This window comes from Henckelia pumila, chromosome 2, assembly GCF_033568475.1.
Source record: "Henckelia pumila isolate YLH828 chromosome 2, ASM3356847v2, whole genome shotgun sequence".
NCBI lineage: Eukaryota > Viridiplantae > Streptophyta > Magnoliopsida > Lamiales > Gesneriaceae > Henckelia > Henckelia pumila.
In genome coordinates this window covers 192,412,318-192,473,265 of record NC_133121.1, presented here as the reverse complement: position 1 = coordinate 192,473,265, position 60,948 = coordinate 192,412,318, and the positions used below count along the sequence as shown (strand labels likewise).

The following is a 60,948-nucleotide window of genomic DNA, read 5'->3' as shown; positions in this document are numbered from 1 at the left end:
AAAGTCCGCGGTTTTGGTTGTACACCATTAGTCCTTACTACTTGAAACATCATTGAGACTCTATATGCTAGTATTGTGCTTTGACTCGTTTACCGACTCTATTCGGGTCATCAGGTGTCGGGATTGGGTACAGTTACAACACATATAGGAGTCGATGCTTTGTTGTCAAGGATTCACCACATACTTGCGAGTGTGGATATCCTATGCGATCTGAGGAGATATTAGTGTGACGAATCTCTGGCCAGAGTACATGATGTGTTTTAAGAAATGGTTTCTTAGTAGCACATGCGATGTCACTATTTGATCTTCAAGATGTATTGCATAGTTATCGAATCTCGAACGACTCTCGATTTACCAATGGTTGTTGATTCGATCGGGATATATGGATGAAGGGACCGTACTGTACGCTAACCAAAATCTATTGGTTCTTGCAGGCACTATCAGTGATACCTAGGGAATCATGGGGCGATGTTTCTAGGCCTCTTACCATGATTCGATGGGCAAGTCGGAAATTGTTGTTCCGAGTCACAAGGAGTTGTGAGCCCACGGCTAGCTGTATCCCTGAACCATTGAGGGTCACACAGAGTAATGGATTTTTAATCCCCGTTGAGATAGTTAAATTTAAAGAGTTAAATTTAATGAACAAAGAAGTTGGACTTCTTATTTAAGAGTAGAGGAGTAAGATTTCCTAAAATGACATAGGGATGGGCATTTTTGGAAATCACTGAACTCGGATTCAGAAAAATTTATCTTGACTTTAAAAGGTGTAGAAATGGTTTCTGTGCACATTGGTGAAATCGGTTTATCAATCGGAGTCATGATGAATTTTATATTAATTTCTGAACATGCAGACTTTGCTTGTCGGGCTTGAACTTATGACTAATGGGCCCTAAGCTGTTAGCAGCCTACATTATAAATAAGTTATTGCAGTACAGAAATTACACACAACAAGGTCACAATTTTCGAAAAAACCCTAGTTTTCTCTCTAACAGTGGCCGCCCCCCTCCCCTCTGCTCAGGAAAAATCCAGCCTGTGAATTTTGAATTACAGTCTGGTTTAACAGATCAAATTCGTTAATTCTCTTCGTAGAAACTTCTGATAGATTTTTTAGTGCAATCTATCAGAGGGATTAAATCTCTGTTCGTGGACCTGATTGAAGAACAGTTCGTCCATCAGTTCCTGGGAGATACAACAAGAGCAGAGCAATCTGTTGGTGTCAATAATCTCGATTCAAGATTGGAGGTAAAAATTTATAATTGTTATTTAATTTTTACACACACAATTTAATCGTAAAGTTTTGATACCCATTATGGAATCGTTCCATATAAAATTTTTAAACTTTCGCTGCACCGGGTATCAATTCTGATTGATCTGATCACCGTTCTCCAACAGTGGTATCAGAGCCAGGTTGCTCAGATCAAGCGATTAAATTAATCGATTGTACGAAAATTTTTAAGCCTCGGTTTTTGAAACAAAATAAATTTTTTTAAATTAAAAATTTTTCGGGCAAAAACACGGGCAGCGATTGGATCGCTGCCCGGCCCGAGCCCCTTTTGGGGCGCGGGCTGCCCGGGAGTGTCCCGGGCGGCCCGCGGAAAAATTAATTTTTAATTTTTAAAATTAAAATTTTAATATGTTAAAATTCTATTTTTGGTCCGATCGAAAATTGTTTTTGATTGGTCCACGAGGCATCGGATCGAATTGTTCGAGTCCAAAATTTTTAAAATTGATTTATGGATAAATTTGAATTTTTGGAAAATTTAAATATTTTATCCGTTAAATTGAATTTTGAAATTAATTATTTTTGGTACAATTGATGATAAGATATGATCTTATGAAATATTGAGTAAAATATGATTTTATGTATAAAATTGGATTTTATATGTAAAATATGATTTTATTTGATAAAAAGATAAAATATGATTTTGTATGTAAAATAAGATTTTATATATGGAATATGATTTTATCCTTTTAATTTAAATTGTCATTGCATGTTATCCAATAAATTAATTTTGAATGAAATGTTATTGGATAAGGATGATCGATTTCCATGACCAATTTTGTAGGTGTATGTTAGGAATTTACATTTGTTTTTATTGTTGTTGGATTTATTAATGGGCCTGGTTTATGGCCCAATATGAATTGTCATATGTAATAAAAGTGGGCCTGGTTTATGGCCCGTTCCCACCCCTTGAAATGTATCCCCTACTTGTCATGGTTATTTATTGTAAATACATTAGACTTAGTGGGAGATGAAGATTTGAAGATGGAGGTGGGCCCAGCAGACAATAAAGACAGAAAAAATGTAAATTGGAAGCTCAATGTAATAGGATTGCATTGCATACTGCATATTACCTAGGATTGGACTAAGACTCGTGATTGACAACCACGGGTCGATTAGAAATGGAATCGATCATCCTATATAATATGTGATATTATTGTTGTATGCATGTTTTAGACTAAATTGTGTGAATCCGGCAAGCATACAAAATTTTAAAATGATGAGACAAATTTTCAAAATTAAAATCCCTCATTTTAAATATGATTTAAAATTGATATCAAGATAAATAAAGGAAATTTAAAATTGTTTAAATGTTCCTACCTTCCATCAACGATCAATGTATGAGATGCTACCCACGGATACGGTCCGGATCATATTATTGGGGGGGCCCGTTCGTCGGAAAGGTGTACATTGGATCGACACATGTTGTAAGTTGGGTGGAACTCCCATGGGATCGGCTCATATTATTGGGGGATCCATATGGCGACCGTCCATCACAACTTAATATTGATGGGTCATCTTGACATGTCACAATAAACGGCGTCATATTATTGGGCCCTTATTGGACATGAGGTAAAAACGTGGAGGTTGCTTTGGAAGCAATTGGGCTCTACCTTTTGAAAATTATGGTTGACTGATATTATTCGGGACCATAGTTTGTCAATTGGACTCCATGTTCCCACTAAGGAAAATAGTTTCCCGTTTTCACTAGAGGGTAGTGAAATCGTTAAAATAGTGGGAGTGAGATTCATAAAATAAATTTCGCCTATTTTATGTCTTAGTAAATTAATTAAACAATCATCGATAATTGTCTGTTTCATCTCAGTATATCATTATGATGAATCTTCATAATCCACATGTTTCAATTCTCCAATAAAACAAACTTACTGGCGCAAACAATACAGAATGATTCCATAAGTTAAGATTGTCCTAAGTTCGGAAAATATTTTCTAAGTGTTAGAAAAGGCTTCTCCGAAAACAGCCCCGGCTGATGTAACTGCCGAAAGGTTGGCTGAACTAGAGAAATGGTTGGACCATGATCTCAAGGCCAAATGTTACATGCAAAATTGGACAAGTCTAAACAATTTTGTCATCACTGCAAGAAACCCGGTCATTGGAAACGTAACTGCAAGGAATACCTTGAGCAGTTGCGAACTGCAAAGGGTATGTTTTACATTGAAATAAATGTTTTTCTTAATACTACTTCTTGGGTATTGGATACCAGATGTAGATCTCATATTTGCAATGAGTTTCAAATGATGACAAGAAGTAATAGGCTAAGGATGGGTGAGACCCAGTCAAGGCTCGGAAATGGTTCCAGAGTTGAAGCTAAAGCCTTGGGAGATGTTTATTTAATTTTGCAGAACGGTTTTAAGTTACTTTTGAGAGATGTTTTATTTGTTTCACATTTGATTAAAAACATTATTTCTGTTTCTATGCTTGATAGATATGGTTTTTCTTGCAATTTTGTGAATGGGATTTGCAATATTTACAAGAATGAATGTTTGATTGGAAATGGACAACTTGAAAACGATCTATATTACTTAAAACTAAAAGACGTTCCAATAAATTATGTTGATAAACCGGCAACAACAAACAAAAGGAAAATCGATAGTCAAAACCCGGCAAACCTTTGGCATGCTAGGCTAGGTCATATTTCCTCAAGGAGGATGAACAAGCTAGTGGGAGAGGGCATGTTTGATATGTCTGATATTAACTCTCTACCTACTTGTGAGTCCTGCCTGAAAGGAAAAATGACTAAATCTCCTTTTAAGGGGAAACCTGAGCGTAGTCAAAATCTGTTGGATTTGATCCATACAGACGTTTGTGGTCCATTTAGAATTGGTACTCAATATGGCCACACCTACTTCATTACCTTTACTGATGATTATTCTAGGTATGGGTATTTATATTTAATGAAATATAAGTCTGAAGCATTTGAAAAGTTTAAAGAATTCAAGGCTGAAGTAGAAAACAAGCTAGGTAAAAGTATTAAAGCACTTCGATCGGATCGAGGTGGAGAATACTTGAGTACCGAGTTTTTAGACTATCTGAAAAAGAATGGGATTCTCTCTCAGTGGACTCCTCCTATGACACCTCAGCTGAATGGTGTATCGGAGCGTCGTAATCGAACTTTGTTGGACATGGTTCGATCCATGATGAGCTTCACTGAGCTTCCACCTTCGTTTTGGGGCTATGCGCTTGAAACGGCGGTATTGTTGTTGAACAACGTCCACACTAAAGCAGTGGACAAAACACCATACGAGTTATGGAATGGCAAAGCTCCTAAGTATTCGTACTTGAGGATTTGGGGATGTCCTGCTTACGTGAAGCAGACAGTGGGAGATAAGTTGGATAGTCGATCCACCTTATGTTATTTTGTAGGGTATCCGAAGAATTCAATCGGATATTATTTCTATCATCCTGCTGAAACAAAGGTGTTTGTTTCAAGGAATGCCACCTTCTTGGAGAAGGAGTTCTTATTGGATAAGAAAGGCGAGATGATGGAACTCGAAGAAATTCGAGAAGAACCCAAAATACAAAATAACGATCCTACACCTCAGGAACCATTGATGGACACGCCTATACTTAGAAGATCCGAGAGGACTTCTAGACCTCCTATTCGATATGGTCTTCTTCTTGAAGGGGATCAAGATGAACCCGATGTTGGATGTGATCCAAGAAACTTCAAGGAAGCAATTTCTGATGCGGATTCAAATTTATGGCTTGAAGCTATGCAGTCGGAAATAGATTCGATGCATACAAACCAAGTTTGGTCTTTAGTAGATCCTCCCGATGGAATTGTTCCAATAGGGTGTAAATGGATCTACAAGAGAAAGCTTGGGCCTGATGGTAAGGTATTGACCTACAAGGCGCGATTGGTGGCGAAAGGTTATACTCAAAGACAAGGAGTTGACTATGATGAAACCTTTTCACCAGTTGCAATGTTCAAGTCCATAAGAATCCTTATTGCCATAGCTGCTTGGTATGACTATGAGATATGGCAGATGGATGTGAAGACTGCATTTCTTAATGGAAACATTAAGGAAGAGATCTATATGACGCAGCCTGAGGGATACACATCCATGGGAAGCGAGCATAAGGTATGCAAGCTTCAGAGATCAATCTATGGTCTAAAACAAGCATCAAGAAGTTGGAACCAAAAATTTGATGAAACAATAAAGGATTTTGGTTTCATCAAGAACCCGGAGGAACCATGCGTGTACAAGAAAGTAGTTAAGGATGCTGTGACATTCTTAGTAATTTATGTTGATGACATCCTACTCATTGGGAATGACGTAGGGATGTTGCAGTCAACAAAGATATGGTTATCAGGTAGATTCTCGATGAAGGATTTGGGTGAGGCATCCTATATTCTAGGGATACAGATCTATAGAGATAGATCTAAGAGAATGATAGGACTCACTCAAGCAACCTACATCGACACCATATTGAAACGATTTTCAATGGATGGGTCCAAGAGAGGACATCTACCTATGTGTCATGGAGTTTCTCTATCCAAGTTTATGTGTCCCAAGACTGATGAAGAGATAGAGAAAATGACACATGTACCATATGCGTCAGCCATAGGTAGTATCATGTATGGGATGATATCTACCAGATCGGATGTAGCATTTGCTCTGAGTGTCACGAGCAGATATCAAGCTAATCCCGGTCAAATGCATTGGAAAGCCGTGAAGGACATTCTTAAGTACATACGAAGGACTAAGAATATGTTCATGGTATATGGAGGAAGAGAACTAAAATTGGAAGGCTATACCGACTCTAACTTCAAAAGTGACGTGGATGACTCGAAGTCAACCTCTGGATTTGTGTTCATGCTCAATGGCGGTGCTGTCTCTTGGAAGAGTTCCAAGCAGGACACCACAGCGGATTCCACCACTGAGGCAGAATACATTGCAGCATCAGCTGCTGCTAAAGAGGCCGTTTGGATGAGGAATTTCGTCCAAGAGTTGGGCGTCATTCCTGAAGTTGTTGGTCCAGTCCCGGTGTACTGTGACAACACGGGTGCCGTTGCTCAGGCAAAGGAACCAAGGTCTCATCAAAGATCCAAACACGTACTGAGGAAATACCACATCATCTGGGAGATTGTGGAAAGAGGAGACATCACTGTCGAAGGAGTGGCCTCTGCAGACAATATCGCTGATCCACTTACTAAGCCCTTGCCAGGACCATTATTTGACAAACATCGCGAAGCAATGGGTCTACGTAGTATGACTAGTTGGCTTTAGGGCAAGTGGGAGATTGAAAGAGTGGGTGCCCGGTGAGCCAACTTGTGGCTAAGGGCTTTGATGACTCTTTATATAAACAATCTTTTGTTTAATATAATTTACACTTTTATTAATGGCAATGACTTTATCTTTCTTCATATTTTTATATTGTGATATACTATTATTGTTTTGATAAAGACCTTGAATATACTATAGTGTATGTAAGATGTGGTAGCACATGGGGATGGCTATCATAAAACACATCTTATAGTCACTGTATATTCTAAACTGTTCCTAGTCGATTGAGCCGTCCGATAATAAGGATAAGAATCGCTCGAGTTTGAGACTAGCATTTGCGATGCAGAGTACCACGTTTCATTGGTAGGGAACATAGAGATGTTCGAAGCATGCAAATGGATATTCATATGATGAATGATCGAACTACCCTATCCGGACTTTCCAAGTGGTTATCACTTATCGAGTGGATAAAGTCCGCGGTTTTGGTTGTACACCATTAGTCCTTACTACTTGAAACATCATTGAGACTCTATATGCTAGTACTGTGCTTTGACTCGTTTACCGACTCTATTCGGGTCATCAGGTGTCGGGATTGGGTACAGTTACAACACATATAGGAGTCGATGCTTTGTTGTCAAGGATTCACCACATACTTGCGAGTGTGGATATCCTATGCGATCTGAGGAGATATTAGTGTGATGAATCTCTGGCCAGAGTACATGATGTGTTTTAAGAAATGGTTTCTTAGTAGCACATGCGATGTCACTATTTGATCTTCAAGATGTATTGCATAGTTATCGAATCTCGAACGACTCTCGATTTACCAATGGTTGTTGATTCGATCGGGATATATGGATGAAGGGACCGTACTGTGCGCTAACCAAAATCTATTGGTTCTTGCAGGCACTATCAGTGATACCTAGGGAATCATGGGGCGATGTTGCTAGGCGCTCTTACCATGATTCGATGGGCAAGTTGGAAATTGTTGTTCCGAGTCACAAGGAGTTGTGAGCCCACGGCTAGCTGTATCCCTGAACCATTGAGGGTCACACAGAGTAATGGATTTTTAATCCCCGTTGAGATAGTTAAATTTAAAGAGTTAAATTTAATGAACTAAGAAGTTGGACTTCTTATTTAAGAGTAGAGGAGTAAGATTTCCTAAAATGACATAGGGATGGACATTTTTGGAAATCACTGAATTCGGATTCAGAAAAATTTATCTTGACTTTAAAAGGTGCAGAAATGGTTTCTGTGCACATTGGTGAAATCGGTTTATCAATCGGAGTCATGATGAATTTTATATTAATTTCTGAACATGCGAACTTTGCTTGTCGGGCTTGAACTTATGACTAATGGGCCCTAAGCTGTTAGCGGCCTACATTATAAATAAGTTATTGCAGTACAGAAATTACACACAAGAAGGTCACAATTTTCGAAAAAACCCTAGTTTTCTCTCTAACAGTGGCCGCCCCCCTCCCCTCTGCTCAGGAAAAATCCAGCCTGTGAATTTTGAATTACAGTCTGGTTTAACGGATCAAATTCGTTAATTCTCTTCGTAGAAACTTCTGATAGATTTTCTAGTGCAATCTATCAGAGGGATTAAATCTCTGTTCGTGGACCTGATTGAAGAACAGTTCGTCCATCAGTTCCTGGGAGATACAACAAGAGCAGAGCAATCTGTTGGTGTCAATAATCTCGATTCGAGATTGGAGGTAAAAATTTATAATTGTTATTTAATTTTTACACACACAATTTAATCGTAAAGTTTTGATACCCATTATGGAATCGTTCCATATAAAATTTTTAAACTTCCGCTGCACCGGGTATCAATTCTGATTGATCTGATCACCGTTCTCCAACATAGTCCACCAATCTCTCATCTTTTTTTTACTGATGACAGTTTGATATTTTTTTAGGGCATCTGTGGAGGAGAGCGCTCGGATCAAGGAATGCCTGATGCTATATGAAAAGGCCTCTGGACAATTGATAAATTATGAGAAATCTGCTTTATCATTTAGTCCTAACACAAATCAGTTGATTGTTCAATCCATAAAATCAGTTTTGACAGTCCTAGTGGTTCAGAGCCATGATCTTTATTTGGGGCTTCCAACGGTGTCTCTTCAAAGCAAGAGAATGCAGTTTAAGTATCTAGTTGAACGGGTGGCAAAACGCATTCAAGGTTGGGGTCAGAGGTGTTTTTCTACCGGAGGAAAAGAAGTCCTAGTCAAATCCATTCTCCAGTCTATCCCTACATATGTTATGTCTTGTTTCAGAATCCCTAAATCGATTTGTGATGATATAGAAGGGGCATGTGCTAATTTTTGGTGGGGTGTCGACGAAGGGAGAAGGAAAATTCACTTGAAATCTTGGGATTATCTGTGTCAGCCGAAAATGAGAGGGGGATTGGGTTTTCGTAAGATGGATGAATTCAACAGAGCACTCTTAGCTAAGAAGCTTTGGATACTACTTCGAAACCAAGACTCCTTAGTGTTTCGCGTACTCAAAGGCAGATATTTTAAATATGAGAGAATTTTGGATGCTAGTATTGGCAACAATCCTTCGTGCATTTGGAGATCATTGTTTTGAAGTAAGAAAGTATTCATAAACGGGTTGGTTTGGAGAGTTGGCGATGGCGCTAACATTGATATTTATGAGGATCATTGGATTCCAAGTTTATCTACAAAACTTGGACAATCTCTGACAGTGGGGCAACGAAACAATCCGGTGCAGTCACTTATAAAGGATGGGTCGCGGGATCGAGAATTGATTTATAACAAATTCAGCAGGTATGTAGCCGAAGAGATATTGAAAATACCAATAAAGACTCATCTAGGTAGAGACATTCAATTTTGGAGATTTGATAAGAAGGGTCAGTATACGGTCCGCGATGGTTACCGCTTACAAAGAGGACTTTTTCTTCCTCCAGAGAATCAATCAGATTATTCACTGAGCAAGTGGTGGTCCTTCATTTGGAGTCTTTCACTACCACCCAAAGTCTGCATTTTTTGGTGGAATGTGTCACATGACATTATTCCTACCAATTGGAACTTACTGCATCATCATGTTCTGGTCTCTTCGGGGTGCTCATTATGCCACTCTGGCATGGACTCTACATGCCATTGTCTATTCTTTTGTGCAACGATTAAACATCTATGGAAGGATTCTGAATTCCATCAGGTTTTAAAAGACTCAAGGGAGGTAAGCACAATGGATTTTTGTCTTTGGCTTCAGGGGAAATTGTTGAAGAAGCAATTTGAGGAATTTTCAATCCTGACTTGGGCTATCTGGAAAGCGAAGCAAGAGTTCCTGCATGACATGGAAGGACGAAGACTATCTTCGGACGTCTTCTGGAGCCTGACTTTGCTGGATGATTTCCGTCGAGTATATACTCATGAGCAAGGGGTCTATGTGGAGTTGGAGAGTCGAAAACAAAGACGATGGAAGCAGCCTACCACTTGCACTTTAAAGCTTAATGTTGATGCTTGCATCAATGAAAATTCCAGGTCTTAGAGTGTTGGTTGTGTTCTTCGAGATAATCAAGGAAGATTGAGGATGGCATTTGGGAAGAAGATATCAAAGCCTATTTCGGTTGTCTATGGAGAACTTCAAGCAATCAAGGAGGGTATCACGATTCTCTATCAAAAAGATTTCACCGATGTTATAGTGGCAACTGATTCTCTCTTGGCAGTGCAAGCAGTCACTGCCCCATCATCTGATTTGAGCTACGTGGGAGTTTGTGCGTCAGATATTAAAGAACTTATGAAGAATCCTACTATCTCTAAGCTAGTGCGTGAAAATAGATTAGCTAATAGCGTAGCGCATAATATTATTTTTTTTTTGCTTCTTCCTCTCACTCGTCCTTTATTTGGACGAATGGCGAGTTTTTTCATTGGTTGGTAGAACTTGTAAATAATGATATCTCGTAATAATATTTGCGTTTTGCTCCAAAAAAAAAATCACGTGGTATTCAATCTTGTCTTTTAAAAACTCTACAAAAGTCTAGTGTTATTCAAAATGTCAATGGACTTTTAATAACTCCATGAAATTCATTGACATACAAGCATTAATGCTTAAGGTACAATTATAATTTGTAAAAAAATGTCTATGGTCTAACCCAAAGATTTATATGGATTTCTAAAATTTAACCAACTTAATTTCTCTCTTTCTCTCATCTCTTCTCTCCTCTCTATCTCACTCTCTCTCATATTCAAAATCATATATATATATATAGAAGTTTTTAGTTGGCCAACAATTCATGCCCATTTCATGCGCGACCATTAAAACTCGGTGGTGGATTTTAGTTATTTTTTTTATTTTTTTCACTACTAAAACCCACCACCGGGTTTTAGTGGTCGCGCATAAAGTAGGCAGAAATTGTTGGGTAGCTAAAAATTTCTATATATATATATATATATGTTTTCATCTTCATGTATTTTTTCGTTCTTTTCCTAAATTTTTTTGGGATAGTTTGAAATCAAAATGAAAAATATTTCATTCAAAATTTTGAAAATTTTGAATTATTTTGTGCTTTTTAATTTATGATTTATACCAATAAGGCTACGTTTGGTTGGTGTGATGAGATTATTAATGTATAGATAGAAAGTTTTATAAAGTGAAAGATAGTAAAAGTTGTGATAAATTTAATATTTGTTTGGTAGTATTTTTGAGGACATGATAAAATAAGTGTTTATATTTGTATAGACCATTTTACCCCTTATTAACCTTGACTTTTCCCCCAACCACTCAAATCTATCTTCTTGTTCGTCACTACCCAGATCCAATTTCCATCTCCATCTCTCTCGGTATGATTGCTCGAACAAGCTATTGATTACACAAAAAAATATCTTCGTCCAACAGATTGTGGGTTACAAAGAGGTCAAGCAACCTATGGCTCTAACCGACTGTTCAAAGCACTCAAATCAATCCGTGCAATGACCACCTTGCAACATCTGTATCAAAGAGAAGCAGAAATCTCCAGATTCTGAACCAAATATGCCGAAGGAAAAAATAGTTGAACGAGGAGAAAACTGATTTTGACGAAGAATGTTCATACCTTCGAAGGGGAAGAATTGGAGGGAGGAACAATCGGCAATAAATTTTGACGGTGGCTGTCTGAACAAATATTAGGGTGAAGGGTATAAATGACACAAAATTACTAAGCAAAGCTACTGTACACATTGGGCCTAATAATACCAAGGGGTAAGAGCGGACTGTAGTACGTGCTTTTCCAGCTGCCACAGTGAATTTATAACGGGCCCAAGGTAAAAGAGATTTGCGTTAAAATCCAACCAAACGTGTGATTGTACCCTTATCCATACTTAATCTAGGCCACCAAACGTAGCCTAATATTTAATAATATATGATTCAAAAAATTATAACACGACTTAATTCAAATATTTGAATAGTTGCATAACAAATATGATAAAAAAAAAAATAAAAATTGACAGATAAATTTTTATGATATAATTAATAAAATAATTTATAATTTATCATAGTTTTTTTTTAAAAAAATAACTTTACACAACTGCAAATTTTTTTAATGTTTTAATTTTGTTACATTAATATATATATATAAATTTAAAACAAATGAAATTCATTTTCATCAATAAATTTAAAACAAATTTCAAATGAAAGTTATTATTTATGTCAAATAATTTTTATTTCAAAGAAATAAACGAAAAATGATAAGATATATATAAAGATACAAATTCATGTAATTGTATGAAATATTTACAAACTCTATCAAAGTCCTGCAAAAAGTCTACAAAGAATAAATGGAAGTCTGTTTGTAAATCCATGAGATTCTATAAAAGTCAATAAAAATCCATCAACTCCATAGAAGTCTATCATTTTAAAAAGTCATTAAAAATCATTAAAACTCAGGATTGAATACACCCGCTAAGTCTTACTTTCTTACTTAATAAATAGGTTTATAATTTTGAATTAACGCAATCACTTGTAATTTACCTTTTACAAGTTCTACACAACTTGACCTAAAACACTTGACCTAATATCGTTTGGTAGTCTATATTATTAATCTATGTATAATTTATCTTATACAATCATGCATTCTTCTCGTCATGTTATTTATCCATCTATTAATTATTTATTTTACATCAATCAAATCATTAATTATTTATCTTAAAATCAATCAAATAATTGAATTTAAATTACTATATTACCCATTATAAATAATATTATTCATATTTTATTTATTATTAAAAGAACTAAATGACAATTTATCATTTTTATATAAAATTTAATCAATCAAATCAAAATAAAATATAATTTATCCATCGAATCAAATACTATATTAACCATTATTTTTTTATTTTTTTATTTTTTATTATATTATATTATGTATTAGAAAAATCAAAACTCCAAAACTCAAACAAAGCAATTCAGACAAATGCTAGGGTAAATGTTCAAATCGAATACTGACTGAAGCAGGATAAACCCTAGAAAACAACCACCGATTCCCCACAGAAGAAGCATGTCGCACTTTGGAAGATCTGGGCCGCCGGACATCAGAGACACCTACTCTCTCCTCGTCCTCAACATCACTTTTCGTATGCCTTTTCCCGATTTTTATCTATCTTTTGACGCTAATTGTGAACCCTTTTTGTCGATTTATCACTCTTATTTCTTGGGTTTTTGCTGTTATTTGTTTTAGGGACGTCTGCGGATGATTTGTTTCCTCTCTTTGATAAGTATGGCAAAGTGGTTGATGTCTTTATCCCCAGAGACCGGAGGTACGTGTTCGCGTATGATTAATGTTGCTATGTACCTGTGAAAGGAAGTTTTTCTTCTGAGCACCTGTACAATTGCCAAGAAGTTGTCTGATTTCAGGATCTAGGTATTTTGTTGTGTTGCGAGCTGATGAACATTTACTTGTGTGCATTTTTGGCTATGTGAGAGAGTAGCTATATGTTCGCAAGAATGTATTTTGTTTCTGGTGTGCTCTCATATTTATCGCATGTTTTATTTGGTGGAGTTGTAAAATATGCTTATCCATTGATTCATTTGCTCTTCATCATGATTGTATATGCAATTTTGCATCTGTTCTTGGACTGTTGTATGTGCGTTATTAATCTATAAAACATCACTATTTTACCTTTTTAACCACATTTAATTAGAGATTAGTCTTTGCTGACCCGTTTGACACTTTTTGTACATTTAATAACTCACTTAATTCTCTCCTTTTAAACTGAGCGCTAAACTCTCATTGCTATGAAAATAAAATAAAAAATATATTTTTTCCAATACTGTGTTCAAATGGCTCTTACCACTATGGAAATGCACTTTAATGTAGCTAGATAGTCTTTAAATGTGTATACGACCTAACTATGACTACGACGGCTCTTTGTTCCATAAGTGGGTCCGTCATATTAATCCCAATTTTTTACTCTCATATTGACATTTATTTAGTTTAGAAGATTAAATAAGCAAGTAAATATCTTTCAACCTTTTCAAAATATGAAAAAAAAGCATGATGTAAATACTGATAATTGGCTTCATGTAATCATGTTTCATTAAGAGGATCGATGATTAGGTAAATTCGAAAAGAATCTCTGTAAAATTTGAGTTTTTTCACCATTTAGATTGATGGAATAGTGTGAGTGAGAACTGAACATTAACTTGTTTTGTTCGGACAAAGGGAAGATTTTAAGTGGGGTGATCAAAGACGAGGTGGAACTACGTGGTTGAAAATCTGATTTGGTCAGTTCAAAGATGATTTGAATGTAGATACGGTGTAGTCTGGACACTTATGTATGAGATTGTATCTTACCCTAGTCTCCATTCCTGTGCATTTAAGAAACCAGTTGCAATGAGTTTTGTTCCTTTTGAAGTATTGGTTTTATTTTACTTGTTTTTGTTGACTTGCACTGTTTGATCATTGTCATTTAGGACTGGAGACTCGAGGGGCTTTGCTTTTGTGCGGTATAAGTATCAAGATGAGGCTGCAAAGGCTGTTGAAAAGCTAGATGGTGAGTATGGGGAAGAAGAATTTGAAATGTTTCATTCATGGAAAATTTTAATTCTCGATTCTTCTTCATCATGATAATTTTCTGAGCCCTCGTCTGCAGGAAGAGTTGTTGATGGGAGAGAAATAATGGTTCAGTTTGCTAAATATGGTCCCAATGCTGAAAGAACGTTAGTCATATTACTCATATAAATATTTGTCCACCTCTCAATTTGGCATTTATGTTGGTTTTGGGATTATCTGCTATTGACTTACAGTTCTTAAATAAAAGACTAACAAACTTTGGTGGTGTTTGTCATCAGTAACAAAGGGAGGATCTCAGAACCTGTTTACAGGTCAAGAGGGAGATCCAGAAGTCGTAGTCCTCGTTCAAGGTAGATTGTTCTCCATGTTTGGTTAATATTCCTATAGTTATTGCTAGTTGTTATTTGCTTTATCTAGAAACATTTTGGACATTCAATTATTTTTATATGCATTTCATTTATGTATATCATGTTGGAGATTTGCTGTTGACGTTTCATATTTCAAATTTGCTTTCCATCTGTTGCAATTAAGAGTGGCCACAATCATGGTGAGATGTATTTCTTTGTCTGTTGAAAAAATGGAAATAAAGCTATCGATTTCTATTTCTCTATGCTTATGAGCTGTAGAAATCCTTATCTAGGAAATCTGTTTGTGTTTCTTTGAGTATAACCGAATTAATGTGGGTGCAGGGATGATCACCGGGATAGAGATCACAGGAGGAGAAGCCGTAGTAGGAGTAGGGGTAGGTATGAGCGTGTGCGTCATCGTGGTGAGGATAGGGATCGTCTGCCTCGCAATAGTAGGAGCCGAAGCCGGAGCTACAGTGGCAGTCCTAGTTATCGCAAAGACGTTGGAAAAGGCAGAAGGTATTTTTACACTATCACCGTAAATTGTTGTTAGTTTTTCTAGGTTATTGTTTATAGATTTGTTTACTGATGAAATTTTTGGCGTGCATGACAGTATTTCACCACGACGGGGTCGCAGTCCTCGAAGGAGCCCATCTCCACGCAAATCACCTCCTTCAAGGGGTGAGAGTCCACAAAATAACAATACCAAGGAAAAATCAACCACCCCAAAGAGTGTGTCTCCTCGTGGCCAGCAAGCCGATTCCCGTAGCCCATCACCTTACTGAAGCTGATGTGAGTATCGGAACCTGCTTTTACCCTTGGCTTGGTCGGAATAGTTCTTGACAATGCTTTATTTGATATTTTTTTCAGTATCAAAGGAGTCATGCTGCTTGATGGAACTTCACTTGATACCGTGCATTTTGCAGTATTTCTTACCAAGAAGTTTGGACGTTATCTACATAGTTTCTATTAGAAATATCCTCAATATTTCTTTTCTATATTATTTCCGGATTTCTTTGTTGACTTGCGACCATAAATGTTGTCTAATCTCCTTCATCATGCCATTTGTAGTTTCTGCCATGAAGTGCATTGAAATTCCATAATCTCGTGTCACTGCTACTGATTATGTTTTTGTTTGTTGGATCTGGTGTGGATTGTGGATCACTGTACTCATTTGTGCACTTTACTGGTCTTCTATAGTTGTGCTCGTGAGACGTAGTTGCTGATTGACGAGATGATGCACCGTCTATTGATCCTGAACTTTAGATGATGTGGTAGCTGGTGATGGTGATTTTATTCGCTGTTGATTCACGATTGTTATAATTTTCTTGCTGGTAACAAACTACGGTAACTTAACCACGTTTCTTGCCATGTCGTGATTCACAAGGGTATTATACTCACATTTAAGACTGGAATCATATTAAAGGTTTTGGTATTGTTGGACTGCCTTGATATTTGCTCATTGTAATCTTAATAACTAAATTTGAGTTTACAAGTCACCTTTGAGGTTGCTGGAGTCCACATGAGGTGACAGCTTTGGACTAATAGATATCCTTTTTGCTGATCTACTTTCAAACCAGACCTATAATATTGATGTTGAGCGCAAAGTGGTAAGATGTGGTGTTGAGCGCAAAGTGGTAAGATGTTAACTGTATTTTGCAAATGCTGTGTCCTATGCCGCTCCTTAACGGAGTCAGACCCAAGGCTTTTAACGAGAGGACAATCAATGAATTTTGGAGTGAAAAACTTGATCGGTCTTAAAAAATGATATGAAAATCATTACTTTCTTAAAAAATTGTCATTGTCTGTAAAGGATAGCTCAGCTGCAATCTGATATTAGTTGTGTCATATTACAGCAAATGAAATCGTGACCGTGGCTGTGGCCGTGACCGTGGCTGTGAAGTGAATGCTGATATTCTTTATAGATCGGTTGTTGCTATAGTATGCTGCGGATAGCTATAAAACTGATGTCGCTATGTTGATTATTGAATGGTCTGGTAGCTGTGTAGCAGATTGGTGCATGGAGTTACTCTATGCACGTGCATTTGGTTCCCCCTCATGTTGCTGTCTAATTGAATCTGATGTGTTCCACCCCTATGACCAATCTCTCATTGTTTTGTTTTTCTTACATTTTCTGTTTTATATCACTAGGTGTGAGGTTGTGTTATGAATTCTGTCTACTTTGATTTTTGTACAATCTGGTAGAGAGAATATATCACCCCCTTGTCTTGCAGCTTCTCTCCACTGTTTTTTTGTCAACACCAGATATTTGCTCGTTATTTTTCGATTATTAAAGTTTGAAGCTTGTCTTTGCACGGTAGAAAAAAAGACCAATAATAGTACCCTACCAATGGATCGACTGATTATTATCTAAGGTGGTGCAAGTATAGCACACTATATTATTGAATTTGTTTGTGTTATTTAAAATTATGTACATGTAAAAAATGATACAATTTTAAGCGGCAGGATAAATAGGGATGCGTCTTGTGAAATTGACTTCCGGTTGCTATTTGTTGCCATGCTACAATTTGAATAGTTCCTCTTTTACTTGATAAATTGCAAGAGTTGCAAATAATTGAGAATTTTATTCGTCTCTGCTACCTTTTGAAATGATTTCCTCGAAGCAGGCTGTTGGTTTGATCATGTCCTTGTTATCGAACCGATGGGATTTAGGATTAAGGTTTTCGTTCAAACCAAAAATTAGAGACGCTTGCGAAAATAAGTGTTGGATGTCATCATCCTTGCTACTGAATGTTCAAACCAAGAATTAGAGACGCTTGCGAAAACAAGTGTTGGATGTCATCATCCTTGCTACTGAATGCCACACCGGTGATTTACATCCGGTTGCGTTCGGATGGATCCATGTATAAAACCTAAGTGAGAGACATGCAAGAAACATAGGGGGATGTCCTTGCTACATCGGGTGATCTACGTCTGGATGAATCCGATAAAAGGGCCAAGGAAGTAGAGACGTCCAAAAGAAGTGGGACGATGTCGTTTGGATGGGGTCTAGCCGATACAATGGCTCCTGTTCATAGTCGAAGCAAAAAATGCAGGGACAACTTCGAAAAGGGGTGGAAGAGTGATTGACGGTAGCATTACTCTATAACACACTCGTATAACACAAAATATGGAAGACTTGCTTTGGTTCAAGAATAAGTTGGACAAATTATTTCTTTCCTAGAAAGTAGCTGTTTCTCAACAGAATACACCCTGGCTAAGCTTTGAGGCCATGAATCATTTAACAGTTGGGAAGATTCAAAATCGAATCGCTATTTAAATCACACCGCATTTGGCTAGTGTTTTATTGTTGTTTCGACGGCAGAGCTTCACCGACGATTGCATTATCTTCTTCTTCATACCTATGAGATAAGGATTTGTCTACTTTGACATACGAGTCGTCTGAATCAGAGTCTGCATTCGTAGAGTTGAAACTGGAGGCAGATATAGCAGGTGGCAGAGATGAAGCTGCGAGATTATTATCAGTAGTCGAAACACGAGCCCGTTTTTCATCATCGGCCCTCATCCTCTCGGCATATCTGTTGATGTCAAAACCAGTATCATCTCCACCACCGAAAGACGACTCAACCAGGTCCATGCTGAACAACTCGCTAATAATCTTGCTTGTGTTGGGGTCGTCTGAGTACACAAATTTGACTTTGTCCGCTGTTTTCGGCTCTAAGAAGGGCTTTGCAATCTGTTTTAACCACATCCCATGCACATCATTATAAACACAGTAACGAAACATATTGTGGCATGACATAAATGTCTCCTTCAGAAGAACATAAGAAAGCACAGGCACGTTACATTTGGAAATATACTTACAGAAAATATTTCAGAAAAAAACCACGAGTATGAACCAACATATCCTATGTTTCTGGATGGATACCAATAACCAGGAAAACTCAAGCACTATCCATTAGTTTGATCCTTTTAGAAGACAATCATGGAGTAGAAACATCCAAGGAACTTTAGGATGTGATCGTGTCACGACTAAGGTGTTTTGTAGAGCTTCTAAGAAGCACTTCTTAGCTTTTCCTGGAAAAGCTGAGAAGTCCTTCCTAGACTCTCCCAAACACTACCTAATTGGTAAAGAAACAAGGAAATTCTTTCGACAGTTAAACAATACGAAACACACTTATTCTGGAATGAAGATTGAACGAAATATCTCAATCTGTTGTCTGGCAACAAATTTTGTGGTTATGGGGACTTCTTATGCAAAGTTGGTCCTGGATTTTGTTTATCTCCGTAGCAGAATTATTTCTCATGCATTTACAAATAAAGCCAATGAGAAAGTTCATGACGCACAGAAAAGCTCAAGAAGTGATTAAACTCTACAAAGCAACATTTCTACAATCAAAAGCTTTTTGAGCACATAGAAATGCATAGAATAAGTTAGATTGATGAGAAGATACCATCCAAAATGGTTCGAAAATCTTTGGTGGATCGTATAGAATTGCGATGCCAAGCCTCTCAGGATATTGTTCTTGCAGGACAAAAGCTGTTTCCCGAGTTACCTTGACTGATATGTTGGACAAACTGAACCCATGGAAATCAATCAACCAAACCATCTGCTCTTGGCCATGGGCGAGATTTGAAATGGCACTCTCCATGCAATAAACCAAATACTTAATTTGCCCTTTTATTGACTTTGAATTCTGTGAACATAGACAACATTAAATAAGAACAAAGAAAAATACAGAGAAAAATTAACTCAGTAAACCAGCCACAAGCCAGAGTATAGGACCAAGTGTTTGGAGCTTTTCCAAAAGAGCTAGTAACCGATAACAGTTCAACTCAAATATTTTAATATATTCATAGCCCAAGCAACATGCTTCGATAGTTTTTTTTTTCAGGCACGAACAATTATTGCTTCCAGTAAAACCTGCTCTAATTGCACCAACTTGCAGCTTATTGGAATCAAATGCATGACGTTAGCTACGATAATCTGATCATTGTAAGAAAAAGTGCTGACCACTCTTCCAATAATTATAGTCAAGTATAACAATGCAACTCAAATCTTTTAAACTATTAAAAACCAAGGATCACATTCCAATCGCTGTTCCAACATGGGTAATTATTGCCATATAACATCAAGAATTTGTCTAATAAGTTACCAAAATCGTTGCTTTCGGCAATACTTGTGATTAAGTTTCATATAATCAATGGTTCAAGCACCAATAGAGTTTTGTGTTCATATTTTCGTTGGTAAATTTTGAGAATTGTGAGACAAGTCAAGGTAACCAGCTAGTAAACATCATACACGGCAAACATTGGAAAGGAAACAATTATGGAGTCGAGATAAATCAACATAACAGGGCAAACAGAAATCAACAGCTACTTTTCACAAAAAAAAAGAGAGAGAAAAGAAATCAACAGCTACAACATCTTCCATAGAAAATATTCAGTAAACCCTTACGATGCAAAGAACTTCTAATAAATGGTAAAAATAGGAGGAAAATCAATGTATAACCTGGCACCTTGGTCTCATGACAAGAACTGTCCTCCCATACTTATCTTTGTAACTTGTTCGGTATATTTTTCCAGTTTCCGCCTCTTGTGCAACATCATCCTGTTTTCCAAATTTAGACATATATTAAGCAAACTGAATAAGAATCCATAGATGGAACTGAACAAACTTAGAGCTTTTGAAAAATCATGCACCCAATATTAAGCATTTGTTTGGGTATCCCTCGTGACCCTTTTTGCTTATTCAAGTAAGGGGTCTCACCCAACGAATCTCTTCCGGCTTATACTCCAACCTCCATTTCAAACTCGCTTTAAACATTTTAACTGCCTTCTTCACATTCCAGTTTCGCGCTCTCAAGTATCTGGAAATGGATTCGTCGGAGCAGTAACTGGCCAATTTGGGCTGTGGCCCGATCAACCTTCTCACCTCATTAATCTGCAAACGTACACATATTTAGCCAGTCATCCTCGCCATTAACTGGCATCCGTTAGAAAACTTACCTAAAAATCCTTGATAGAAGACTAAAGATACCTTTCCCTGCTCTTCTTCCAGAGACGAAGGATTCCCACCGCCATCTGGAGAGGGTTTCTTTAAAGCAATGTTCATAGTTCTCAATCCTTTTCTTCAAGTAGTTGACTCAAATTAATTTCAAATCTGTACCCAACAAGATGTATAATCAAACAACAAAATCTTGAGTTGCAGTTCTGAACCTAAGAAATCATAATCAATCAGAACAAGAACTCGGTAACATGTCCGCTAAATGATGGATCAAAGGCCATATAATCCACCAACTTTTTGGCTTCAACAGAGAGAACCCGCAAGGCAATATGTTAACATACTAGAATAGAATCCCTACTTGTCCAAACTTTACTTTAAGTTAACTGACACAGCCACGTTGACAGCTAGCTACACAAAGGTATGTACCAGAAGGCCTAAAGAACCAAACTCCCTCGCATATAGACTTGTAGTGCATGTCAATTCAACTAAATACAAATCAACCAATGGAGTATAATATTCTCTTTAGACTAAATTTAAACATCTCACACAACGTTATTCAGATTTGGTGTCATTATATTAAAAAGGTTTTTTTTTAAAATTTATTTTTTTAAAAAAAGTAAAACTAACGACCTTAAAAAAAAGTATCAGTTTACACAAATCCCTCATAGCCCACGTGAAATCATACAGGATAACACAGAGATCAAAGCTAATTACTATGCAGGTAATCATCCACAAAATCAGCTCAAACAGATGCCCATTATCATAGAGTTCTCAAACACAAAATCCCAAATTTAAAATTAATAATGTTCTTCAAGACTAGCAGCATCCCCAAGAATTCAACAAAAGATTAGCTAATCAAACAAATCCATTGCTCAGAACATGCCAAGAGAGTCAAATTTAACACAGTGAAGAGAAAAAACACTTGGAGAAGAGGAAATACAAGAATAATATGGCTCAAGGAATAAATCCAAGTTAATGCTAACGGGATCTTAATGTTTGATGTTGAAATTTGAAAACTTCAGAGAAAATCTGGTCAACCCAGAAGTATGACAAGTTGTCGTGGATTGAAAACATGGCTACAAGAGCATATGATGCTTCAAGTTGACACCTAATATTGGTCATTGGCTTTTTCCGGTGTTCGTCAATTATATGAGTTTCCGTTTTTTATATTAAAATTTTTTACATCAGTTTGAATTCTATATTAATATTTTTTCGACTAGCTTCTCTCACAAGATTTGTTCGATGTAATTTACGTTAACTAGCGTGATTTTAAAATCTATTGTATTAGTCCAAAGTTACCCGGTGTATATAAAGAGACACACAAAATTGACGCTAAAGGCTAAAAATCATGCAAACCTAAGAGAGTCCCTATATTGGATTAAATTAAGATTTTTAAAAATGATTCCTATAATATATTTTTGTAATTAGTTAAAACAATTATTTAAATAGATAATATTAGTTATTTTATTTATTTATTTTTAACAAAGTTTTTATATTTTTAGTGCAGGGGGCTTCTAAGTTCTAACTCACAAAACAAATTATATTAAACAATATAAAATTTATTATAAAATAATTTCAGCTACACAAAAATTTATGTACGAGCTTTCCCTTTTTAAGGACCAACTAAATATAGATTAAATATCTATTTTGATAATCTTTTTATTACATTTTCAATTTACTTTTATACAAAGTATGCATTAAATTGGCTAGTATAGATCAGTAAATATTACTGTAATCGTACAACTTCCTCTAATAATTAATAATATATACTTTTTTGCAGAGCACGCGCCAAAATCTGCTTGCTTGGTGATACGCACGTTTGGATAACCAGGAAGAATTCAAAAGTGCTTGGCTGGATGGCCGACTCTTGATTAAAATATTGATCTTGGACAACACACTGTTAATTAAAATAATCTCGTTTTATTAAGTTATTATTTTCAAGTTGTGTGGATGAATAAGACATTCGGTGACAAAACAAATTAAGTTCATTAGGTCGACCCATCTTACCACATAAAATAATAAGACATAAAATAAGTGATTTGAGTTTAAATATTACTAATCAACTAAATGCACGTCGCCCCACCAAATTTGGTATAATTTTGGTATGGCCTGTTATACCGGCTCATCCCACCACATAGAGGGAGATGAGATTTCATCCTAAAGATAGTGCTCAAATCTTGATCCCAAAAGTTCATATATTAACACATGACTATAAGTAATATCCTTAGGATAGACTGAATTCCAACCTTGAAAAAAATTCAAGATTAGAAATCAAGTGAATTTTATCAACCATAATACGTTAGGTACAATAGGCAGCGGTCAATATTGCATTGATGACACAAAAATAAAGGGAATGAAAAACCAGATATTGAGGCCGAGGGTGTATTTCGGAAGATTCAGTTACATGTATTCCGTACGTTAAATTGATTGTACGGTAGTTAAGAAGAAGAAGTAAATAAATACAAAGGCCAATAGAAAAACCAATAGCAGATATCTGAGCGAAAAGTCAAAAAGAACAATAATATCAAGAAAGTAGTGAAAAGCAATAGAGAACAAGATTTGGTTGCAAGGCAAATGGCGCTTTTCCAGTTTCATCCCAGCCCGGTAACGATTATTTTGGCATCTTCCTGTTGAAATTCGACACTTTTCTCAGTCACCAGAACATTTCATACCAAATTATGTATTGATTCGGGGAAGAAATGTGACAACTGACAACTTTGTGACACACACCGTCATTTTTATTCCCAGGTCTTTCTTAATGCATCAGACGAATCCTGGGCTGAAAGTCTGAAAATAGTAGTTTAACTAAGCAGGTATTTGCAGCTATAACCAACGGAAGCTTGAAGATCTAAGAATTATTCCACATTATTTCCAGAAATTGGAAATTAATCCAACCTTCTACCCGGGGGCAAAAAAAAAATTCATTCCCCTAACAGATAGCTAAAGATTCAAAGCAATTTGTTATATCCAACAGACCAACAAAGGCAATAGCAGATGAGTTAGCACAATACCAAATTCAAAACCGTTTAATTTGTTCATAACCTCTTGCATTGCAAACATCAGAACAATAATTTTCTTGTCCAAATCGAAAATGTTCAGAGTTTCAAAGAGATGAAATAACTAATAGCCAATTGAACAATTCAACAATCCTGCAAAACATAGTAAGCAGGAGTCGTCAAGTAAATATCTAACAATTAAAGCTCGGTTCTTCACCGGGGAAACAACATCAAGTGTTTTACCATCTCATGAAATTGATGACCACGTTCCAAAATTGATGTAGTGTAGTCTCACCGTTACAAGGACAAATGGAATGAAATTTAAAAAATCAAGCATTAACAAAAAAATGATCCAACCCTTCGGAGAATGGAATTTCCAATGCTAAGTCTTGGATAAATATCAACGGCATATGAAAACAAAGCACCAAACTAGATGCAACATGTGGAAGTGATATGGAAGTAAGTCAAGAAGGGGATTTACAAATAGAACAAGAGCAACAATAAACCAATAATAGATTGACTTGAACAGCAATTGTGCAGATTCAATACCAACTTACAAATGAACCTAGCTAAAAGCAAATGAGAAAATAAAGGAAAAGTAAAGAAACTGCAGTCACTCTATTATTGGTGCCAATTGGTTGTTAACGATCCAAGAGCAATAAAAAGAGGAAACTATGCCGCTGCAATTATTTAGCACCAACCCAGTTAGCAGCACCACTGACATTTCTGCAGTTATATCAATAAGTCCAGATATCGAAATGCTGCTCAGACATATTAGAAGCGGGGAATTGCCGATGTTGATACAATCATATTTTCTGCCAAGATGTTAAAATACCGAATAATTCATATAATTATGAACTCCCAAACAAAAATTTCATTTTGGGAATCAGAAGCCAAAAAGCATAACAATTATACACAACAGTAGAAGAAGCCCTAAAAGGCTTGCATCTATTCTTCTACAAAAGAAAAGAAGTCTTGCAACTATAGTACCAACTAATTAAACAATCATAGTAATGTAGATGCTTCAAATATTTAAACAATAAAACATTGCAACTCAAAATAACTCTATGAACAAAGAGATTGTTTCTCAGATTACTTCTGAGGCCAAGCATATCGGGATAGAAAAACCTGTTATTAAATCATAAGGAGTCATCTGCTACAATTTGAAATCCCGATTTATGCCCCTCGGCTGCCAATCTCAAACTTCAGAGTACTATTGCCACTTTCAGAGCATCCAAAATCTGAAAAGGGGATTCTGGATCCACTTTGAAGGAAACACATGGATAGGAATTCTGATAGCATATAAAATAAAACCTGGATAGACAACTACCGAGCAATGCCACAATGCCACTCAAAACCATGGCCAACAAGTTTTGCGGCTCGGACATTGCCTTTTCCAAATTCTGTTAAATCTCACAATTGTAATCATTGAGTAAATCCAACCACCACCTATGTTGCATATTCAATTCCAACTGCAAAAACAATTACAATTCCAAAGCCTTCAATCTGAAGATTCTTCTATCAGAGGATTATGTTTATCCTACTTGATTCTAATGGTCAATGCCAGGATAATTTGATAGAGCCCATTGGCTTCACTAAGTCACACCAATATTTCCACCAAAAAACTTAACATTTTCTGAAGTTATGAATAGGTGGCAGAATTATTCTCATATTTAATTTCATTACGTTCACATAACCGCAATAAAATCTAGTAGAAGATGAATAATAACCAAGATCATACCTAAAATCAATCTAGTTCGTAAAAATAGAACCAAAGAATTTACAAAACATCGTGTGCTATTAAGAGAACGAGTGGTTAGACAAGTAAGACAAGGACAGCCTTTACAGATTTGACTCCAGTTTCTTCTTTATTTTTTTTGAAAAAAGAATATATTATTTTTCACTACTCTTTCTACTTTTTTGAAGGGGAAAACAGAAAAGAACAGTTAAAACTTAAAGCTAAGTGCTCTTATGTCCAGATTGGCCCTAAATATAAGGTGTATGACACATGTTAATTAATATTAGAATTAAATATATGACTGACAAACATTCAATATATATAGAACCACATGAGTTTTCTGTAACTGAAAAAGCTAATTAACACGAGCTAATAAAATATTGTGTGACATGGACAGAGCCAATGTATTATTAAGGGTCATAGACCCCATTTACATTTTGAAAAATCTTGTGTTATTTGGTATTTCTCTATCGTGACTCTGGACAATAAATGACTAAAACTTCAATAAATATTTTCGAAAACTGAATAAAATCTAATTCGTACCCAAGTAGCTTGATATGACTTCTCGGGCCTGATTAAATGTTACCTGAGCATGACTAGATCTAGTACTCAGACTACTCAGACGGAGCTTTGATCGAACAGCTCGCAAGTGATTCAACTCACTTACGGTGGTAGACCAAAATCATAAAACCAATTGGGATTAAGGAAGAGCACACTACCAAAATATAAAGAAACAAATTGCATAGTCCTCAAACAAGGAATCCAAGTCTATCCATCTCAATGTACGCGTTACTGATAGATGAGGAGGAAAACATGCAAGTTTTCCATTCTTTTTTCCTCCAAATCCCGAGTATCAGCACGAACATCCATTGTTGCGTTACAGTCATTTGGTTTGACTTCTCAGTTCTCACATAATACAGAGACAACAGAAAACCTAAAGATAAGCTACCCATAGACCAGTACACTATTATGACCCGTGATGGTCCATGAACTAACTTCTGAACAAAAAGGTAATTTGCCTTTCAAATGCCTTATTATTTCATATTTTCACTTAACATAATGCTTTCCACAAATATATTCTAGACTAACGAACAAATTAACGCAGTTTAAAGTTTCAAGAAAGATACAAAGATGCATTATTACGCGCTTAATCTCCTTTTATTATCATTAAATTTTATTTTTTAAATCAAATCTCGTTTATTATTGAGGAAAACAGTAAAAGTCTTTATTATGCACTTAATCTCGTTTTATCATCTTTTATCAAATCTCATTTTATTTTTTAGATGAACAGTAAAGATCTTTATCACTCTATTTCCCTAGTCAAGTGTCACAATCATGTTATGATACCAAGTAGTTATTGCAGCTTGCAAAAGTGTATCAATCATCCGCCTGGCAGAATATAAACGAACTGGAAACTTAAATATTGCAAGAATTGTAATTGTGCCACATCATATGCGAAGAAAAAGACCAAATATGTTCAAAGGTTCCGGCAGATTTTGTGAAACCAGGACTCAAACCTGACTTCCTATACTTGCCACAAAATGATACCCACATCTAAACCAGAACCCTCTATCTTCTTTAAAGGGGAAAGAATTGTTTAAACCAACCATTAAATTACATCAAAATAAACATCATCAAAAATACTAATTTTTTTTATAAACGGGCTGGTTTAAAGCTGATGGATACCAACACGACAAGCTTAACTTGATCTTTGCTGCATGACCAGTCAGTGAACTGACTCAAACCAGCTATAAATAGGTCAGATTCCGGTTTAGGGACCCTATAAACCTGATTCCCACGCCAAATGCTGTTTTTGTAACATGGTATGTAACAAGATATGCGCAACATTGAATCATTATCCATAAATTGACAAGAATAAGAAAATGTACAAGAATTAGGTTAATTTTCTGGTACATTGTAAGAACCTGTATTGTAGAAGGCCTCGGGACGACTCTCTGAACATTTTGTGAAAAAATATCATATATGCCAAGCAATAGTTCATCACTCCACACCCTTCATAGAAAATGTAATCCAATTTTGGCACTCGGTTCAGTGGGGAAAGTTCTCATCTCGCATATTTTATCTAGAGTCTGCAACCCGAACATGCACAGTGCCATATTTCCAAAAATTGAATGTATAACCCTAACCATAACTTAGTAGGGAAAATTTCCCGTTTCCCGTATGTGATCCAAGGTCATCTGCAACCCGAACTTCAGAACTGCCTCATGACCAGTTCTAAAACCATTTCCATATACCATAGATATATCGGATGCAATTTGGTGTTTGAAAAACACACCAAGTTTTATCTCAAAAGGTGAATGTTCCCCTGGTCTTGATGATGTAGAGGTTGACATCGAGGATGAAGTTGATGCACCACTGGGGTCAGACATAGATAAAATTTCGGATTCTAACCACATACTCGCAAGAACTTGACAAATACCTTCTTCAACATCTTGTCTTAGATTTCGAAAACCTTGCATAAAAAATGGAGATATATCAGGAACTGAACCGAAGAGAGGAAAATGCGTAAGACGAAGGGCTGTTCATTTCACTTACTACTCATGGATTTATGATGAAATAGAACGAATGGATTATGTCACCTAAATAGATAGTTCAATATCAAACCTAAAAGTGAAAAGAATATGTGATGTTCATGTTTTTATTGAAAAAGTTGCTATGGGAAAATAAGATTTCTAATCAATACATGGAGAAATCATACTGTATAAGTTACAACATAAATAAATATTAAAATCACTCAATTCAAACTCATTTGGGCGATATTTAACATACAAAGCAATCATATAATTCTTACTTCAAACAACACTGATTCTGAAATTAAAAGTTAATTGATTGTTCTATGAAATAAATTATGAATTTCCACACTTCAAAGTGTGTGGTGCAAATGAATCAATTTTTTTGCAAGCACGTCAGGCAAGCATAAAATCATTTGATTGTAGTCGAAATTATCAAATTTGAGCCGAGTTCATAATATAGAACGACAATTCAAGCCTAGCATAGTATGACTCAACATTTAAATTTCAACAAGATGATTCAAGCTTGAATATGAAAATTATAAGGAATATTCAGCTTGACTTGAATCATTTGTATTCCCATTAACGGGATATTAGGAGACAATAAAATAAATTGTAGCCAAGTGTGAGAAAATACCATTAAGACGCAGCCACGCATGCATCATTTCATGAGCTAATATTGATCCTGTTAGCAACCTGCAGCTTTTAAAAATTGAGTGACCGAACTTATTCTAATAGAAATCCAATATGTCCAAAACAAGAGTGTGATGTAGAAAATACCTTGGGAAACCATGTAAAATAAGAATTGCTGTCACTTCGCAATGGCGGGTTAATTTATAAGGCTCGGTTCTCATTCCTATTGCTCGGTTTCCAGCACTTATTCTTGGTCGACGCAATACCTGGTGATCATTGGCAAACCATGGCACTTTAATTAATATTAGACAAAATTTCAAATGAATGATTTTTCCAAGGAGAGACCAAATGACAGAATAATAGAGCAGTGCCCTTACAGTGCTGATTGTTTGTTCCTCCGAGAGGCAGAGACCTCGTGTCTCCGGCATGTGATGATGCCCCTAGAAAGAAAAGGTAAGGGAAATGAAAAGCAGATTTTCCTATTTACCTCACTTTTCTTCACAAGCAAGGAAAGTCAAAACAAACAGGCAAATATCTTGGGACTGTTAGACACAAATCTTACATGTCTCTCTCCACCCAATGCCTCGTTCAGTGCCTGCCTGTCAACCAAAAGTAAGGGAATTGGCTGTGTGATTTTCATATTCAATCCTTCATAAAAGTCTTGTACATCAATAAAAAGAGGCTGGCACTCATCGGTATCCATAATTGCCGAATCTAGGCACTCCATGCATATACTTCGACCATCATTAAGGGATACGCACCTTGCATCCCTAGACTGCGGGCATCAAGTAATATATCGAATCAATTAGCAGTTCGCACCCTAACAAATGACCAATAAGATTTTCTTGGCAACTATGAGAATATTTGAATCAGGCTCCAATTTACCTCCATCCGCTCACAACTGCAGCATCTCCGAGTTCCATCATGCTCATGACTAGGACAGTATTTCTGGGACCAAAAAGGATGCGCCCTATATTCAATAAGACCAATGGCATTTGTTGGGATCTGGAAAAACAAAAATAAATAAATAAACCCTCAAAAGCAGTAAAAGATAGTAACGTGATTCAGTTATATGTGTGTGTGTGTGTGTGTGTGTGTGTGTAGAGAGAGAGAGAGAGGATATTCGAAAATGGAAAAAAATATTTTTCTTTGTCCTTGATATCAAGTGGAACTTGGATATGTTCGAGTAGGCATGAATCATATATCCTAAAACTTATTGCTTTCAAAACTTGCCTCCATTATTGGAGCGACCACATTGAATAGATCTTGTCTTCATACAACAACATCCGGGCGGATAATCCAGCTTGATGTGTAAATGTCACAAATAAATTTTCTTACTCAACGGTTTATTTTGAATAGAATGTTCATTGATGTATCTAGAAAATAGAATCTCTTCATTTTATTCTTTAGCTGTCCCTGCTATTGGCTATAATGTTACCTGGAAATATAATTTCATCTACTTTATTTTTCTATATCTGGCGTTGCCAGCTCATGTCACCCTTTCAAATTATTATCGTCTCCAAATAACCTCTCATAAACTTGATGAAAAAAATTATCTCCATTGGTCCCAATAAGTTGAAATGGTGATCCAAGGGAAGGAATACTATGGCTTTTCAATTTTGCATATTTTATTACACAAAATAAATGGTGTTGGCTCAGTTAACCAATTCAATGGAGGAAAAAATCGGTGCAAATTTTGTGTGCAGCTCTACCTCCAAGTAAATGTGAGTTGCTGCAAGGAAGCATGCAAGGAAGCAATTATTTGACGTAGGAAGCGTGTCTCAACCGTTAGAATTGGGAAATGTGGCCCTTGACCTAGCTGGAATGGATGTCAAAAATTTATTTCATGCTCACAAAGCTGTTGCAGGAACTTGATAATTTCAAAATTGGTGCAGAAGACAGCATAGAAGATTTCCTATCCAAGCTTAATAAGGAATTTGATGAGGTACAGGAACATCTATTTGGTACTGACACTAGACAATTAATGTCAGCAAAAAAAATGCAAATATGATTGTGGGGAAGGATAACTATCGAGTGCCACGAAAAATTACTAGATACCCATTTACCCTAAATGCATGTTAATACATAATTGTTATAAATGCAAGATGCAGCACAATCTCTTTGCTTCTTGATGCAGCATTTACCAGAATCATACCTACCATTCTGTCGAATTCATGGACCAGGCGTCCAGGCCCATATACCCTAAACTACGTCCTATCCACTACCACCACCCTGTGGTTGACAAAAGTCGATGGCAACAGTCAAACTTTGTCCATCCATTAGCACCACTCACAGCTTTAAACCTAACCACCATGCACACTACCTCACTTTCAACCATCAGACCTCATCATCTTTCAAGAATCACATCTCTTTAAATAACCACCTCCCATTCAATCCTCCACTTTGAATCTCTAGGCCTTCCACCACTCCCTTCATATCCCTGACCCAGTTAACATCTAAGGCTAGAAATTTAAGAAGCTGAAAAACACATGGACACAAATAATATGCGACTAGAAATAACAAAAGACGTGGTATGATATTATCACTATAATTGACTAGTGAAAGAAATAGCCTTTAAGAGATTCAAAAAGCAAATCGCCAATAGGATAAAGTACTTACAAAGTGTTTGCACACATCACATTTAGGTAGATAAGACTCCTTGTAACAAGCTTTATGATATGGGTTGCTACCAGACATGGAAAACTGCATCAGAGATTTACAACTGAGATTAATTAATTTTACATGTAAAAAAGATCAAGAAAAACAGAGAGTGTGACTTTTTAATTCTGAATTGCACTTATCCAGTTGACTTCACCGTTTATAATCTGAGCTACACCATCTTTTCCTCTTAAAAAGCTAATTTTTCAATTGCACATGAACTGCAGGTAATCTTCATGTTAAGCATAGTTACACATTTTAACGAGCGTGAGCAGTTAATTGGTAATCAACAAGAAAATTGGTGAAGGCAAAAATCAGTAAAAGGCATGGCAAAATCATAAAATGTTATGCCCAAAATATTTAAAAACCAAGTTGGCAGTTAAAAGAAGCCTAAAGCAAAACAAGGACGTAATGCTCCAAATTTGCAGATTATCCTCACTGTACCAACACGATTCTTCCAGCGTGCTTATGTCCTCACTCACACGCACCACGAGAAACTTCCCAAGGGTTACTCATCATATAATAGCTCCAAGTCAAGCACACTAAACTTTAGAGTTCTTTCGTGATGAGCTCCCGAAAAGAAGTTGAACCTTGTTGGTTGAGTAGTACCTATCAAATCATTCAAGCCTTCCTCAACCATCTTCCTCAACCATATAATCTCATACCTACACACTCGTAATTTCTCTCATTTCTCTGTGGGATCGGTTCATTCATGTTCCTCTTCGCCTAGAAACCGGATGTTAGAAAAGAATTTCCAAAAGCTGAATACTACTAAAATAAATGACTGAAACTTTGAAACGATGCCAGATGTGGAGGGGAATGCTATTGGTATATTTCTGGACGGCCCAATAAGGTAATATATAATTTCTATTCAACCTTCACAGATTCAAAGAGATATGTCGAGATTGAAGAGCAAATAATATGAAAGATATTTAATATGAAGAACTTGATAATAATTTCCCAGAGAGTAATCTCTGTACAAAGATATTCTTTTCACTACCCTAGCACTCAGGCTAGTCCCACTACCAAGAACGAAAATGACAGAATGCTAACTGCCTTCTTTTTTTCACATTTTATTCTCCTCACTACTTGGGCCCTTCTTAACTCTTCTACTATAAACTTGTTAATGGGCCTAGTACTCTCCTCAGAGCCCACTCCATTTGCATCCATAACAATTCCCACCCCCTCAAGATCAATCTTGTCCCCAAGATTGAAAGCAGGGAATTGAGCAGCAAAATCAACAGCATCTTCCCAGGTTGAGTCTTCAGCAGGACGCCCCTTCCATTTAACCAAGATCTGCAGAAGTTGTTCACCTTGTTTCAGCTTTGACCTTTGCGATAGTATTTGTTCTGGTTCAAAGTTCTGGTATAGATCAGAATCCAATTCTTTTGGTAGCCTTGCCTCAGTTACAGTATTCCCAAACATCTTTTTCAGACAAGAGACATGAAAAACAGGATGTATCTTTGAGCCCTCAGGTAGACGCAGCTTGTAAGCCACATTCCCGATCTTTTCAATAATCTGAAATGGTCCGTAATACCGGGCTGCTAGTTTTTGACATACCCGGCGACAAACCGTTTGCTGCCTGTGTGGTCTTAATTTGAGAAAAACCATATCGTTAATCTGAAACTCCACATCCCTCCGGTGTCTATTTGCAAATTTTACCATTTGTTGTTGTGCTCGCTTCAAATTGAACTTCAATTGTCGCAGCAACTCATCCCAATCGCTTAATTGATTGGCCATAGCTGCCACTAATGTTTCCCCGGGAAGATATTGCAAAACAGTAGGCGGTTTTCTTCCATAAACTATCTCAAAAGGGGTCATTCCAGCAGAAGTTTGGAATGACGTATTATACCAAAACTCACTCCAGTGTAGCCACGTTGCCCAACTTCTTGGTTGTTCTGATGCAAAACGCAAGTAAGTTTCAATACATCTGTTTAAAGCTTCACTCTGTCCGTCCGTCTCCGGGTGGTATGTTGTACTCATCTTGAGCTTCGTACCTTGTAGCCGAAAGAATTCCGACCAGAAGAGACTCATAAATACCGAGTCTCTGTCACTAACAATTGATTTGGGTACGCCGTGCAACCGTACTACCTCTTTCATAAATGTTTCTGCCACTGTTTTAGCTGAAAAAGGGTGCCTTAACAACAGGAAGAGCCCATATTTGGATAGTCCACAACCATTATCACATCAAATCCATTTGACTTTGGTAGGCCTGAGATAAAATCCATTGCGATATCTTCCCATATCGCTTCAGGTACTGGTAGTGGCTGCAGTAAACCAGCCGGTGTCATGGCTTGGTATTTTTGCTTTTGACACTCGAGACATTCAGCCACATATTTCTGTACATCCCTTCTCATTCCTATCCAGTAGAAGTTATTGGCAATCCTTTTCAGTGTCCTCAGAGCCCCAGAATGTCCCCCAATTGGTGATGAATGAAATTCATCCAATAACGTTCGAACCCATAGTGATTTACTTGGGATTACCAATCGCCCTTAAAATAATAAACACCCATTGACCAGCTGGTAATGCATAGGAGGTGTTTTCCTTTGCAGAATCTGATGTTTGATACTTTGTAACTCTGAATCTTGCTCCACACCTTTTTTTATTTCATCAATATCAACCCATATTGGCATTGAAAGACTTTTTAGTTCGACTACCTCTGTCCGCCTGGACAAAGCATCGGCAGCCCCATTTTCTGCTCCAGCCTTGTACATGATTTCAAAGTCGTACCCCATTAATTTAGACAACCAATGCTGCTGGTCCGGTGTTGATATCCGCTGATGTAAGTAGTTTTTAAACGATTTATGGTCTGTCATCACAACAAATCTTCTCCCCAACAAGTACAGTCTCCAGTGTTGAATTGCCATGACTAAAGCCATCAGCTCTTTCGCATAGGTGGACTTTGAAAGCGCTCGATCCGATAGAGCCTTACTAAAATAAGCTACAGGTTGTTTTTCTTGCATCAAAACAGCCCCCACCCCTGTGCCTGAAGCATCACATTCAACAACAAATTCGCAGTTAAAGTCTGGCATACGCAGCACCGGTGCTGATATTAAAGCCCTCTTTAATAATTCAAATGCTTCTTGGGCCTTGTCATTCCAGCAAAAATTGTTTCTTTTTAGCTGCTCTGTCAAAGGTTTGGCGATTTTGCCATAATCTTTGATAAACTTCCTGTAATAACCTGTCAGCCCAAGGAAACCCCGAATTCCTTTTGTGTTCCGAGGCAGTGGCCATAGTTTTACACAATCAACCTTTCTCGGATCCATGGCTATTCCACTGCTGCTCACAATATGCCCCAAATATTCTATCTGATCGAGCCCGAACTCACATTTTTTGTTGTTCAACTTTAACTGATGGCGCATTAGAATTTCCATTACAATTTGAACATGAGATATATGTTCCTTCCAACCTTTGCTAAATATCAGAATATCATCAAAAAAAATCAGAACGAACTTACGAAGATAGGGCCGGAACACCTCATTCATAACTGATTGGAAGGTAGCTGGGGCGTTTTTTAGGCCAAAGGGCATCACAAGAAATTCATAATGCCCTGTGTGCGTGCGAAATGCAGTTTTGGGCACGTCTTCGGTCCGCACCTTGATCTGGTGATATCCAGCACGCAGATCCAACTTAGAAAAAATTGATGCACCATATAATTCATCAAATAATTCTTCTACCACCGGAATTGGGTATTTATCGGCAACAGTGATATCATTGAGGGCTCGATAATCCACACAAAACCGCCAACTTCCGTCTTTCTTCTTAACCAAAATAACAAGACTAGAATAGGGGCTAATACTCGGTTGTATCACACCTGCACTTAACATTTCAGCAACCATCTTCTCTATTTCATCTTTTTTATTATAAGCATAACGATAGGGTCGCACACTTATAGGACCACACCCCTCCTTAATATGGATCGCATGGTCATGACCCCTGCTCGGAGGTAGTCCTCGGGGTTCTTGGAAAACATCAGCATATGCTGCCAATACTTCCTTGATCTCCCTTCCTTCATGAATGCCAAAAGGCGACTGCCAACTCTCCTTTTCACTGATGGGATTTTCCCTAACCCACACTCTCCCTTCCTTCATGAATGCCAAAAGGCAACTGCCAACTCTCCTTTTCACTGATGGGATTTTCCCTAACCCACACTGTTAGAATATTGTCCCACATCGGTAGGATACAATTCCTGGGAGCCCTTAATATAGACAAGGACAACCCTCACCTCTTGAGCTAGCTTTTGAGGTGAGTTAGGTCCAAGTCTCACTAACATGGTATCAAAGCCCGGGTTCCATCGTTATGTGTTGGACGGCCCATAGTTGGCCTCACCCGTCCCATAATTGGGCCACCCATTTAATTTGATCTCCACGTTCCAGTCAATTCATTCCTGGACGTGCGAGGGGTGTGTTGGTGTGTTTAGTTTGTCCCACATCGGTTGGATGAATTACCTGGGAGTTTAATATATAGGCTTGGACAAACTCCCCACTTGAGCTAGCTTTTGAGGTGAGTTAGGTCCAAGTTTCATTTCTAACACACACAGTCCCACAAAATTCAATGTCAGCCACTTTAATAATAGATCGTAAAGATGCTAGAGTCCTATTTAAAGTTGTATCTGTTGGAGATCACAATCAAATCGGCTATATAATTAGATTGATTATGTGAATCTTAAATTGCTATAGATTATGGAATGTGTAGATATGAATCCATAGTTTATAATTTTTCTTTTTTTTTAGTCTTTCTCCCAGTAATTATTTAAACCAGTGTACATACGTTGAAGAAGATATGAGATTTACATTCTTCTGCCATGGTATCAAAGCTAGGTTTTAAACCTTGCAATTTGTGTTTCTTTCTCATCCACTTTATAGCCTATTATTCCTTCTAATCAAAGCCCCATTCAATCATTATGTCGGCAGTTGAAGAACCAAAATTTACGACTCAAACGGAAGAAGTTAACCCCAATAAATCAATTGGAGAGTTGCAGAATCTTCGGGTAGGCTACAGACTGGATGGCAAAAATTTTTTGAAGTGGTCGCAATTCGTGCAGACCTACTTGAAAGGCAAAGGCAAGCTTAATCACCTTCTGGGCGGTTAAGTAGATAGTGCCCTGTGGGTGGCGTGTCGGACTTTGATTGGTTAAAATCAGTGGGGCCCACAGGGTTACACGTCGCCCGCAGGGTAGCAAGGGACCAAAACCTGGTGAAAAGAGCTTTGACTCATGGGACGAAGCTAATTCTATGGTTATGTCCTGGCTGTGGGACTCAATGGATCCCAAGATCAGTGACACCGTTATGTTCTTAACCACCGCCAAAGCAATATGGGAGTCAATCCGTCGAACCTACTCCAAGGCTCGAGACACAGCCCACGTCTTTGAAATAATAATTAAAGTGGGATCGTTGAAACAGGGGAACAAACCTGTTACTGAGTATGCAAATATGTTGCTGAATTTATGGCAGGAACTCGACCATTATAGAGTCATTGAAATGAAGGACCCTGACGATGCAACCACACTCCGAAGATTCATCGAAAAGGATCGAGTCTATGACTTCTTGGCTGGGTTAAACTCTGAATTTGATCAAGTTAGAATTCAAATTCTCGGGAAAGATGAAGTTCCATCTCTGGAAGAGACAATATCTATGATACAAGCTGAAGAAAGTAGAAGGGGTGTGATGCTTGAATCACAAAATCTGGAAGGATCTGCTATGGTGGTAGCAAAATCAGAACATTCCCATCCAATCCAAGAAAATGCGAAGGAAGTGCAGTTCCCAAAAACATTCGAACGTGACAACAAAAAGAATCTTTGGTGTACTTATTGTAAAAAGTCTTCACACACAAAGGAAACTTGTTGGAAACTTCACGGCAGACCACGTGAAGGAACTCAACGAGGAGGATCACAACCACAGCAGCCACGCAATTCTGGACAGGCCAACCTCAGCATCGGCCAACAAGGTCAAGAATCAAATCTGATGCAGACTGACCTTAAAGAGGAAATTGAAAAACTCAAGGGAATGATTTTGTCCCTTGAAAAGTCTAGTGGAGTAAAATCTGTAGGATGTTCCTTGGCGCTTTCAGGTAAGTACCCAATTTCTCTAGGAATAAATGTCTCAGATAAAGATATTAGAAATTCATGGGTGATAGACTCTGGAGCCACTGACCACATGGCACACTCATCTCTTATATTCACTACTTACACACCTTGTCCCAGTAACCGGAAAATAACCATGGCTGATGGCTCTCTTACCACTGTAGCAGGAATTGGTGATGTAGGCATTAGTGAATTGATTACACTAAGAAATGTTCTCCATGTGCCCAAACTATCAACGAACTTGATATCCATTCAAAAGCTTACATTTGATTTGAAGTGTAATGTTTTGTTTTATCCTTCATTCTGTATTTTTCAGGACCAGGATTCGGGGAGGAAGATTGGACTTGCTAAGGAGGCAAATGGCCTTTATCTCCTTGAGGAAACCTGCACCAATAAAACATCTTCATCCTTTCTTTCATCTTCATCAAATAACAGTAGCATTTGGCTTCAACACTTCAGATTAGGACATCCGTCTTTTGGAATTTTAAAAGTTATGTTTCCATCTTTGTTTAAAGGTTTAGAAAATAAACACCTTCATTGTGTGATGTGTGTGAGTTTGCAAAACACAAACGTGTTTCTTTTCCAGTAAAAGAAGTTTCAGCCATTTCTATCTAATTCATAATGATATTTGGGGACCTTCTAATGTTTTGAATATTTCTGGATCTCGATGGTTTGTTTTATTTGTGGATGATTGCACTAGAATTTCATGGATTTTTCTTCTCAAATCCAAAACTGAACTAAGTGATGTGTTTCGAAATTTTCATACCATGATCCAAAATCAATTTGGGGTGAAGATAAAAAGATTAAGGTCAGATAATGCTAGAGACTATTTCAACCAAATTCTATCTCCATATCTTGAAAAAGAAGGAATCATTCATGAGTCTTCATGCGTTAATACTCCACAACAAAACGGAGTAGCTGAACGCAAGAATAGTCACCTCTTAGCCACTACTCGGGCACTTCTCTTTCACAAAAAGGTTCCTAAAAACTATTGGGGGGAAGCTGTACTAACCGCTGCACATATCATAAACCGTCTCCCTTCTAAAGTTTTGGGATTCAGAACACCACTGGAAATTCTTTCTCAATTTTATCCTGACCTACAACCATCAAATAATCTTACCCCACGGATCTTTGGGTGCATTGCTTTTGTTCACATCCATAGTCAAAATAAAGGGAAACTAGATCCTAGAGCTGTAAAGATACTCCTCGACTAAGAAAAGGTACAAGTGTTATCATCCACCTACAAAAAGATTTTTTGTCTCTATTGATGTCACATTTGATGAAACACAGTTCATATTTCAGCCAGCCTCATTCACATGAAGAACACTTGTCATCTCTTAGTGATGAAGATAGGGATGCATTCTTGTTAGAACTGCCTTCTACCACCTCAGCACCAAATTCTACTCCAGCAGTGAGTGATCTATCCTCACCCTCCAATGAAACTGGTCATACTCGCTTTAACCAAGTATACTCAAGGGGGAGAAGGCCTGACGCTGATCCTGCACAAGTCCAAGAAGCCTCACCACATCCGGTCACTGAGGTATGGTCTGAAACTGAAATCCCAGCCTCACAATCTGTCCAAACAAATTATTTACCTATTGCTATTCGAAAAGGAACTAGAAAATGTACCACAAGGCCCCTTTATCCTATGGCAAATCATGTTACATTTAAAAAATTTTCTTCATCCTACAGAAGTTTCTTAACGAGTCTAAACACTATTGATATTCCTAATTCTTTGTCTAATGCTTTATCTAATGAGAATTGGAGACTTGCTGCCAACTTTAACTGGAACTTAAATCAACTTGATGTGAAGAACGCTTTCCTACACGGTACCTTGAATGAAGAGATCTACATGGAGATACCACCAGGATTTAAGGCGGTGAAAGGGATAGTAAAGTTTGCAGACTTAAAAAGGCTCTCTATGGACTCAAACAATCACCAAGAGCTTGGTTTGGAAGATTTACCCAAGTAATGCTTACATCTGGGTACAAACAAAGTCAAGGAGATCACACGCTCTTCTTCAAACACTCAAGCTCAGGGGGAGTCACAATCCTCCTAGTGTATGTTGACGACATAATCATGAATGGGAATGATGAAAACGAAAAACAGATTCTAAGAAAATGTCTGACAAAAGAATTTGAGGTGAAGGAGCTTGGAAGGCTGAAATATTTTCTTGGAATTGAAGTGGCACATTCTAGCAGAGGCATCTTCATTTCACAGCAGAAATATGTCACAGACTTATTGAAGGAGACAGGGCTGTTGAATTGCAAATCAGCCCATACACCAATCGATCTTAATCAGAAGTTTGGAGAATTCACTAAAGACCCTGTGGTCGATAAAGAAGTGTATCAAAAGCTGGTAGGGAAGCTTATATACCTTTCTCATACGAGACCGGATATTGCATATCCAGTGAGTATTGTGAGTCAATTTATGCATGATCCAAGAGAAGGACATCTACAAGCAGTCCATCGGATACTACATTATCTAAAGACAAGTCCTGGCAAGGGTGTTTTGTTTAAAAGAAATACTGGATTGAGCATCAAAGCATATACCGATGCAGATTATGCAGGATCACCTGTGGATAGGAGATCTACATCGGGATATTGCACTTTCCTAGGGGGGAAATTTGGTGACATGGAGAAGCAAGAAACAAAATGTGGTAGCACGATCAAGTGCTGAAGCAGAATTTCGAGCAATGGCCTTGGGGATATGTGAGTTATTGTGGATCAAGATAATTCTGGATGATCTTCAAATCAAGTGGGAAGGACCTATGAAACTTTTATGCGATAATAAATCTGCTATTAATATTGCCCACAATCCAGTGCAGCATGATAGGACAAAACATGTAGAAGTGGATAGACACTTTATTAAGGAGAAGATTGAAAGTGGACTTATTTGTACACCGTATGTCCCTACCAATGGTCAGCTCGCTGATGTGCTCACTAAAGGTCTGAACAATCCAGCCTTTCAAGACATGATTTCCAAGCTGGGAATGGAAGATCCATATCTACCAGCTTGAGGGGAGTGTTGGAGATCACAATCAAATCGGCTATATAATTAGATTGATTATGTGAATCTTAAATTGCTATAGATTATGGAATGTGTAGATATGAATCCATAGTTTATATTTTTTTTCTTTTTTAGTCTTTCTCCATGTAATTATTTAAACCAGTGTTTAAACCAGTGTACATACGTTGAAGAAGATATGAGATTTACATTCTTCTGACAGTATCCCCTTGCAGCTTCACCTCTTGAGTCCCAATAGTGAACTTCATTTCCATTTTATTCCAATTGACCACAACATCCCCAAGAGTCATCAACCAATCTACCCCCAAAATAAGGTCGACTCCTCCTAATTCAAACACATAGCTTTCAATCTGAAACTTACACTTGCCTAAGTCCACCTCCAGAATCCGACATACTCCTTGGCATGACACTCTGCCCCCATCGCCTAAGCACACTGCAAATTTAACATCATTGTCGACCTCAATCCCTAACTCCCCAACCAATTTTTTTGATATAAAGTTGTGACTAGTGCCACTATCAATCATCACTACCACCACTGCCCCACAAATTCGCGCTCTCATCTTCATGATTTTCGGTTGGTTTATCCCACCAACCGAATACAATGGGAGTTCCAAAGTGTTGTATTCAGAAGAAACTTCTTCGGTCTGAATTTTTGTCATGTTGTCCTGCACCTCATCATGCCCATGTTCTTCTCCGTCTTCCTCATCTTCTGCCATAATTGTTATGCGTAGGGATTTATTTGCGCATTTGTGAAGAGGATGATAGGGTTCCCCACACCTGAAGCATAAACCCTTCTCCCTACGATTCAGAAATTCTTGATGACAGAAAATCTTGCCATCTCGCCACTTCTGATGAGGGTTTCTGATGGGCGTCCCTTTATCGACGCCAATCTGCGAACGTAAGTTGGGTGGGACATAAGGACCAGGTGTTTTGTTTGCTGGATTTTCACCGATATTTCTAGGGCCCAGTTGAGTGTAAGGCTTGGGCCTAGCTTTTTCAGAATCTGTTATTTGGGCCTGATTGGACCAATTGCTGGAAAACCCTCCTCTGTTGTCAGCTTTAAAACCCAGCATACTTTGCGAATACGGTCGGCCCATACAAACACCATACAGCTCTTCTTCCACGCTCCGGGACAGATCCATCGCCCGCAAGATGGTGCGCGGATTGTGGGTTTTGATCCGGCGCTTCAAATCGTCCCGCAGGCCACTCATAAAGTAACCCATGCATTGTTCTTCCGGTAAATCCCCAATTTGAGCAATCAGAATTTCAAACTGTTCGATATATGCATCGACGGGTTGCTGCTCTTGTTTCAAGGAAGCTAGTAATTCAAACGGCGTTGTTGCCTGTCTGCCTCCGTATCTTCTAATCAATTCATCGGTGAATCTTTCCCAACTCATATATGGAAATTTTTGTGTGATCCACCGGAACCAGTGTACAGCAGTTCCTTCCACACACATGTGCGCTATTTTCAACCTGTTACTGGCTGCCGTTCCATGTAACTCAAAGTATTGCTCCGCCTTCCCTAACCATCCCATGGGATCAGTGCCCCCAAACCCAGGTATGTCAATCCGTTTAATGAGATGCCTGAGTTGATCCCCGTCTTCAAGATGCACCCCTCTCTCCTCTGTTATGTTTTCTTTATGTGGAAATTCCAGATGCGATTCTTTGTCGCGCATCAGCATTTCCTCCCTATTCTCCAGCTGTGCTTTCAGCATCTGCTCCACCGTCCCCTTAAAATCCAGAAATTCATTCATTGTCTTGGTGAGAGTTTTCACATTATCTTGAATATCAGTGATCGATTTCTCCATTGCTTCCATTCTTGCATCTGAACGTGTGCTGACCATGCTTTCTCGTCTCTCTCTCGATCCGGCAGGTCGGACCAATTAATATATAATTTATATTCAACCTTCACAGATTCAAAGAGATATGTCGAGATTGAAGAGCAAATAATATGAAAGATATTTAATATGAAGAACTTGATAATAATTTCCCAGAGAGTAATATCTGTACAAAGATATTATTTTCACTACCCTAGCACTCTGGCTAGTCCCACTACCAGGAACGAAAATGACAGAATGCTCACTGCCTTCTTTTTTTCACATTTTATTCTCCTCACTACTTGGGCCCTTCTTAACTCTTCTACTATAAACTTGTTTAATAATGGGCCTAGTACTCTCCTCAGAGCCCACTCCATTTGCATCCATAACATAAGGCCCATGAAGAAAAGTAGAAAAGCAAACCAAAAGCCAAAGTTAAAATTGGAACCATCGAAGGAAAACAAACGACCAAATGCAGATCACGATCGTCCAAAACCAAATCAAAATGCTTCAAAAAGCTCCATTTTGGAAACTGCTCACACCATCCATCAAATAAACTTTTTGGTGCTCGTTTGCTTTAATATAATTATTAATTAATATGCAAGCTATAATAAAGGGTAAATATCAACTAGACGATAATAGCCCAAAGGAATTTTAAAAATACTCCAAATCAATGTTTAAAGGGATACTAAAAATGATTGCCACATCTTCAATCTTATCTTCCTATTGAACCAAACACTTGTCAATCAAATGAGTTTAACCACTTCCTTATCCACCTTTGAAGGAAGCTGGTTAATTTATCAATCAATCCACTTGATGATAGTTCTCTTCAACGAGGTTTTATATGTTACAATCCCCAAATACACTTGAAGCCTTGAGATTATAATCATATTAGAGAGAGTAAATATGGAAAGGCTGTAGGATACAATTTCATTATCCACGGGCATGTTTTTTCTGACATGTAACTGATGATTAGGACTTTAATTTGATAGTTTCAGCATTTATGATACTTTCATGTAGAAAAAAATTGCATCAAATCTGGAACAATGACGTTGACATAAAAACCAAATCTAGCAGAGGACGGCAAGGAATATCTAAATCATAGATGTTGCTGAAAGTCGTGCCCATGATCAATTCATAAGAGATCCCATCCTTGTTTTAGAACATAAGCTTCAAACTGTTTTGTCATGTGGATGAAAAAATTATAAGTCCCCAGCCACTGTAGAAATCGGAAGTTATACCTCAGTTTTCAAATTTCCTCATGGTATTTATATCGAGCTCGGAGTGCATGCAATTGTGTGTTTAGAATTAGAACAGTCTCAAATTTAGTTTCACTTCTTTGGCTTATTAATCACTTCAAAGCTCCTAGAATTTCTAAAACAGAAAATGAAACTACGATATACAAATAAAAATTTACCAGGTCTTAAAAGTTTGTTGCAAGTTCAAGCGTGACTAATATTTGGAATCTGGCTTATTGCAATCGCAAAATCACTTTGTTTCCACAGTATAAAACATTATGCCATTTATTACGATAAAGTAAGCAAAGAATAAATAGCATTCCTCCAACAAAATGTGAGTTCTTGTGTAAGTTAGAAACTACAGTCATTTGACTGAAGTGCTATTAAAATTAAATTTTTGTTCGGTTCAAATGTTTTAATATTTTATACATAGTATTTGTTAAAGCAGGCAGCCATCCTTGGGGTTCATGCTTTGTTGAGTTGAGATAAACTAAATATGTTGTTCATATAATCAAACAAAAGCATAAAATGGGTACTGACATATTATAAAATTTTTCCCTTAAAATGATGTTAATAATAGCAACTGAAGTTATTTGTTTAAATCTGGAAACAGGTCGCTGCCATTAAAATATTCTTGAGTGTCAGTATAATATACAACTTGAGAATATCATTAGATTGATCAGGCTGGCCATCACACTTGATTCAGACGGGTATTTGTTAAAGTAAAATCATCATTCTATTCATCAAAAACCTGCAAACTAAGCCCCTACATCACTAAACATATTGTTGTAAAAGATGGATGAATCACGGAATAGGGAATCAAAATTTTCTTCTTAATTGATCCAAAAAAAATACAGTACATATTTATAGATATAGTCAACCAAACCTAGGACTCTAGAACTCTAATCTAGTTAAGATAATGCAGAACTTGAAATACAAAAAATATGAAATCCTTATCCTAATCCTCCAATGGAGCGGATAATGACATCCATCACTTCCCCTCAAGTTGGGTTGTATATGTCGATCATGCCCTGCTTGGAACATAGGTTTTCAAAATTGGGCCGATGAAGTGCTTTTGTTAAGATGTTAGCGACTTGCATGCTTGTTGGGAAAGTGTGCAGTGATGCTGATTGGGTTGGCTCACAAACGGATAGGCGTTCTACATCAGGTTATTGCACATTTGTGTGGGGGAATCTAGTAACCTGGAGTAGTAAGAAGCAAACAGTGGTGGCCCGAAGTACTGCTGAGGCAGAATATCGAGCATTGGTTCATGGTATATGCAAGGGAATGTGGCTGAAAAGACTACTTTTGATGGATGACATTATCAGCTCCATTGGATGATTAGGATAAGGATTTCATATTTTTTGTATTTCAATTTCTGCATTATCTTAACTAGATTAGAGTGCTAGAGTCCTAGGTTTGGTTGACTATATCTATAAATATGTACTGTATTTTATTTTGATCGATTAAGAAGAAAATTCTGATTCTTTTTAAAGAATATGTACTGTATTTTTACAGAAGACTGGGTGCTGATTTGGATGTTGCGTTTTGCAGAAGACTGTGTGCTGATTCAAGATGGGATTCTTCACCCATATTCGTGCCAAAGATTCCATCAAATTTCTACGATACAAAGTCAGTTTTCGTCTCATCAACGTCGACTTCTGCATGTTACTAATTAGTTGAATACTCTTTTCTTTAAACTCGTCATCATCGTTCAAAATCATTATGATGCTAGTGACATAGAGTGTCCCTATGTGCCCTGAATCCATAGCCTTGAGTAGGCATTCCCCAGCCGATTCAAGATCCACCCCATTAAAGTAGTCCACTTGAATCAAGAAATTTGAAAATCAATTTGCATCATTAATTCAACATCTCTACGCTTCTATATTCCATCAGCTGCTGATCAGAAGTTTTGCCTAGTCAAATTTGGTCAAGCAGATTTGGTGACTGTCAATGCCGACAAATTAGAACCCTCGTTCGGCCGAATCACTTCTAAACTCAACCGTTGAATTTTGAAATCAATTGCTTACTGTGATAATGTCGCGGGCTTGCGACTTAAAGCATCTTTTACTACATTAGCCTTACTCGGATGGTAGCAAATATCACAATTGTAGTCTTTCACTAAATCCAACCATCACCTCTACCCCATATTTAATTCCTTCTGTGTGAAGAAATATTTAAGGCTCTTGTGTGAAGAAATATTTAAATCATACCAAAATTTTAAACACAAATTTGTTAGGATAAAATATGTTATCAACAAATTTAATAAGATGTAACTCATCTCTTTAAACAAGAGATAAGAGATTAAATACTGATTAATTAAAATATACAAGATAAGATCAAATTATCAACTTGTCAAGGAGAGGCAAAATTCTAAAATTCTCAATTAGAGAATAACGCGATATACACGTTCTTTCAGTTTTTCTGCTACCATCTGTTCAGCTTTGCTGCAGCAACGTTGTCATTTTCATTTTCATTTGACCACATCTCATTTCTGGCTGGCTCGTATTTTCGCCTGAGCAGGAACATATGTACCAGCACACCTTTACATACTCTTGTCGAGATCCATGTTGGGCTGATTTCAGGATCATCTAGATCTGTAAGCACGATTTCTCTATTCTACATATGTGTTACGTGTCATGGTTCGTCCCACATCGCTCCAGAAAGGGCTGCCTTGTGTGTTTATAGACTCTTGGGCACTCTTTCCTCAATAGCTAGCTTTTGGGTGAGTTCTACCCACAGGGTTGTAACTCTGGTATCAGAGTGTTTGTTCCTTGGTAATGAGGGTGTTCATCCGGCCGAACCGCCGGTTCTCCGAAAAGCCAAACCGAAAACCGAACCAAATTGAGTGGTTTTTAACCGAAATTATTTCGGTTTTTCGGTTAACCGGTTGTTTTAAAAAAAAAAATTTTAATCGTTTTTTTTAAATAAAAAAAAATTAAAATAAAACTTTTTTATAAAAAAAACTAAATATTTTTATTTATTCGAATAATTTTTTGGAACAAATTAATGGTTAAATCAAATATTTGCGATTTAATGGTCGAAAAATGTATTTGAAAATAAGTTCACTGAAAACAAAGAAAGCGCTAACGTTTTTAATTTCAATAATAATAATTTATGAATTTATAAAAATAATGTAATATATAATGCAAATATGTGTATATATATAATATAATAAAATAACTTCATTAATTTTTAATTATCTTTATTTGAAAAATCATTATTCTTTGAAATCACTAAATCAATATATTTTTCAAGTTGAATCCACAATTCAAGTCATGTATGTTTGACAACTTAGATAAGTAATTAAACCAAATACCTTCTTCTTCTTTTTTAAAGAACGAATGATGGTTTTTGTTCTTTCAGTTTTTCCATGAAATTAATTTTATTAGCACACATTGATGCAAATATTAATTGATTAGTAAAGATATTCAAATACCAAAAACAAAAAAAAAACAGTTTTTCGGTTCGGTTTGGTTAATCGCAGAAAAAAACTGAACCGAACCGAAAACCAAAAATCCAAAAACCGAACCGAATTAACGGTTTGGTTTTCGGTTAAAACCGAATTTTTGGTTTTGGTTTCGGTTTCGGTTCGGATCGAGTGGTTATCCGAACCGTGAATGCCCCTACTTGGTAATGACCCTCGTCCGGTGGGTAAGGGATGGCGGCTACTCATGTGCGTGTGGGGTCTGCAAAGTCACCAATTGCTGCGGACGTCGGATTTGAAAAGGGGATGGATTGTAACGTGCCATGGTTCACCCCTACATCGCTCTCGAAAAGGCTGTCTTGTGTGACATTTAATTTTAAAAGTTTTTAAGGAGTTGTGAGTATTTTAAGTTGTCAAACTTACTTTCGGTCCAAGGGAGTTACTGCCAAACTTGAGCGTCAAATCTTTTCTTCCTTTTCCCCTCTTCTCGCGTCTAAAATTAGTCGCCTCCCACCCCTAACCCTCACTTTTCAAAATCTACACACTTTTGAAGAAGATTCGGGCTAGATCGTCCCCAACCCTACCCACAAAAAAAAGACAAGTTTTAAACGCTTTTGAAACCATCATTCAAGAATATAGGTATTTTAATAATAAAACATGAATGTTGATGTGTGTATTATATAATGCATGATATTCGAGAGTTTTTTAATTCGACCCAGCAAAGGTAGAGGCGATCCTTAATTGGGTTACTCCAAAGAATGAAACTGAGATTTGGAGTTTCTTGGGATTGACAGGTTACTACTGGAGATTCATATAGAATTCTCACGGATCTCTTTTCTGATGACTTCACTGACCAAGAAAAAGTGTGAAATTCGAGTGAACTTATGAATGTGAGAAGAGCTTCAATGAGCTGAAAGAAAGGTAGATGACAGCGCCGATATTAATGATTCCATAGGGAACCAAACGGTTTGTGTCGTATACAGATGCGTTCAAGAACGATTTGAGAGTTGTTTTGATGCAAGATGACAAAGTTATTGCCTATGCATCTCAACAGTTAAAGGTTCACCAGCGAAACTATCTGAATCATGATCTCGAGTTGGCGGCAGTTGTTTTCACTCTGAAGCTTTGGGGCATAAATATTTATTCACACACAAGGAATTAAATATGGGTTAGAGGTGATGGTTGAATTTTGTGAAAGACTACGATTGTGATATTTGCTACCATTCGGGTAAGGCTAATGTAGTAAAAAATGCTCTAAGTTGCAAGTTCGCGACATTATCACAGTTAACCAACAAGAAGCAATTGATTTCAAAATTCAACGGTTGAGTTTAGAAGTGATTCGGCCGAACGAGGGTTCTAATTTGTCGGCATTGACAGTCATCAAATCTGCTTGACCGAATTTGACTAGGCAAAACTTCTGATCAGCAGCTGATGGAATGGAAGCGTAGAGATGTTGAATTAATGATGCAAATTGAATTTCAAATTTCTTGATTCAGGTGGACTACTTTAATCGTGTGGATCTTAAATCGGCTGGCGAATGCCTACTCAAGGCTATGGATTCAGGGCACATAGGGGCACTCTATGTCACTAGCATCATAATGATTTTGAACGATGATGACGAATTTAAAGAAAAGGGTATTCAACTAATTAGTAACATGCAGAAGTCGGCGTCGATGAGGCGGAAACTGACTTTGTATAGTAGAAATTTGATGGAATCTTTGGAACGAATGTGGGTGAAGAATCCCATCTTGAATCAGCACCCAATCTTCTGCAAAAAGCAACATCCAAAGCAGCACCCAGTTTTTTGTAAAAATACAGTACATATTCTTTAAGAAGAATCAGAATTTTCTTCTTAATCGATCCAAAAAAAATACAGTACATATTTATAGATATAGTCAACCAAACCTAGTACTCTAGCACTCTAATCTAGTTAAGATAATGCAGAACTTGAAATACAAAAAATATGAAATCCTTATCCTAATCCTCCAATGGAGCTGATAATGCTATCCATCACTTCCCCTCAAGTTGGGTTGTATATGTCGATCATGCCCAGCTTGGAACATAGGTCTTCAAAATTGGGCAGATGAAGTGTTTTTGTTAAGATGTCAGCGACTTGCATGCTTGTTGGGATATGGTTGAGGGCAAGGACTTTCTTCTCAATCTTCTCACTTATAAAATGAAGATCCACTTAAATGTGTTTTGTCCTGTCACGATGGACTGGATTCTTGGATATACTTATAACAGCTTGATTGTCACACATTACTTCCAATAATAGACTATCGTCGAGTTTTAACTCACCAAGTAGTCTTTTCAGCCACATTCCCTTGCATATACCATGAACTAATGCTCGATATTTTGCCTCTGCAGTACTGCGAGCCACCACTGTTTGCTTTTTACTACTCCAGGTTACTATATTCCCCCCCACAAATGTGCAATAACCTGATGTAGAACGCCTATCCGTTTGTGAGCCAGCCCAATCAGCATCGATGTACACTTTGATGTTTCTGAAAATAAATCATCCTTGCCCTTTCCACAAATAAACATCACAACTGATTGTGATCATTGGAGATAGTTGTGGCCATTTAGTTTGTGGTTTGTAATAGGGATGGTTGTGTTGTCAGAGATTCCAGCCATGTTGTGGTTAGGGTTTGAGGGAAGGTCGGACGAATCACCTAAAGCGGATGCCATCATTGATCGTTCAACCTCTCTGATACCATGTTGTGAAAGATGGATGAATCATGGAATAGGGAATCAGAATTCTCTTCTTAATCCATCAAAATTTATAGATCTAGTTAACCAAACCTAGGACTTAGGAATCTAATCTAGTTAAGATAATGCGGAATTTGAAATACAAAAAATATGAAATCCTAATCCTAATCCTAATCCTAATCCTAATCCTCCAATGGAGCTGATAATGTCATCCAACACATATTAACATGTGTAGCTCCAATTATTGACTAAATCTGAAACCGAAAGCCAAAAAAACTCCTTATGCTTCTTAGTCCAAGTGGATAGCCTGAATCTTTGAATCTTAATTTTTCTTAATAGACTTCAACCAAATCCTCTAAATCATAAAAAAATCCTCTGACTACTCTCCAACCAAACAAACCAGCAAATACTGTGAACCAACACCGTCCAAAAAATTTTCCCCCTTATACCAAGTTTTCGCCTTAGGGCCTTGATCAAGGCACAAATAAGTCCTTTGTTGACCTCGGAGCGACCCAAACCAAACCCAGCTATTCCAAAGCTCTATATACCATAGACATCTCGTGAACAGACAATGGATTAAGATATGGCCATGGTCTCCACCTCTTGCCGACATAACACACACCAAATCAGGCAAAGAGAGCACGTAGGCCAGCACTTTAGCATTGTCTCGCAGGTAGAAAGCTTGCCTTGCACCGCAATCCACGAAAAACTTGTCACTTCGATGGTATGGGCATTTTCCAAATTATAGGAAAAAGATGAAAAGAAGGAAAATCCTTGTCAGGAAAGGACTCATAGAAAGATTTGATCAAGAAAAACCCCGAAGATCTCCCACTCATTTCCTAATATATAACATCCCCTCAACCAACCTGACCCTCTCTAAGGAACCTAACAGCAAGCTCAACTCATTCAATTCATCCGTCAAATCCCACCTAAAATGCAGGTCCCGAGAAATAACAGAAGAGATTGAGGGATTTTCCAACCGAAAAAATTGAGAAATATATTTGTTGCGAAGCGAAGATAATTGGAATAAGGAAGGATAAAGATCCTTGAAAGAGGAATCTGGAATCCCACCATCACTTGTCCTCTCAAAAACCTAATAATGTTGCCCCCTTTTACCACTGCATTTAATATTTCTGTTTAGTAATATCAATATTCCTTAGGCAGGATAAAAAAGCAAGGCCTCGGAACTCTACCACATCTTGCTGCCATCCACACAAATTTTTGGCATACAGAAACAATTCATTATCTGCTGGAGAGTTGAAATTGGTAAAGTCATTCTAAAATCATTTATCGACAACAAGGTGCGCCAGCAAACATCCAGTGTGAGTCATACCAAAAGTTCAAAATTATCACGTGAAATTACTCATGTATGAAGTTCAGGTTGCAAAAGCATACAGCTTACATTACAATGTCTTGAACACTGATACCATGAATATAAACAAAGGATAAGCTACTAGAACAAGTACTTTGAATGCTAAGGTTTATTGTACCTCATAATCATATATTGGTTGGTTGCAACCATGACATCTAAAACATTCTGGGTGCCACATTGCGCTCAAACGACTCAAAAATCTTCCATGGCCAATCTCTGTGTTACAACCAGCACAATTCCTACAACAGAAAACAAACCAAAAAAATATGCATTTCACTGTGAAAAAGATAAAAAGTGAAACTGATTTTTTTTTTATAAGAAACTATAATATTATTAATAAGAAAAGTGTTGTGCATATACCTGATTGAAGTCATCATTAACAAAATTTATGCACTACTTACCAGCACAAACCAGAGTGGATAAGAACTCTTGAAGTCAACCATGTGCATACAGAAGTACGTGGCAAGATGCCAGGCGAATTATTTACAAGGCTCACTAAAACAACATTTAATAATAAAATAGGTTTGCTTATCGAATAAACCATTGCCTTCAAAGTGGATTTATTCCTACATTAGTTTCAGACTCAAGACTAGATATAAAGACTAAATTGGAACTTGCGATCGTACTCTAATGGAATATGACAGCATATCAAAAAATGGTCAACTCAAAGAAATTCAATGAATATAAGCTCTGAACTGCAAGGTCAACAACGTATACCTGAAAGTAGTAGAATATGGGACAGATATAGGCTGATAAATATTTTCATTTTCGTGTCCACATCCATTTGTCGCGTCACTATCATTTCTACTCTGTCGCTGCTGTGGAGACTCAACATTCAAGCTCTCTTGAAGAGCCCTAGCAAGTTGTTCATCTTCTTCCAATTGTGGTTCACTATCTACGCCAGATTAGACATACAGAATATAACTGTTAGTGTGTAGCTATATAAAACATTACAAAATACATAGTAAACAATATTTAGATAGCACATAGAAAGTACAGAAAGGTAATATCTGACCCACGTGCATTGCGTACAAGGTCAGAAACATATGGAGTTCCGATCTCCCATAAATCATTGTCTTTAACAAGCAAGAGATTAGAGAAAACCCAATTCTATAGTGATGCTACAGGTGGCATCTGGGTATGGGAACTCAGTATCAGACCCAATCTGGTAGGCCTACTTTGAAAGAAATCATGCCAGGTAATATGTTAACTCACATTGTATCTGTCAGCTAGTGGTAAGGTACAAAAAATCCTACCCAATGCTCACCCACATGCAATTAAAATTAATATATACGTATATTGGTTCTCTAATCAATTTATTCGATATTAAATGGACATTTTACACGATAATGAATTGAAACCTGATGTGTTCGAGATTTGACCCACCATATTTTTTCCATAATTTAATTGTGTTATTCCACTTTTTTTTTTGGACACTTTCAGATATATTACAACTTTGGCATATAATATATAAATTCAATAAGTACATGTTTCAATTGCAACATTACATAAATATATCATTTCAAATATCTAAATTACAAAATCCAAATCTTTAACAAAGATCAAAGCCTTTGGCCACTCTTCGTTTTTATATTTATTTTTTTGAAATGTTCTTTCTAATTTTCAGCTAAAGTATATCACTGTATCTGTATGAAAATCCTCCTTGTAGTGCAATACTGCACTTTATCACAACATGTACCATGATATCACAACTCATAGTAAAAATAATATCAGCACAACAGAGATATAACCAAACTTAAAAAATATTACTTCTTGTAGTTTATTGATTAAATCATACTCTAATCACATATTCAACATATCTAACAAACACATAAGTTATCTGCCCACGCACACACACATATCAGAACTATAGTTCAAAGATTACCAATCAATCACACAATTAAGCTGCTAGAGAACTCACCAATAAAACTTTTCCCTCTTTCTTCTTCTGAAAGAGAGAGAGCAATAGCATGGTCAATGTCTTCAATCTCCGACCATGAATCCTGTATTCAGATTCACAATGCAAAAGTTTTTCGGTCAAATAAATTACGGAAAATTAAAGAAATTGAGCAAAATAAATAAAAATTCATTAGAAGCAGCAATACGACATGGCATCCATTAGCATCAACAGTACGAAATGGCACCAAGAGCACAATCAACAATATTTTATTTTGAAATTTGTAAGTTCACTTTCGCATTCGAACATAATTATATGACGGAGGCAGAACATTAAAGAAAAAAATTAAATCTTACAAAAGAAGTAGAGGGATGATTCTCCAGCGTATCAGTTCCATATCTCCAATCATACCGCCCCTCCGAAACTTTATGGTTTGAACCCTTGAAAATTTTACTAAGCCAACCCATTAGAAGAGTTGTGGTGGTTGCATGGTCAATGAACCTTTTCAGTAAAGAGTAGAGAATGTTCTATACTTGAGCAAAATTATCGTTGGACTATGAAAACTGCCTAAATTACAGATCCTTCAGTTGCTGTTGACGAAGGATCACCCCGGCACACACTCTTCTGTATTTAAATGGATAAAAATGATAACATTTAGAGGCTTCCCCAATGAACTGAATCAGTATACGGAGGAAAAGAAGCTAACAAATCCTATCCAAAAAGTATTTGATTCCTCCTAGAAGAACTCCTAGAAGGTACAAGAACCAAATCAGAGCAAAACAAGTTAACCAGCAAAAAACTTAAAACAAACAAACAAACAAATCAGATACATTTCTTATGTAAGCAAATAAATAATACAACATGGAGCAGGTGAAATGGAACTCTCATGTGCCATTTTCTCTTGCTCATGTCCTCTTTTCTTTGTCATCATTTTAAAAAAGATCAAAGTTCCAATTTAAACCCATGGGAGGATCTGAGATGGCAATGCACCATATGCAATCAAGTAGCATTACCATAAACAAAAAGGCCAAACGCATGATACTCGAACCACCCCAGCCCCTAGCTCTCGGAACCACCCAATCACAGTGGTTCCTAGGTCTTGGAACCAACTCGGGTCATCTTTAATCGGTCCCCAGCCTTTGGATTTCCGATTCTTAGCCCAGCAGTAGCCTAGGCCTTTGATCCTTCGCCCTTCAGAGCCCTAGTTGCGCATACTCTAGCTCTTCGTTTTCGCTTCTAGCTTTGTGCGTTGTGGAGTGTTTCACATGGGATTCCAAAACAGGGAAGCTTTTCAAAATCTAGATTGTTCATTTGGAGAGCCTTCCGAACGAGGAATGCCAGTTGTTTCCTAGAATTTCACCTCTTATTGGTTGTGTTCGGGAGTTCATCAATAGTCCTGATTCGAGCCCATTGGAGGCATTATTTAATTAATTCAGAGGTCAATTAATTAAGATATAAATTGTTTTTTTTTTTTTTGGACGTGTGCATCCGCAACCCTGTATGACAGTCTAGTCCAAGAAAGTATTGGCAGGGAAAATCGAACTCTGATATCTGGCTAAGAGTTCATCTACTTCACCAACTTGGACACCCTCTTGGAGACATATAAATTGTTTTATTTGAATGATAGTTGTTCTGCATTTTACTTTTTATATGACACGTTGCTTCCGCAAAATCCGGAGTATCAACGAATCCTTGTATGCTCCCTGTCGAGATCTTCAGTGGATTGTTCTTACGTCACAAAACAAATTCAGAGGAGCCGGGAGGGTTCCCGGCAAAGAAACTCCGACGCTCAAGTCAGTTATTACTCAAGGAATAATAATCGAGAGTAGAACGATATAGTGCTTATTTAAATAAGTTTGGGCCTTAAAAATATCTGGAGTGGACCTTAATGATTGGGCTCAGGCCCAATTGAATTTTTAGGTGTAACCTGTCACAGGCCCCCACTCCCCCCCCCCCCCCCCCAACTCTCGATTCAGGCCAAAAAGTCAAGATTAAATTTCTCCGCTGATGGTAAAAGACAATGTATTCTTTTATTGAGAACTTTTATTTGCAATCATGCTCTCTCTTGCGAATATTGATAATTCGTATTAAATAAATTTTTTAATCTTTGACATTTATAAACAACAATTTTTGAACATGTACTCGTGTACAACGAAGAATCCACAGGGAAGCGCAATATTGAGTAGAGATTTCTCATATAGAAACTGTGAAATCTTTCTCGAAACGTCCATGGTTTCTTGCTCGACATTGTTGTGTGGATGAAAAATTATATTAATTTCGGTTTCTTGCTTAGAATTTCTATGGTTTCTTGCTCAACATTGTTGCATGGATCTGGAAAATTTAATATTTCGATCGATGTATTGTGTAGATTTAGAAAATATTAAATATCAGTAAATGACTATTTTATTACATTAAGACCCTATTTGGTATACATGATAAGGGGTAATTAATATTTAAAATCTCTTTATCCTGTGTTTGGTTCGATTACTTACAAACTGCCCATAAACCAAGGGTCCGTGAAAATCTACTGTAATATCGGGAAAAGGCATCCCTACTTTGTTGTGTGATTATTTTACGGTCGTAAGAATTATCCTTCCAATTTGCAAATATGCCCTTGTCAAACTCACCAAGATGATGTGGGAAATCAATTTTAAGTTTTGGTGTTAAACAAATTTTCAACGACAAAGAATTGAATTAAGTTAACTCAATTAATGAACTTGAACCGTGACTTTATGTAACGTTCCAAAATTTATTACCGAATTAATTGGCAATTAAAATAATTATTGAGTTGGAAAAATAATTATTACTGTCAAATGAGTTATAGAGTGTATTTACAAAATACACGTGTCAATTAGTCAATGAGTTTGACTATTTCTGAATAGCTGATAATGTTGGCATTTTCAAATAAATATTGAGATAATGGAATTAAAAATAATTATTTATGCCAGATAATTTGATTGGAAAAATTAATCAGTTTGGGTGACTGGTCAAAGCTTTAGATTGACTCAATTTATTTATTGGGAATTAACTGGTCTAGTCACCAGGTCAAAGTTCGCTATTTCAGATAATTGTAAAAATGTGTTAAATTACATATTGGATTAAAATAACACAAGAACATTAAAATGGATCAGACCGGATCATTTTATGACCAAAATTTATAATATTAAGTGGTACACTCTCTCTCACGCACTAAACACCTAAAACACACACTAAACCCTAACCCCCATTCACGCCTCTTCCGTCGTCGGCCGCCAGTCTCCGCCCATCGCCGTCGATTGACCCTCCCATCTTGTAGCTCTCGTCGAGGCGGTCACAACCATACCAAGAATTGTGATTTTTGGTGTCCGATTTGCCGAGCACGAAGTCGAGAAGGAGTGACCACTATTCATCGTCTTCCTCGCGCGTATTGATCGGATTTTAGCTCGTTTTTGTTAGTTTTTGAGTTGCTTAATGGTAGTAGGATGTGTGAAGATCATTTACCAAGCTTTTTTCAGCATTTTTCGTGAGAAAAAGCGGACGGATCTGAGCTCGGAAGCTCATGCCCCCGCCCGCTGTTTTTCCCCGATTTCGGCCACCACGGTGGTCCTCTCCGGTCATGGATTAGTGCATTGGAATCATCTCGTCGAGTTCTACAAGCCTGCAAAATTTCAGAATTTTTGGAGTAGTTTTACAGATCGCCGTCGCGCCGCCACCGTCGCCGCCGTCTTGTCCGGCGAGCCACCGGCCATCGACATGCTAACCATTTTCGATCATCTCGACGTGATAGATCCGAATATCCAAGTTTTGAGTCGAGATTCGAAATCGTTAAGCGGTGAGAGCGCAATAAAGTTCGGTAATTTTTGGTCAAAGTTTGACCAAAGTTGACCAAGGTTGACTTTTGACCATTGTATGATTTTTCGCAGATCGGAAGCCCGTTGAGGATAATTAGAGGCAAAAATCAGCAGTTTAGGAATTTGAGCTTCCAGAATTGGATAATTATGAGATTTCCAAGTCCCGATATGCGCAACCGCAACCGTATTAGTTTTTCGTGCATTTTAAATGCAAAGGCATGTTATATCTTTTCTTTCTCACACCATTTAGATCAGTATATTCACTGTTTTGATGATTAAATTGTGTTGTTGCATTTGTATGTGGATATGATAGCTCAAATTTTAACTCATGCATTATTCACGTTTTTATATATTGTGGATGATTTTTCTGTCATGGCTAGGTCTTAGTTGTTGTTCAATGGTTGATGGTTGGATTAGGTCCCTTGGGTGTTGGTTTAAGATGTCTTGAACTAGTGTCGGCTAGGTGAACAGTTGGATGGTTGTAAGGGTGGTCTATCTAGCGGGCAGCTCAGGCAGGGCTCGGGCGAGTGGGTTGTCCGGGTCGGGTAAAGTGTTAATGGTCATATGTTATGGTTTGGTTCTGGATTATTTTATTTTGGGCCGGGTAATTTATTTAAGAGTCTAAGTGTCTAGTTTATTCATTGGGTCAATTTTGTTATTGGGCCTAAGATGTTTATTGGACTTAATTTATTTATTGGGTCTAAGATGTTTATTGGGTTTGAGTTGTTTATTTGAGCTAAAATGTTATTTGGGCTTGCATGAATTGATTTAGTTATTGAGTCAAGCTTATTGGGCTTAAGATAGTTATTAGGGGCTTAATTTATTAATTTGGCTAAATTCGTTAATGAGCCTAAGTTGTTTAATTTATTTGGTTGAGCTAAATTCTAAGTCAGGCTAATTACTATGGGGCCAATCTAAGTCTGATCTCGGTCATTTTAAGTGTGATTGAGCTAGTCTAAGTATTTTTGGGTCAGTATAAATGTTAATGAGCTAGTCTAAGTTTATGGGCTTTACTTAAGGGGCAACAACTCGAACTAGCCAGTGACAAACAAAATAGTCCGTAAATATATATTTAATAGATGTATATGTATATTTTGATATAAATATGATTTTTATGGAAAATGAATTAAATATATATTTACGGGCAAAATTTTAAGAAAATGATATTTCTAAGTTCATGATTCATGCATGTATTTTATGATGAGATAACGGGCATGTAAAGAAAATATTTTTGGGAAGTTGAAGTGATTTGTGACAAACACGGGACTGGAGGTCGGGATACCGGGCCCGATGACCTTTCCACTTACGATTATGAGCATATGGATCCCCAAAGGTTGGGTGAAGTGGCATAGGACGTTAGGGGTACACCCTACAGGCCGCCACCACATACGATGGATTTAGATTGATCAATCGAATTAGGTTACACTTCACTGATATGACCCACAGAAAATGATTTTTATGTTTATGACATGTCAATGCTTATGTTATGTATTATGTTACGTATTATGTTATGATATAGATTACGACGCAGTTTATGCATACGATTTTACGATCATGCATGCATTAGAATCCTTAGGTTATTTTTATATACGTTATATGCTTGCATGTGGTTTTATTTAGTAGTACTCGTTATTAAAGGTAGAGCATGCTGGGCCTTTAGGCTCACTAGATCTAAATGGTGTGCAGGTGAGATTTATGTTATTCAGGAGGTTGTGGTCCCGACTGGTGGTGAAGACCTCTGTGCATTCGTGGCAAGCTAGCACACCCGTGACCTTCGCGCTTTTATGTTTCAATGATTATGAGATTGTAATCAAACTATTTTCCGCATCTTATGTTATTGAATATTTACGCATGGATTTATAATGTGTTCGAGTATTTAAGTTTTGAGTGCACTCTTTTTTTATTATTTTTGTCTAGATTAAGTTAAATAATTAAATCTTGAAAATTAACTATAGTCTCTATGTGATCGATACTTGGACTCGTTGTCCACTTACTATAACTTGACCTAGTGCACTTGCTAGTTCCAACCGAATTTTACGGTCAGGTGGCAAATACATGATTGGTGCCCCTCGATGAGCTCCGGAGATAGCCTTTCCAAAAGAATGAAAGTCTAATGTTCATATCAAAGGCTGTCAGTATGTGATGGTACACATATTGACACAAGGTTGGTATGAACTGTACCAAATTATATGTTTGTTGTACAACGACCGTGATCACGGGACTCAAAGGCTCAAAGGCTCTAATGGTTTTCATATTTACACATTTCATCACCTCAAAATGAAGTAGTTGATTTTGTTTGCTACGCATGATTATGTTGTTAGACACATACAAAACATGTTTTAATATTTTGATTGTGTAAACTTTATTACATATGTATTTTGATTGTGTATATATACTTTATTACATATGTATGCTTGTTGAGTCTTTAGACTCACTATGTTTGAATGATGCAGATAAAGAAGATACAGTTAATGAGTATGTCGCTGGACAAAACGCGGAATGACCAAGGAAGCGAGGAGTTTGTGAAAGCTGTTACGAACCGTGTCAAGCAAAGTTTTATGTTCCTAAACAATTTTCTTATTATTAGTGTTTTGAAACGTGTTTTGTACGGTGCAAGTCTTCTTTAGTTAGCACCTGAAAAGTTCAGATCACACAATGTTTTTGTTTGCAAGTTGACACATGTTTTCTATTCAAGTTTATGAAAATTGTATTTTTCCGCATTTTTATTTAACTAGTAAAAGTCACGTGCGATGCACGTGGAAACATCTTTTGTTGTCGATAAACATTGTTAAATAAATTAATTGAGATGAGAAGATATTAACACGCAGTTAATAAATGATTTTCATGGTAATAATATATACTTTTTGAAAAAAAAACTATTACATGTCTTAGTGATATAATCAATATAATTTTCGACATTCCAACTAATAAAAATATTTGCAATATTTTCGAACAATGTAACACTTGCAGTCTTAATGTTTGTATTATTTACGGTCATGATTATTTTACATCCATATTAACAGTTTAGAATAAGACATTATCAATAATTAATGTAAGCTTATAAATATAAGTATATTACATTAACACAATATTGATATTGAAACTTATGTAATTATTACAGCTCGATCGAGTTTTTATTTTTTTTAGGGAGAATTACAATTTTGGTCCTATAATTTGCACATTTTCCATTTTTTGTCCTGTTAAAAATAATTTTGTAATTTTAGTCCTGTAAGTTGCATTCTTTTTTTATTTTTGGTCCTATTAACATTAATTCACATTTTTAGTCCTATAACTTTCATTAATTTTTCACTTTAAGTCCTATTAAAATTAAATTTACAATTTTAGTCCTGTAACTTGCATTTTTTTTATTTTTAGTCCTTTTTGCATTGAATTTTCACTTTTTTGTCTTGTAACTTCTATATATTTTTTCTTAGTCATATTATCGATGAATTTATATTTTAAATTCCATAAATTTCATACGTTTTTTATATTTTCATTTATAATATATTATGATTTTCATATTTTAAAGCTTTTAAAATTTAAATGAATTAAATTAAAAAAATTCAACTAAAATTATTCAAAACAATTTTACACTAAATATCATCTTATAAAATACATAATATAAATAAAAGTATTAATATAATGTGAATCATGTTTTTTTTTGGTTTAATTTTGATATATAATATGAAATCAAAATTTTTTAATTTAAATTTTATATCTGACCAAAATTTGATTTTCGTTTTGTATTTTGTTTCTTGAGTTTGGATTTATGGTCTTTTTTTTTAAACCAAGGCTTAAGTACTCACGTAATCTATACTTGTCACAAACAATTTTTGGTATAAATATAAATAAAAAATGAAAAAAATTACAAATTACATGGTATAAAAATAAAAATTCACCTTTAATATGACTAAAAAAAAAATTAAGTGTTAACAAGACCATTGAATTCCCCTTTAATATGATTAAAAATAAAATAAAATTATATGGTTCGATTTCATATTATATACATAAAAACTAAATCGAAAAAATGATTCATATTAAATTAATATTTTTATTTATATTTTGTATTTTATAAGATGATATTTAGTGTAAAACATTTTCGAATAATTTTTAGTTCAAATTTTTTTGATTCATTTAAA

The 60,948-nt window shown here is 36.7% G+C and overlaps 3 protein-coding genes across 15 annotated transcripts; 1 reads left to right on the top strand and 2 right to left on the bottom strand.

Annotated features, from left to right (window-relative positions):
* Window positions 1-12,930: 12,930 nt before the first annotated feature.
* On the top strand, window positions 12,931-17,119 carry LOC140880306 (uncharacterized). 4 transcript variants are annotated; one of them, XR_012149627.1, is made up of 9 exons: window positions 12,931-13,100; window positions 13,205-13,283; window positions 14,440-14,519; window positions 14,619-14,685; window positions 14,818-14,889; window positions 15,229-15,405; window positions 15,500-15,678; window positions 15,757-16,173; window positions 16,743-17,119. XR_012149627.1 is itself a non-coding variant. In XM_073284634.1 (8 exons), the coding sequence occupies exons 1-7, from the start codon at window positions 13,025-13,027 to the stop codon at window positions 15,669-15,671; spliced, it is 723 nt and encodes a 240-aa protein (XP_073140735.1). In that variant the 5' UTR covers window positions 12,931-13,024; the 3' UTR covers window positions 15,672-15,678; window positions 15,757-17,119. The 4 variants fall into 4 exon arrangements, 1 of the variants encoding a protein (XP_073140735.1); XR_012149626.1 differs by having other exon boundaries at window positions 15,757-16,220; XR_012149625.1 differs by having other exon boundaries at window positions 15,757-16,233.
* Window positions 17,120-18,005: 886 nt separating this feature from the next.
* On the bottom strand, window positions 18,006-21,968 carry LOC140881869 (uncharacterized). Of its 3 annotated transcripts, none has more exons than XM_073287504.1 (6): window positions 21,795-21,968; window positions 20,888-21,010; window positions 20,618-20,791; window positions 20,360-20,458; window positions 19,302-19,544; window positions 18,006-18,583 (listed from the first exon to the last, which is right to left on the bottom strand). In XM_073287504.1, exons 2-6 carry the CDS (start codon window positions 20,960-20,962, stop codon window positions 18,191-18,193), a joined length of 984 nt encoding a protein of 327 aa, XP_073143605.1. In that variant the 5' UTR covers window positions 20,963-21,010; window positions 21,795-21,968; the 3' UTR covers window positions 18,006-18,190. The 3 variants fall into 3 exon arrangements, with proteins under 3 accessions (XP_073143605.1, XP_073143606.1, XP_073143604.1); XM_073287505.1 differs by lacking the exon at window positions 21,795-21,968 and adding an exon at window positions 21,569-21,787; XM_073287503.1 differs by lacking the exon at window positions 21,795-21,968 and having other exon boundaries at window positions 20,888-21,787.
* A 2,378-nt stretch (window positions 21,969-24,346) lies between these two features.
* On the bottom strand, window positions 24,347-54,362 carry LOC140884137 (protein DA1-like). 8 transcript variants are annotated; one of them, XR_012150557.1, is made up of 13 exons: window positions 53,993-54,362; window positions 53,336-53,603; window positions 53,004-53,085; window positions 51,800-51,977; window positions 51,201-51,321; window positions 31,372-31,455; window positions 29,638-29,757; window positions 29,315-29,527; window positions 29,130-29,192; window positions 28,900-29,018; window positions 28,757-28,815; window positions 24,979-28,061; window positions 24,347-24,665 (listed from the first exon to the last, which is right to left on the bottom strand). XR_012150557.1 is itself a non-coding variant. In XM_073290809.1 (12 exons), the coding sequence occupies exons 2-12, from the start codon at window positions 53,444-53,446 to the stop codon at window positions 27,742-27,744; spliced, it is 1,470 nt and encodes a 489-aa protein (XP_073146910.1). In that variant the 5' UTR covers window positions 53,447-53,603; window positions 53,993-54,362; the 3' UTR covers window positions 24,347-27,741. The 8 variants fall into 8 exon arrangements, 2 of the variants coding, with proteins under 2 accessions (XP_073146910.1, XP_073146911.1); XR_012150560.1 differs by having other exon boundaries at window positions 24,347-25,091; window positions 27,275-28,061; XR_012150558.1 differs by having other exon boundaries at window positions 24,347-27,395; window positions 27,514-28,061.
* Between the last annotated feature and the right edge of the window lie 6,586 nt (window positions 54,363-60,948).

Coding starts and splice junctions, on each gene's coding strand:
- LOC140880306 (XM_073284634.1), top strand. CDS start 13,025: ATGTCGCACTTTGGAAGATCTGGGCCGCCGGACATCAGAGACACCTAC. Junction 13,101..13,204: donor CGTCCTCAACATCACTTTTC/GTATGCCTTTTC, acceptor TATTTGTTTTAG/GGACGTCTGCGGATGATTTG. Junction 14,686..14,817: donor GGTCCCAATGCTGAAAGAAC/GTTAGTCATATT, acceptor GTTTGTCATCAG/TAACAAAGGGAGGATCTCAG.
- LOC140884137 (XM_073290809.1), bottom strand. CDS start 53,446: ATGGGTTGGCTTAGTAAAATTTTCAAGGGTTCAAACCATAAAGTTTCG. Junction 31,456..51,200: donor AACCAATATATGATTATGAG/GTACAATAAACC, acceptor TCTCTGATGCAG/TTTTCCATGTCTGGTAGCAA. Junction 28,816..28,899: donor ATTTTACATGGTTTCCCAAG/GTATTTTCTACA, acceptor TAAAAGCTGCAG/GTTGCTAACAGGATCAATAT.
- LOC140881869 (XM_073287504.1), bottom strand. CDS start 20,962: ATGAACATTGCTTTAAAGAAACCCTCTCCAGATGGCGGTGGGAATCCT. Junction 19,545..20,359: donor TCATGAGACCAAGGTGCCAG/GTTATACATTGA, acceptor CTATGTTCACAG/AATTCAAAGTCAATAAAAGG. Junction 18,584..19,301: donor TTTTCGAACCATTTTGGATG/GTATCTTCTCAT, acceptor TGGTTAAAACAG/ATTGCAAAGCCCTTCTTAGA.